At 37.4% G+C, this 72,089-nt stretch overlaps 2 protein-coding genes across 2 annotated transcripts; both read left to right on the top strand.

Moving 5' to 3' along the window:
• The first annotated feature begins 39,034 nt into the window (after nt 1–39,034).
• Nucleotides 39,035–46,076, top strand: LOC110803243 (histone-lysine N-methyltransferase family member SUVH2). The gene is made up of 2 exons (XM_022008738.2): nt 39,035–41,519; nt 45,420–46,076. The coding sequence occupies exon 1, from the start codon at nt 39,445–39,447 to the stop codon at nt 41,443–41,445; it is 2,001 nt and encodes a 666-aa protein (XP_021864430.1). The 5' UTR covers nt 39,035–39,444; the 3' UTR covers nt 41,446–41,519; nt 45,420–46,076.
• A 5,105-nt stretch (nt 46,077–51,181) lies between these two features.
• Nucleotides 51,182–52,249, top strand: LOC130461496 (uncharacterized). The gene is made up of 2 exons (XM_056829618.1): nt 51,182–51,590; nt 51,702–52,249. The coding sequence occupies exons 1-2, from the start codon at nt 51,182–51,184 to the stop codon at nt 52,247–52,249; spliced, it is 957 nt and encodes a 318-aa protein (XP_056685596.1).
• The last annotated feature ends 19,840 nt before the right edge of the window (nt 52,250–72,089 follow it).

Raw genomic sequence — 72,089 nt, 5'->3', positions numbered from 1 at the left:
CTAAAAGTAAAACCATAACCCTAAATTCTTCTTTCTTTCGTCGAACTTCTGTTTGGACGTTTTTCTCCTACTTCCGTTCGTTTTCAAACAAAAGTTTCTTCTTCAAAGTTGTAGATCTCAAAAAGCGCTTGAACTTTGCCTCACGATTTGATTGATTTTGAGTTATAGATTAAAAGTTATGTGCATTCTAAATTCCTATTGTAGTACTTCACTTTTTCTCTCCTCTCTCTTTTGCTCTCGTCCGTGCACAGCCCAGCCCCGAGCCTTGCTCGTCGCTTCTGCCTTCACCCCTCACACGTTCCCAGCCGTGCACTCCATGTGTGTGCCTTGCCCCTTGTCGCCGCACACCAACACACACTCGTCGCTCACACGCCAACACACACTCGCACATTGCAGTGTGTTGGTGTTGTTGTGTGCATTGTTGTTGTTGTTGTTGTTGTTGTTGTTGTTGTTGTGTTGCTGTTGTTCGGTGCCTTCGTCACCCACACACACTCGTCTCTTATCTCTCCCTCGTGCTCGTGCGTAGCACCGAGCCTCACCGAAGCCTTGTTGCTGTTGTTGTCCGAACCGCTGACAGGCTAAAGTCGTATCACCTTATCAAAAATAAACCTAAGTCCACTAACAAAATAGTAAGGGAAGTAGGGATCGTATCCACAGGGAAACAGGCGTTCTTTCTACTATTAATTAACTAATCTAGACTACTGGTAACAAAAGGTTTGGGTTGGTTTGTAGATTAAACTAAAGCAATAATTAAAATGGAAAATATCAATTCTAAGGGAATCTAGGGCAGCGGTTCACCACAAATGCAGACCGGGATTGGACAACGGACAATAACAATCAATTAATAATCATAACTAGGAAAACATGCATCTCTCGAATCTTATGAATTCCTTAGGATAATAAACCTAGCAGGCTCTCGCTATGTACTAGAAATAATTCCTATCTAATAGCCACAGACCAAAAACATCAGATTTATACCTCTCGGCGCATAATCTAAGGTTAATCAAACTCAATCAAAATAGTCCGGCCGAACAGAATTGACGAGCAATAATAATAAGCTATAGAAATTACAATTAATTAATAAACTAATCAAGTCCACAATTAATCCCAATCATGCATCCATGGATCCCCTCAACCCTAGAAAAGTAACTACTCACACATAATGAAAATAGCTAAAACAATATTAATCAATGGAGACATAATTAGAATAATTAAATAAGCAAGTAAAAGCAATGAAATTGAATGAACAAACTTTAAATTGAAATAACACCTAAATGAAGAACAACGAAAGAACTCAAAGGTTCGAACTTTCAATTTAAAATAAAGCTAAGTGTTTTCAATGTTTTTAGAGAGTAAACTAAATTAAGAGTAAAGCTTAATGCAAAAAACTAGAATAAAATCAAAGGTTTCCGCTAATAAAAACTCATGTCAAAATATATAGCTCCCCTAAATACGTACGGAGAAAACCGAAGAAAATATGGGAATGCAGCGAAAACCGGCCGGGTTCTGAAACCCGGTCGGTTGAAAATGCGTCCCTCTCGCCTGCATGCCCCATTGGCTTGCACTTGCGGGTTGGCCTCTTGAGCCAAATTCGTCTGTTGAAGACACTACCTCGACCGGGGCATGTGTCAGATCCACGATGGAAGCGGTACCAAGCCAGGCGCAAATAAACTACCCATAGAAGCCTATCATAAACTACGTGACATATTTAATTTTCAAATCCATGTTTGTAATGTAGTTATGTGTAGCGAAATATGTGATTGCGTGTGACAAACTATCCTAGAAAACCAACGACCTTAAAAATTTCCCAAACATTCATAGACTAATTGGCCAAAGAGTTATACCAACATACGTGCTCCGCAAGCCCGAACGATCGCCACAAAAATAAGTGACGCCCGGGATGGCCTGTAACGAATCCCACAAACACTGCACAACGCGTAAAGGACGTTATAAGGCAAACACGCAAAACTAAAGTCGCAAAAACAAAAGTATACGCAAACAGAAAACGAGAACCAGCCAGGGACGCATTTTCAACGCCCCTGGCTGGGCGCCAAAATTTCTCACGCCCACTGATGGGCGCTGAAGTTGCTGCCTGGCCTTTTGGTCAGGCACAGCAGCCTCGGTGCCCACGCATGAAGAAAATACGTAGAAAAAAATAAACTTTTCGTAAAAACAATTTCTACGAGGGCGTATGAAAAAGCACTCGATTCTAAAAGCGACTTGTAAAAAATAAATAACTCTTTGTGTCGTTGTTAGGCCTCCTACGACGACGACGTTCGGCACCAAAGCCGAGCATGCTAATTAAACCTTGAATGTCACATGGGAGAAGTATTCAAAAATTATTGTTCGAATAAAGTCTTCAAGAAAAAATAGATGTTCAAATAGAAAATAAATAAATCCGAGTCTAGACTAGGCTATGCCGAAGTACAATCTAAATCCTAAGTCTTAGTTGTCTTATCCATAGAATCGGTCCTAATTCTTGGTGTCGTTCTGCAAGTTAAAAAGTTAAACCATATTGAGTCTCCCTTCCTAACATTTAAATCAATGAGCACCCATATGTAATTATCATCCCTTGCTATGAATCCAAGGCCTCAATACTCTCTCTCACCAATAAAAGAATATATTATAGTATTTGCAAAATGGAAACAGTCACATTCTGAAAATCATTACCCCATGGTCGCACAACCCCAAAGTGAACCTAAGGTGTCAATACCATTGGCAAGAAAAATTAATGGCCTCAAGGCTTATAATCACATTGGGTCACGACTATCATAGTCCTCTCGAGTCACTCACTCCTTGAAATACTATTAAGTACGGACTAAAAGATTTTCCATGAATGCAACATGACCAACCATGAAAATACCCAAATCGGCATACCAATAGGGCTACCATTGGGGTAAAGAAATACACACTAAGAGAGAAGCCGCACTAATGATTCTAGTCTTGAAAAAATAAAAATTCGATCTCCCCAATTAACTACCTTGCCAACATTAAACAAAATGGCACATGACAAATGAACACCCAAGGGTTAAAATCTAAAGTGTCAACCAACGAAAGTTATGGTCCAATTAGCCTAAGTCTGAGAGTCGCTTGGTCAAGTATTATAGGCTTATGCCACGTCATTATTTTGAGTCTAGGCCACCTCCTTGTATTCATACACGGGTTATAATCAGAAAGATTAATGAAAGTTTGAGTCTAAATCACAACTTCCAATTAAATCCCGGAAACTGTAAAAAATTATTTTCGATGTAATTCTTTCATTAAATTTCAAATAAGGTAAAAACAACATTTTGAATCTATGCTATTTGCACATTTTAAGAAACGACTAAATACGCTTGCAAAGTAAGACAATTTAAAAGTCCACCCTAGGCCTACTAAAATTAAAGGTCCACTATAGGCCTACCAAACGAGGCTCACTCAGTCTCGCCTCGTGACTCAAAGACCACAACCATCTACCTTTTAGCCCAAATTAAAAATTGAAAAATTTATGTTGGGGAGGAATCCCAAGGAAAAAGAAAAAAAAATAGAAAGAGAAAAGGGAGAGCGAAAAAAGGCAAGCCAGGGAATACTTATCCCGTAGTGCAACATTTACCTAAGTAAACGAAGGAAAAGAATTGAGTCAACCAATCCAAATCATAAAATTCTACGATGTCTACCCTTTCCAATCCTTATGCTCTTAGACGCCTTCGCTCTGGGGTCCCTGTTCAGCTCATTTTAACCTATCCATGTTCTCATTTCCATAACCCAAGAAACCATTACCTCGACTCTTGTTCTTGAACTTGTTGTCAACCGCAAACCACGCACGGCCATTGACACGTGCGTCGTACCCATTATTTCCAAAGCCCAAAACCTGTTCTTACACCACCATTAGCATAACGACCATATAACTTGTGTGGATACATCCTGTTGATATACCCTTAAGCCGTCCCCATACTACTCATTGACCTTGGTTGATTTAAACTCATGACACTAGCTTGAGGCTGCAAATTGTGAGCCCTAGAAGATGTAATCCTTATGCTTGACCAATACCTATACAACTTATCCTATCTCATTCAACCCATCTTTCAAAGCCGTCTTGAGTCACGAATAAAAAAGAAGACCAATGAAAAGTACATTCTACACTTAACGTAAAAAATTAATAATAAAAAAAGAAACTTTGCAAAGCGCCTATAAAGTTCGTCTAAAAAAGGGAAAAGAAGCATTTAGCGCACCAAAAAAAAAAAAGATCCGCTCAGAAATAATTTTCAGCGCCCACAGCTGGGCGCCGAAATCTTTAGCGCCCCAGCCTGGGCGCTGAATCTCTCTGCCTGCTAAATTTTGTCCAAAAGTGCTCGTCATTTTATCCGCACATACACGGAAAAATAACGAACACTTGGAGGGGTACAGCACGTATTCAGATATACGTACCACCAAAGAAATACATGTACTCAATCAAAAAAATATAAAACAAATTTTTTTGGTTTACGACAAGGCAGCAAATTAAGATAATAATAAACTTCACTTATTCTACCGTTTCAAACAATATGTTTCCACCTCAGAACATACTTATCGAATTCGGCATTCTAAGAAACCATTTTCTAGGCTAAGAACTACGCAAGACCTGATTCCAAATTAAATCTATTTAAGGCGGATACGTAGGCAATCCATGATTCGGTCCAACCAATTTGTAAAAATATTAAAGCCTATAGAAAAACAAGAATAAGAAATAAAGTCCCTTATTGAAATTTAATTACTTGCAATCCAAGTCGAAAGAAAAACTTAAGTCAAAAGAAGAATCCGAGTCATCAAGATGCCAAAATTAATGAGCACACATCGAAAAATAATAAGGGCACATACCCTTGCCAGAAGGAGCACTCACACTCCTAGGCACTTAGCCAAGACTCAAAAAGATCGCTTTGCCTCAATTGAATGGGGGCTAGTGCAAGCGTCCATGACCTCTAAAGTACTCAACTTGACCCTCCCTAAAAGCTAACTAACTCACTTAAAGACTTTCTTTCACCACTAGACATAGTCGTTCGCTTAAAGACCTTCTTTCACCACTAGACACAGTCATGATCGCCAACAAGTAGTAAAGGCAGTAAACTTGCAATAAAGAGAATTGTTCTACGGCATTGCCCCATCGTTCCTTCGAACTCAGGGCACCCGTTCATGGTAATTCAAATGCTTGCGAATCCCCTTTGAAAAAATAAACAGACATTGCCAATAGGACTTGGCACTTAACCAAGGCTCGCCCTACTCAGACATATGACACGGGCATCTAAAATCGAAATCTGAAAGCATTATTAATGGGAAGACATAACAGCAACTGGGGGCTAAAGAATTGAAATGAAAGAGATAGGGAAGGAACTAAGTATACCTCGACCTTTTACACAGACATACACCAAGTAAATCTAAGTCAATTTGAAAACGGTTTATATTCCCGCAATTTTGGAAAAGATGGCCCTAAAAGCCTAAAGCATATGCCAAACAGGCACAAGTATGTCTTGACGCCTGCACCCTGGCTTCCAGCAAATCCTTAGACAGCATTCCAAAAATCGTAACAGTATTTTGATTCACTCATGTAATCTTGTACGAACCCTTCTATAAGTCAAACTTACTTAGGACACCTCGGATTGTACATAGTAAGACTCGGATTTCAAATAATTTTCAAAGACTTCTTCGAACATAATAAAGTGTCATTGGTTTAATCTGAGTATGCATTTATCTCGATGTTGCAAGTGCGTCAAAAGATTTCCAAATATGATTATGGGTAAAGAAAGGCACCTAGTTTTTGGTCAAGGCACACTTCAACATATGACTACCTTGACCATGGCAATGTCGCACAATACGACATTTACAAGAGAAGTAGCAGATCACTACTCGAGCGTACCTCGCACTAAACGAGCCTGGTTCAAACTATTCATGATCCATGTCACCATGAATGCACAAAAACGTATGCAAGGCATTATAGCACCAAGCCAATCCCGTAGCTACAATTGGGGGCTTGAGAAAAACACTCTAAAAATGCTCGAAATGACGATTTTATCGCAAATTCTCGACGCTAATGCTATACATATGTCATAGGGGCTCAATCCTAAGCTTTAATCGTGCAAAATGAACCTTAGAATGGCTACAACCCCTCCCAAATTCTAAGCACTACTTAGAATATATAAAGTCACCCCACTAACAAGGGTAACTGAAAATCGCGAGTCACCAAAACTCCGATCAAACCACTGCACCTAACGCGCGCCCTATAAAGCGCCCGTTACACAGTCTAGACCGTTCCAAAGCAAAAGCGAAAGAAAAAATACTGCCAAGTTCTGCCCAGAAATCATTTTCAACGCCCAAAGCTGGGCGCCGATATCTTTAACGCCCCAGCTTGGGCGCTGAATCTTTCTGCTAGCCAAGTTTTGCCCAGATACAAAAATAAGAAAGAAACACCTATGAATCATCGCATCGAACGAAGTAATAAGCCGTGCAAACCCACGCAGAAGGTGCTACACTTGTTCGAGCACTTGAACGATTCAGCACGATGAAGTACTCCAAATAATGATACCCCAACACTTGGAGGAATGTTCTAAGACACGCCGTTAGGCCACACAAGCCTGCGTTGCACCATAATCCCATAGTACAAGTCTAAAAAAGGGGTAAGGCACATTGCACTAATGCAAGCCCGGCCAAGAGTAAGAGGCAAAGACTACTTATCGCCCAAATGCAAGCCACACGACTTCTACGTTAAGGATTAAAGGTTGCAAAATATTACCTACCCCGAAAGGGATAGCTCGCACCAACACGAGCGGAACCCCAAGGCATCTTTCTCGAAAGAACCTACAAAAATCGTACGCCAAAAGAAAGCATCCCAACATGCATACTTGGGGGCTCCAAGCTACGAAACAACCATAGCAAAATAAAAAAAATCTCGAAGCAAATGTTTGAACAATCGAAAGGGCACGATGTTTGAGCCCACTTCATGAATGGGCCTGAACCCTATCAAGCTTCTAAGCAAACTATTCAAAATCAGTCATTGCTCAAAAAAAAAAAAACTGATTCAAGCAAACTGATTAATGGACCGCACACAACGGCCATTCTATGAACATTCGTTCGCACATACATATCATCATTCACGAACGCATTCAAAAAAAATATATATATATACAAGAGCGATCAAATTCTTACACCTCAAGGTATGTTCCACGGGCCATATAGACTCGCCCGACTATTGCAATAACTGTACACCTTAAGAGCAACAGTTCCTTAAAATAATCGCCCCAAAGCGACAAGCACCGTAGTCCACCAATCGGCTACGGCTTCTCAAGAAAATCATCACGTTCTAAAAACAAAGAAAAAAAACAAAAGAAAAGAGAATACATAGAACTTCCAAGTGAAATAAACGAATGAACAAGAGGCCAACTGTGTCATCAAAAGATCAGCCCGAACAACACTTTCGACGCCCCACCTGGGCATGAATTATTTCAACGCCCAGGCCTGGGCGCCGAAAATGTACCCATGCTCAAAAAGGCCCTAACTTCTAGTGGGCCCTACCATACTCATTCGACTTGAAAATTGCTGAAAGTCGCACCTCACGACTTTGTTAAGAGTAGCACACCACTACAAAGGTCGCTCGCACATACGAGCATGACCCCAAACATGATTACAAGATGCGAAAAACAACCGACGAGCCCCAGTGCTTGGGGGCTCGCGAAAAAAATAGACTCCAACGAGGAGCGCGCGATCATAATCACATTCCCGGACTGCGCCATACACCATGTCATGTTTGGATATCTCAAAGAAATATATAGTTAAACAAAAATATACACAGTGTGGACCCACTTATAGGACACATCTAATCAGGAAATATTACGACCCACCAACAGGTTGTAATCACAAAAGCCCTTCTACATAGGCCAAATAAGAAATTCAAAATGGGCTCGCCCACCCACAGCGGGCGGGGTCTGCGTCACTAGCCGCGCAGGTCCTCAGTTTTCGAAAAATAAAGTCTTCAAATTTAAAATAGGCTCGCCATCTTCAGCCGACGGGGTCTACGGCGCAAACCACGTAGGTCCTTATTTTCAAAAAAAAAACAAAATAAAATTTCAAAATAGATTCGTCCACTTCTATCGGACGGGGGGTCCACCCTCAGCGGACAGGCTCGCCATCTTCAGCCGGCGGGGTCTACATCACAAACCGCGTAGGTCCTTATTTTCAAAAACATCAAAACAGATTCGTCCACTTCTATCGGACGGGGGGTCCACCCTCAGCGGACAGGCTCACCCACCTTCAGCGGGCGGGGTCTGCGTCACTAACAGCGCAGGTCCTTAGTCGCTGCAGCGATAACTTTTATCGGTTTTCCCTTTTTCCGAAAATCAAAGGATCGGTTTTCCCTTTTTCCGAAAATCAAAGGATCGGTTTTCCCTTTTTCCGAAAATCAAAGGATCGGTTTTCCCTTTTTTCGAAAATTAAAGGATCGGTTTTCCCTTTTTCCGAAAATTAAAGGATCGGTGTTCCCTTTTTCCGAAAATTAAAGGATTGGTTTTCCCTTTTTCCAAAAATTAAAGGATTGGTTTTTCGTTTTTCCAAAAAAGAGCGATGTGTTGGATTTTCCTTCGTTTTACGTCCTATAAAAACAAGGGGGTTTTCTCGTTTAGCTAGCCCTGAAAATGAGAATCTTTAAAAACGTTTTACCTCGTGATTGGGCTTGGCCAGGCCCAATTACACTTTACAACTTTAATTTCGAAAACATTTGTAGCTACTCCCAATGTCAAAGTGAGGGAGTTTCTACGCATCTTTAGATCCTTCCAATGACAAAGTGAGGAAGTTTCTATACTATCAGTTGACAAATCCCAATGACACGTGAGGGATATGTCGACACTTCAAGTGATGACCCTTAAGTCAAATGTTATCACTCGGGGGCTCGTGAGACCCTCGCAAAACAGGTCACATACACCATGGCTTGTGTGACGCACTCCGTCTAATACTTTGACCATCGTCTTACTCCAAGACTCAGTCAAAGTGGGGGCTAACTGTAGACACCTACTTTTGTCCCCGTTCCCGCAAGGGAAATGTTCGATGATGAAAGAATAAAAACTCCACTTGACAACGCATCTCCTATAAAATAAACGAATCTTGATTCCCCATTTCATTTCACCCGAAACCTGCTATTTATGGAAACCTGCTAAAAATAGTAACTGCCGTAAAAGGTAGCGTCTAAAAGTGGCAAATTAAATCATAAAAGATAGAAACCTGTCAGAATTAGGTGTTGCACTCCAACATAAATCCTAAATGAGATAGAAAACTGCGAGAATCCTATTCCTAATAGGATTCGGAAATAAGAGTTACGTATTAATCGAAATCCTAACGAGCCTAGAGTTCGTAACGGGCCCAAGCGCATTCCGTCACAAAATTGATACGCGCTAAAAGACTCGAATTAACCTCAAACTCTACGGATTTCAGGAATCCGAATCTGACAAAGAATTCGGCCCAGACATCACTTTCAACGCCCAGAGCTGGGCGCCGAAATCTTTGACGCCCAGCCCTGGGCGCCGAAATTACATGGATCTCTATTTTCAACGCCCAGCCCTGGGCGCCGAAATCTTTGACGCCCAGAGCTGGGCGCCGAAATTACCTGGGACGTGTCTTTTCCTAATTCTTTGTGGATTAGAACTCTGCAATTCTATCTTTCCACGAACTCTTCCCTATAAATAGGCCCCTAGTTTCGACGTGAAAGAACATACAACAACACATAATATATTCTGAGTATTGACTCTAAACCCCTTAGCCTAAGCCTCTCGCTGTGAAACTGTTCACGCGTTCTGTCGCAATCGATCCATAAATCGAACAGAGCGTATCCTGTCCCATAATCGAGATTCGTTAAATAAAAAGGAGAAATAGCAAAGTCAAAGTGGTTAGTTTTCTGAGAATCGTGACGCACCTCTCAAGGGTGCGTCGTAATGTGTCCCTTTTCGATGATTTAACTGCTTTCCTCGCCCTTTTCATGAACTGTTAAACTAACCTAATTTGAATGTTCTATCACGCCTAACAAGTATAATATTTTTGGGAAATCGGATTATCATGCTAGGTCCCTTAATGTTATTTAAATCAGATAATCACGATCGAATTAGTATTATATGTTGCATATTGCTAAAATCAACTCAGATTAGTTTAATAGTTAACGCATGTCCCTTCAATTATTTATGCTGAGCTAGTAAGGATATCCTGCCTCTAGAGTTATCGACGAGCGAATTACTCCTCTCGGTAGTTACAGTCCCCCGAACCCTCAATCTCTACCTTGCGGGTGTATATTGAGAGATCCCCACACCAAGGATCACAAGGGAACCTACGGCCGTCGTGGTCAAACATAATTGCACTCCCTTTATGTCACGATAACCGGGTTTTGTCAGTTTTTCTCATTGTCGTTAAAAACTGAATGACGACTCCTATATTACTAGTCAATTGGGTGTATACTCACAGGAAATCCAATTACACTTGATTGAATAAAAAGAATCGTCACACCCACGAGGGACAAGGTCACGCATTAGCCTCGCGCTTTTTCGACCCCCTCACAATTCCAAATCCTAATGTCTTCAAAACCGATGCCTCCGGATTTCCAAATCCGGACGAATGCGAATGCAGAAGTTTAATTCCATGATCCGAAAACCGGCCGGTTTCTAGAACCCGAGGCCACCGATTTTTGGTGCAATGAAGCTTTTCCCATGAGCTTTGAAATCTTTGACTCGAGCCTAACTTCTTCGGGTTTAGTTTGACTTTTGTGGCCCCTTAAAGTTGGCTAAAATTCCCCGCACTAGCTTGGGGTGTGTGTAGTCGTCTAGGAACAACAGAGATAGGTCTTAAAAGACCAATTATCACCAAAGGGCGGTCCTGCAATTAATTAAACTACACAACACATATTAGCACTAAAATAGGCTCCGAAGAGCTCAAATGAGATGAAAAATGCATACCGGACGGGGGTAAAAACTATATAAAATATGAGTGTATCCAATTCCCCCAAGTTAAACCTTTGCTTGTCCCTAAGCAAAGAGCATCAATGAGACATAGACGATTAACTCACCTCAAAATCAATGCAAAAGGTGTATGATAAAACAAGGATCAAATCAAGGCAGGCAAATATCATTATCGAAATCTCTAGTCCTCATAGTTACACATCAACCGGTACAAAGTTCAAGCAAGGCTCACAAGGCATACGTATAAAATCAAGATTGGGCTTCCCCAAGTGAATCACTCCTCTCGTTATGTGGCGGGCTAAGCGAACCAAATGTGGCCCGTTCACTCACCTTCCCATTATGAATATGCATACTATCAAATGAGTAGTTGCCCCTCCCAACTCACAACACTAGTGTGTTTGAAGGTTCTCCTAAACACTCAACCTACGCCGGAGTCGACTCGAAATGCGCATATACTCCTTGGCCCTTGATAAATGACTATTTTCAACCTATTGTTATACACACATTGCACGATGATAAAAAAAAAGGTCTTTATATAGGCTTGTAATGTTGGCCGGGTATAAACAAGGGGTAAGGAATATTCTGGATATGTGAGAGTATAAAGTTTAACTCGGGGAGCAAAAACAACCAATATTACCACTGAGATCATCTCCGAAACTACAACTCATTAACAACCAAAATATAACCATAAGAGAAGAAATAACCAACGATCTTGAAGTATGAACCAACTTCTACCCTTTTCCTTGCCTTTCTAAACTACAAAAATAAATGACATATTTTTTTTTTCTTTTTTTTTCTTTTTTTTTCTTTTTTTTTTTTTTGGATAATGACGAAAATGAATAACTGGATAAGTACACACTATAATACCCGTAACCACAAACTTTAGGTGCCAACTAATGATTACACCTCTTCCTAGCTAGCTTCCCATATAACACAGAAGCACAACCTTGAGTAACATAGGCCTACAAAGCCAACCATCTCAACAAAAAGAACCGATACTAACAAATGATAGCTCCCCCAAGCTAGACTTGGGATAAGTAACCAACGGGGCTAATAAGGGCTATTTTGTGGAGTTAAATGAAAGAATGGTCAAGGCTAAGCATGGGGAAGAAAAAGCAGGAACAAATGTATCTAAGATCGTCTGCAAGCTTCCTAAAGAATGGCCTTTCATCATGCGCAAAGTACAAGTGTGTTAAGCATACTAATAGTCGAAAACCAAAAACTCAGATCAATGCAACACCAGCAATTAAGCACTCAGAAGAATCAAGGCTCAAAACCTCACAGCTAACCACAATCCAGCATTATATATATGAAAAGTGGGACAAAGTTGACCTTTAACAAGAGTCAATGTAACTGTAGTTCATATAAAAAAAACAATCAATCCATAATGCTAACCTGTCTTATCACCTTGAATCATCAAATAAGAATTTCGAACCAAAGGGGCACAGGGAATTAATTGTCTAAATCTCATTGATCAACACGTGTTTTTGTATTTTTTTTTTCAAAGCGGTAAATCTAACCTATAATGCAGTAAACACACCCAAACAATAAACACACACAAAAACGGTAAATAGAGAAGAAAAGAAAATAGAAAAGAAAAGGAGAGGGAGACATCATACCTAGTATATACATGCGAATAGCAAACACCCCCCCAAGCTAAATCGGACAATGTCCTCATTGTCTTGAAAGGGTATGGAACGAACTCATTCATCAGCATCACCAATATCCTGATCATCACTGTCATCATGATCACCATCTCGGCCACTACCTCCGGCACCAAAACTCCCTTGCCCACCCGTATGAGTATTAGGCATAAATGTGCCGTGGGTGCCGGGAACACCATAACCGCCCGGCGGGTACTGAAACCATGGAGGGTGATCGCTAGATGCACTCACAAACCCTTGACTAGCGCAGTAATCATACATGGGAAACAAGGTTCGTTGTTGCTCTAACTCAAAGCGATCAAACCGACTCTCAAACCGACTCTCAAACCTATCAAACCGAGAGGTGAGCTCCTGTTGATTGAGTTCTAGTTGCCGGATCCGGGTATAGATAACCTCGGGGTCTAGGGGACCGGGATCACTAGGGGGTACCTACAGCTCGTGTTGCATCACGGAAACAGGTCTGCTCTGGTATAGGAGCTGGGAGGTTGTGGGGAAGCTGGGTCTCAGGGGTGGCATATAGGTAGCTTGCTTGGTCAGGGAGAAATCCCGTGAGATTGGTATTGGGCATTATGAACTGTGGCTTGCCGTTAACTATCCACTGAATATTACCGGGCCTCAAATTATAATTAATAGGACGAATCCACCCTTGCCTTTCCAGATATGCAAGGGTGATAGCATTGCAACCTATAACTTGGCAATCGGCCGGTGGAACGAAGTCTGCAACATTCATAGCAAGGTGGGTAATCAAGCCCCCAATCATGATGGGGGAGGGGGATCCCGACTTTCCCACATATTGGAAATGAAGGGCCATGTGGTGGGCTACATTTATCTTGTAAGGTAAAGTACCCCAATAGACCCAACTACCAATAATCATCAACTCAGCACTCCGAACATTTCCCGGCTCATTCCTTCCAAATATTGCTAACCCCAAGAACCTTTGCCCCACCCTAAGTATGGGGTGTTGAAATTGGGTGGCGTGCAAATGTTGCATATCATTCTTAACTTCCCATGTGAGAGTTTGCCATAACCGCAAGGCATTATAACCGACCGGTGGTTCCCTAGAGTGTTCAGTTTTCATCCCAAATACACGAGCAAAATGTGACAAAGTAATGCGATATGATTGATTAAATAAGCGAAATTGCACATGAGTTATTTCACCACTACGGGTTTTCTCCACATTAAAGCTACTGAAACACTCAAGGGTTAATTGAGAATAGGTTTTTCTACCACAAATATCAAACATCCTTCCAATACCAGCATTCTGAAACAATTTCTTCAACTCCTTATCTATACCTAAAGCATTGAGGCATTCTTTATGTAACCAACAAGTAGGAGTGATTACCTTAGCCTTGAGGCATGTGAATCGGCGTTTTTGTTCATGTGATATGAATTCGACCGCCGGGTAAGTGGAATCTCCTTCAATAGGCGAAGGTGGTGGTGATGGTGCCCTACTTGTGCTAGCTTCTCCTCTCGTCCTCTTGGTTGGAGCCATTGGTGCAAATTTCAAGCTTTTGTGATTTTCCTTTTTCACCAAATTGGGCAAGATTCTAAAAATTGTAGCAAGGAGGTGGTAGAGGGAGGGATGAGGATGATTTTTATGTAAGGAACTTGTAATTTGGTGGAGTAATGAAGGTGGTAGAAGGATTTAAAAATCTAGGGTTTGTAGCTTTAATGGGGGAATTGAGAAATTTGGGGAAGAAGATGGTGGAAGAGTGCCCGATTTTCTTTAAGCCCTTGCTGGATATCAGCTGTTTACACCGAAATCCGGTCGAGTATGAGAAACCGACCGGTTTTCGCTGCAAATTAATCAAACAGTTGCTCTCGATTTCGATCGGGTTTCAGAACCCGGTACCCCCGGTTTTCGCTGCAGCTTAAACTTCATGTCCTTCTGTGCACCGAAATTCGATCGGGTTTCAAAATCCGGTCGGTTTTCGGCACCTGCTTTGTTTCTTCACCCAAAATTCGACTAAGGCTTGAATTATAAATTGCACTCGCAACCGGTCGGTTTTGAGAATCCGATCGGTTTTCGCTCCACCTTTTTTAACCTTTGACATTGTCCCAAAAAAAAATATTCTAAGTGTGGAATTATGAATTGTACTCGCATCCGACCGGGTTTTGAAACCCTATCGGATTTCGCTCTGTTTTCCGTTCTTCCACCTACTCCACTTCAACGAACTTAGTACCTAGAAAAATCTGCAAAATGCTAAACGACCAATAGTATAATTGCACTCTCCTCACCTCTCTAAGGCTATAAAACTTAAATAAACACAAATGGATAGTGAAGTGCTCATCCCCAAGCTAGATTGATGAAATGTCCCCATTACACAATCCCAATTTACTGCGCAGAAACGAAAAGAAGTGGATGAGAGTTATGTCAACTCATCGAATGGGGGCACCAAAGATGGTGTCATCTGGTATAGAATCAGTTGCCTTGGAAAAGATATGTAGCGCGGAAAGTGAAGAATCAAGACCCCGATCATGACTACGGTGCCCACCATTGACAGAGGCTTCGGCTTTTTGGGTCACAGAGTCATCAAATCTCACCTTTTTCTGAGTCCACGCTAAGGAGTTGATGCTCCGGCCACCTCCACCTACAAAGCAATTCGAAACATGTGCTTTCTCCGAAGAGTTGTTAGAAGTAGTATGAGTCAGTTTATCATTGAAATAATCATTAGACACATTGACACCACAACACGAATCCTCTATCATGGGACTCTTAGCAACGTGAGTTAAAGTGAAAGTAACTTTGTCATCCTGTGAGGGGGTCAAAAAAGCACGAGGCTAATGCGTGACCTCGTCCCTCGTGGGTGTGACGATTCTTTTTATTCAATCAAGTGTAATTGGATTTCCTGTGAGTTTACACCCAATTGACTAGTAATATAGGAGTCGCCATTCAGTTTTTAACGACAATGAGAAAAACTGTCAAAACTTGGTTATCGTGACATAAAGGGAGTGCAATTATGTTTGACCACGACGGCCGTAGGTTCCCTTGTGATCCCTGGTGTGGGGATCTCTCAACATACACTCGCAAGGTAGAGATTGAGGGTTCGGGGGACTGTAACTACCGAGAGGAGTACTCGCTCTTCGATAACTCCAGAGGCAGGATATCCTTACTAGCTCAGCATAAATAATTGAAGGGACATGCGTTAACTATTAAACTAATCTGAGTTGATTTTAACAATATGCAACATATAGTACTAGATCGAGCGCGATTATCTGATTTAGATTGTTTTATGGGACCTAGCATGATAATCCAATTTCCCAAAAATATCATATTTATTAGGCGTGATCGAACAATCAGATTTAGTTAGTTTAACAGTTCATAAAAGGGCGAGGAAAGAAATTAAATCATGAAAAAGGGACACATTACGACGCACCCTTGAGAGGTGCGTCACGGTTCTCAGAAAACTAACCACTTTGACTTTGCTATTTCTCCTTTTTATTTAACGAATCTCAAATTATGAGACAGGATACGTTCTGTTCTATTTATGGATCGATTGCGACAGAACGCGTGAACAATTTCGCAGCGTGAGGCTTAGGCTGGGGGTTGGAGTCAATAATCAGAATATGAATTGTGTGTTGCAATTTCACGTCAAACTTGGGCTATATTTATAGAAAAGAGTTTGTGGAAAGATAGAATTGCAGAGATCTAATCCACAAAGAGTTAGGAAAAAAACACGTACCCAGGTAATTCTAGCGCCCAGGCCTGGGCGCCGAAGATTTCGGCGCCCAGAGCCAGGCGTTGAAAATAGGGTCTAGGCTGTTTTCTTAGTCAGATTCGGATTCCTGAAATCCGTAGTGTTTGAGACTTAATCGAGTCTTTTGGTGCGTATCAATTTCATGACGGAATGCGTCTGGGCCCGTTACGAACTCTAGGCTCGTTAGGATTTTAATTAATACGTAACTCTAATTTACGAATCATATTAGGAATAGGATTCTCGCAGTTTTCTATCTCATTTAGGATTTATGTTGGAGTGCAACACCTAATTCTGACAGGTTTCTATCTTTTATGACTTGCCACTTTTAGAAGCTACCCTTTACGGCAGTTACTATTTTTAGCATGTTTCCATAAATAGCAGGTTTCTATAAATAGCAGGTTTCGGGTGAAACGAGAAGGGTGATTGAGATTCGTTATTTTATAGGAGATGCGTTGTCAAGTGGAGATTTATGTTTTCATCATCGAACCTTCTCTTTCGAGAATGGGGACAAAAGTAGGCGTCTACAGTTAGCCCCCACTTTGACTGAGTCTTGGAGTAAGACGATGGTCAAAGTATTAGACGGAGTGCGTCATACAAGCCATGGTGACCTGTTTTTTGCGAGGGTCTCACGAGCCCCCGAGTGATAACATTTGACTTAAGGGTCATCACTTTGAAGTGTCGACATATCCCTCACGTGTCATTGGGATTTGTCAACTGATAGTATTGAAACTTCCTCACTTTGTCATTGGAAGAATCTAAAGGTGCGTAGAAACTCCCTCACTTTGTCATTGGGAGTAGCTACAGATGTTTTCGAAATTAAAGCTGTAAAGTGTAATTGGGCCTGGCCAAGCCCAATCACAAGGTAAAAATGTTTTTAAAGATTCTCATTTTCAGGGCTAGCTAAACGAGAAAACCCCCTTGTTTTTATGGGACGTAAAACGAAGGAAAATCCAGCACATCGTTCTTTTTTGGAAAAACGGAAAACCAATCCTTTAATTTTTGGAAAGAAGGAAAAAACTACTCACATCGCTCTTTTTTGGAAAAACGGAAAACCAATACTTTAATTTTTGGAAAGAAGGAAAAACTACTCACATCGCTCTTTTTTGGAAAAACGGAAAACCAATAACTACTCACATCGCTCTTTTTTGGAAAAACGGAAAACCAAAAGCTACTCACATCGTTTTTGGGAAAAACGGAAAACCAAAGGCTACTCACATCGTTTTTTGGAAAAAAAACGGAAAACCAAAGGCTACTCACATCGTTTTTGGGAAAAACGGAAAACCAAAGGCTACTCACATCGTTTTTGGGAAAAACGGAAAACCAAAGGCTACTCACATCGTTTTTGGGAAAAACGGAAAACCAAAGGCTACTCACATCGTTTTTGGAAAAAACGGAAAACCAAAGGCTACTTACATCGTTTTGGGGAAAAACGGAAAACCAAAAAAAGTTATCGCTGCAGCGACTAAGGACCTGCGCGGTTAGTGACGCGGTCTTGCCCGCTGAAGATGGGCAAGTTCCTATTGCTTTTGTTCATCGCGATTTCTTTTGAGAATTTCTTTTCTTATTCATTCTCGCAGGAGCGAATCCTTTCGAGGGATGCTCGGATTTAGTTGTAACCTGAATGTGGGTTGACAACGTGCTTAGACGGACCATTGTTTTGTGGTCATCTTCTTTCGTGGTTTTGAGCTAGTCTTTTTTTGCTCCATTTTGCCACTACCTGGGTCCTTGATTAGGGGACTATGTATAAGTATCAACGGCGACCTTTGTCTTGAGGTCGTAAACCGGTTTTATCTTTTGAGACATCCAAACACGGGACTTCGTACAGCGTAGTTTGGGAATATTGTTTTTAACTTTGCATATATATTTCCTCTCGAGCCCCCCAAGCATTCGTGCTTGACGGTCATTTCTTGTTAAAGAGGTTCCTTGGGGATATGCATTTTGTAATGTCCTTGATCGTGTTTGGGATCGTGCTCGTAAGTGCGAGCGATCTTTGTAGTGGTGTGCTACTCTTGACAAAGTCGTGAGGTGCAACTTCCAGTAAAGAAATCGGCAATTTTCGAGTCGAATGGATGCGGCAGGGCCCAATAGAAGTTAGGGCCTTTTTTGAGCCTGGGTTCATTTTCGGCGCCCATGCCTGGGCGTTAAAGATTTCGGCGCCCAGCGCTGGGCGCTGAAAATAATTTATGGCGAGGTTTCTTGATGACACAGTTGGCCTCTTGTTCGTTCGTTTTCTTTTTTTTCTTTTGAACGCGTTCGTAAATGTTCGATACTTATAAAGATGATATGTATGTGCGAACGAGCGTTCATAGAATGGTCGTTGTGTGCGGTCCATTAATCAGTTTGTTTGAATCATTTTTTTTTTAGCAATGACTGATTTTGAATAGTTTGCTTAGAAGCTTGATAGGGTTCAGGCCCATTCATGAAGTGGGCTCAAACATCGTACCCTTTCGATTGTTCAAACATTTGCTTCGAGATTTTTTTTTTATTTTGCTATGGTTGTTTCGTAGCTTGGAGCCACCAAGTATGCATGTTGGGATGCTTCCTTTTGGCGTACGATTTTTGTGGGTTCTTTCGAGAAAGATGCCTTGGGGTTCCGCTCGTGTAGGTGCGAGCTATCCCTTCCGTGGTAGGTAATGTTTTTCTACCTTTAATCCTTAATGTAGAAGTCGTATGGCTTGCATTTTGAATTTGGGCGATAAGTAGTTTTTTGCCTCTTTTACGCATGCTCTTGGTCGTGCCTACATTAGTGCAATATGCCTTACTCTCTTTTTTAGACTTGTACCGTGGGATAGTTGAACTTATGGTGCGACGTAGGCTTGTGTGGCCTAACCGCATGTATTAGAACATTTCTCCAGGTGTTGGGATATCATTATTATTTTTTGCATTGGAATACTTCATCACGCCTCGTTCAGGTGCTCGAACAAGTGTAGCACCTTCTGCGTGGGTTTGCACGGCTTATTACTTCGTTCGATGCGAGGATTCATAGGTGTTTCTTTCTTATTTTTATATCTGGGAAAAACATGGCTAGCAGAAAGAATTAGCGCCCAGGCTGGGGCGTTAAAGATATTGGCGCCCAGCTCTAGGCGTTGAAAATTATCTCTGGGTATATTTTGACAGTTCTTATCCTTGATTTTTCTTTCGCTTTTGCTGTGGAACGACGTAGACTGTGTAACGGGCGCTTATAGGGCGAGAGTTAGGTGCAGTAGTTTAATCGGAGTTTTGGTGACTCGCGATTTTCAGTTACCCTTGTTAGTGGGGCGACTTTATATACTCAAAGTAGTGCTTAGAATTTGGGAGGGGTTGTAGCCATTCTAAGGTTCGTTTTACATGATTAGACCTTAGGATCGTGCCCTTATGATGTATGTATAGCATTAGCGTTGAGAATTTGCGATAAAATCGTCATTTCGAGCATTTTTTAGAGTGTTTTTCTCATGCCCCAATTGTAGCTACGGGATTGGCTTGGTGTTATAATGCTTTGCATACGTTTTTTATGCATTCATGGTGACACGGATCATGAATAGTTTGAACCAGACTCGTTTAGTGCGAGGTACGTTCGAGTAGTGACCTGCTACTTCTCTTGTAAATGTCGTATTATGCGACATTACCATGGTCAAGGTAGTCACATGTCGAAGTGTGCCTTGACCAAAAGCTAGGTGCCTTTCTTTACCCATAATCATATTTAAAAATCTTTTTGACTCACTTGCAACGTTGAGATAGACGCATACTAAGCTTAAAGCAACGACACTTTATTATGTTCGAAGAAGTCTTTAAAAATCATTTGAAAATTATTTAAAATCCGAGTCCTACTGTGTACAATCCGAGGTGTCCTAAGTAGGTTGACTTATAGAGGGGTTCGTACAGGATTACATGAGTGAATCAAAATACTGTTACGATTTTTGGAATGCTGTCTAAGGATTTGCTGGAAGCCAGGGTGCAGGCATTAAGATATACTTGTGCCCGTTCGGCATATGCTTTAGGCTTTTAGGGCCATCTTTTCCAGAATTGCGGGAATATAAACCGTTTTCAAATTGACTTAGATTTACTTGGTGTATGTCTGCCCAAAAGGTCAAGGTATACTTAGTTCTTTCCCTAGCTCTTTCATTTCAATTTTTTAGCCCCCAGTTGCTGTTATGTCTTCTCATTAATGATGCTTTTAGATTTCGATTTTAGATGCCCGTGTCATATGTCTGAGTAGGGTGAGCCTTGGTTAAGTGCCAAGTCCTATTGACAATGTCTGATTTTTTTTTTCTTTTCAAAAGGGATTAGCAAGCATTTGAATTACCATGAACGGGTGCCCTGAGTTTGAAGGAACGATAGGGCGATGCCGTAGAACAATCCTTTTTATTGCAAGCTTACTGCCTTTATTACTTGTTGGCGATTATGACTGTGTCTAGTGGTGAAAGAAGGTCTTTAAGTGAACGACTATGTCTAGTGGTGAAAGAAAGTCTTTAAGTGAGTTAGTTCGCTTTAGGGAGGGTCAAGTCGAGTACTTTAGAGGTCATGGACGCTTGCGCTAGCCCCCATTCAATTGAGGCAAAGCGATCTTTTGAGTCTTGGCTAAGTGCCTAGGAGTGTGAGTGCTCCTTCTGGCAAGGGTACGTGCCCTTATTATTTTTCGATGTGTGCTCATTTAATTTTGGCATCTGGATGACTTGGATTCTTCCTTTGACTTAAATTCTTCTTTCGACTTGGATTGCAAGTAATTAAATTTCAATAAGGGACTTCTATTCTTTATTCTTGTTATCCTATAGGCTTTAATATCTTTGCAAATTGGTTGGACCGAATCATGGATTCCCTACGTATCCGCCTTTAATAGATTTAATTTGGAATCAGGTCTTGCGTAGTTCTTAGCCTAGAAAATGGTTTCTTAGAATGCCGATTTTAAACAAGTACGTTCTGAGGTGGAATCGTAATGTTTGAAATAGGATGAGATAAGTGAAGTTCATCATTATTTTAATCTGCTGCTTTGCCGTAAGCCAAAAATTTGTTTTATTATTATTTTTTAAGTACATGTATTTGCACAAAAATCTTTTCATGTGTTTTTTTTTTGGTACGTATATTTGAATACGTGATGTACCCCTCCAAGTGTTCGTTATTTTTCCGTGCATGTGCGGATAAAATGACGAGCACTTCTGGACAAAATTTGGCAGGCAGGGAGATTCAGCGCCCAGGCTGGGGCGTTAAAGATTTCGGCGCCCAGCTGTGGGCGCTAAAAATAATTTCTGGGCGGATCTTTTTTTTGGTGCGCTAAATGCTTCTTTTTCTTTTTAGACTAACTTTAGAGGCGCTTTGCAAAGTTTGCTTTTTGTTATTTATTATTTTTTTTGTATTTTTCATTTGTCTCTCTTTTTATTCGTGACTCAAGACGGCTTGAAAGATGGGTTGAATGAGTTGTATAGGTATTAGTCAAGCACGAGGGTTACATCTGCTAGGATTCACATTTTACGGCCTCAGGCTAGTGTCACGAGTTTACATCAATCAAGGCCGATGAGTAGCATAGGGACGGCTCAAGGGTATATCAACAGGACGTATCCAAACCAGTTATATGGTCATTATGCTAATGGTGGTGTAAGAGCAGGTTTGGACTTTGGAAATGATGGGCATGACGCACGTGTCAATGGCCGTGCGGGGTTTGCGGTTGATAACAAGTTCAAAAACAAGAGTTGAGGTAATGGTTTCTTGGGTTATGGCAATGAGAACATGGATGGGTTAGATGAGCTGAACAGGGGCCCCAGAGCGAAGGCGTCTAAGAACATAAGGATTGGAAAGGGTAGACATCGTAGAACTTTATGTAGTCTTTGTGGCGTGATTTGGATTGGTTGACTCAATTCTTTTCCTTCGTCTACTTGGGTAAATTTCGCACTTTGGGAGGTAAGGGCTAAGTATTTCACGGCTCGCTCTCTTCGCTCTCCCTTTTCTCTTTCTATTTTTTTCTTTTTGCTCGGGATTTCTCCCCAACATAAATCCTTCAATCAATTTGGGCTAAAAGGTAGATGGTTGTGGTCTTTGAGTCACGAGGCGAGACTGAGTGAGCCTCGTTTGGTAGGCCTATAGTGGACCTTTAATTTTAGTAGGCCTAGGGTGGACTTTTAATTTTAGTAGGCCTAGGGTGGACCTTTAAATTGTCTTACTTTGCAAGCGTATTTAGTCGTTTCTTAAAATGTGCAAATAGCGTAGATTCAAAATGTTGTTTTTACCTTATTGAATTTTAACGAAAGAATTACATCGAAAAATAATTTTTTGCTTCTTTTCAGATTCCAGATTCTGGGATTTAATTGGAAGTTGTGATTTAGACTCAAACTTTCATTAATCTTTCTGATTATAACCCGTGTATGAATACAAGGAGGTGGCCTAGACTTAAAATAATGACATGGCGTAAGCCTATAATACTCGACCAAGCGACTCTCAGACTTAGGCTAATTGGACCATAACTTTCGTTGGTTGACACTTTAGATTTTAACCCTTGGGTGTTCATTTGTCATGCGCCATTTTGCTTAATGTTGGCAAGGTAGTTAATTGGGGAGATCGAATTTTTATTTTTGCAAGGCTAGAATCATTAGTGCGGCTTCTCTCTTAGTGTGTATTGCTTTTACCCCAATAGTAGCCTTATGGCATGCCGATTTGGGTATTTTCATGGTTTGTCATGTTGCATTCATGGAAAATCTTTTAGTCCGTACTTAGGAGTATTTAAAGGAGCGAGTGGCTCGAGAGGACTATGATAGTCGTGACCCAATGTGATCATAAGCCTTGAGGCCATTAATTTTTGCTAATGGTATTGACACCTTAGGTTCACTTTGGGGGTTGTGCGACTATGGGGGAATGATTTTCAGAATGTGACTGTTTCCATTTTGCAAATACTATAATATATCCTTTTTATTGGTGAGAGAGAGTATTGAAGCCGTAGACTCTTAGCAAGGGATGACAATTACATATGGGTGCTTATTGATTTAAATGTTAGGAAGGGAGACTCAATATGTTTTAACCTTTTTATTTGCAGAACGACACCAAGCATTAGGACCGATTCTATGGATAAGACAACTAAGACTTAGGATTTAGATTGTACTTTGGCATAGCGTAGTCTAGACTCGGATTTATTTTTTTATTCGAACATTATTTTTTTTGAAAACTTCATTTGAACATTTTTTTTTTTTGAATACTTTGCCCATGTGACATTCAAGGTCGTTTAATTAGCATGCTCGGTTTTGGTGCCGAGCGTTGTCGTCGTAGGAGGCCTAACAACGACACAAAGAGTTATTTATTTTTATTTTTTAGTCGCTTTTAGAATCGAGTGCTTTTTCATACGCCCTCGTAGCAAAAAAAAATTCAAGAAAAGTTTTTTTTTGCTACGTATTTTCTTCATGCGTGGGCACCGAGGCTGCTGTGCCTGACCAAAACACCAGGCAGCAACTTCAGCGCCCAGCGTAGGGCGTGAGAAATTTCAGCGCCCAGTCAGGGGCGTTGAAAATGCGTCCCTGGCTGGTTCTCGTTTTCTGTTTGCGTCTACTTTTGTTTATGCGACTTCGATTTTGCGTGCTTGCCTAATAACGTCCTCTACGCGTTGTGCCGCGTTTGTGGGATTCGTTACAGGCCATCCCGAGCGTCGCTTATTTTTGTGGCGATCGTTCGGGTTTGCGGAACACGTATTTCGGTATAACTCTTTGGCAAATTGGTTTATGAATGTTTGGGCAATTTTTTTTAGGTCGTTTTTTTGCGAACATTGTTTGTCACACGATCACATATTTCGCTACACATTACTAACATCACATCATGAAGCAATAATAATATGTCACGTAGTTTATGATAGGCTTCTATGGGTAGTTATTTGCGCCTGGCTTGGTACCGCTTGTATCGTAGATCCAACACATGCCCCGGTCGAGGTAGTGTCTTCAACAGACGAATTTCGTCCCAGATGGCCAACCCGCAAGTGCAAGCCAAGGGGGCATGCAGGCGAGAGGGACCTAATGAGCGAGCGATTGGGTTTGGGACAGGTGTACTACTAGCGAAAGTGCCGAGTGGACAACATTCGAAGCGTATGCACCCCCCGGTTGGCGATGGGTATCCTTAGTCCCAACTCCCGAGATGAAACACCAAGGGAGCCAAGATTCGTTATGCGGTTCTGCCCGTTCACATTAATATGCTGATTTTCAGGTCGTCCCAACTTGATGGGATATAAACGCGGGGTAGGATCGTTTCACCCTTCGGCTATTTTGATTACCTACAAGCACGAGTATTTCCTTCACTATCCCCAGTGGAGTCGCCACTGTGAGGGGGTCGAAAAAGCACGAGGCTAATGCGTGACCTCGTCCCTCGTGGGTGTGACGATTCTTTTTATTCAATCAAGTGTAATTGGATTTCCTGTGAGTTTACACCCAATTGACTAGTAATATAGGAGTCGCCATTCAGTTTTTAACGACAATGAGAAAAACTGACAAAACCCGGTTATCGTGACATAAAGGGAGTGCAATTATGTTTGACCACGACGGCCGTAGGTTCCCTTGTGATCCCTGGTGTGGGGATCTCTCAACATACACCCGCAAGGTAGAGATTGAGGGTTCGGGGGACTGTAACTACCGAGAGGAGTACTCGCTCTTCGATAACTCCAGAGGCAGGATATCCTTACTAGCTCAACATAAATAGTTGAAGGGACATGCGTTAACTATTAAACTAATCTGAGTTGATTTTAACAATATGCAACATATAGTACTAGATCGAGCGCGATTATCTGATTTAGATTATTTTAAGGGACCTAGCATGATAATCCAATTTCCCAAAAATATCATATTTATTAGGCGTGATCGAACAATCAGATTAGTTAGTTTAACAGTTCATAAAAGGGCGAGGAAAGCAATTAAACCATGAAAAAGGGACACATTACGACGCACCCTTGAGAGGTACGTCACGGTTCTCAGAAAAATAACCACTTTGACTTTGCTATTTCTCATTTTTATTTAACGAATCTCAAATTATGGGACAGGATACGTTCTGTTCGATTTATGGATCGATTGCGACAGAACGCGTGAACAATTTCGCAGCGTGAGGCTTAGGCTGGGGGTTGGAGTCAATAATCAGAATATGAATTGTGTGTTGTAATTTCACGTCGAACTTGGGCTATATTTATAGAAAAGAGTTTGTGGAAAGATAGAATTGCAGAGATCTAATCCACAAAGAGTTAGGAAAAAACACGTACCTAGGTAATTCCAGCGCCCAGGCCTGGGCGCCGAAGATTTCGGCGCCCAGAGCCAGGCGTTGAAAATAGGGTCTGGGCTGTTTTCTTAGTCAGATTCGGATTCCTGAAATCCGTAGTGTTTGAGACTTAATCGAGTCTTTTGGTGCGTATCAATTTCATGACGGAATGCGTCTGGGCCCGTTACGAACTCTAGGCTCGTTAGGATTTTAATTAATACGTAACTCTAATTTACGAATCATATTAGGAATAGGATTCTCGCAGTTTTCTATCTCATTTAGGATTTATGTTGGAGTGCAACACCTAATTCTGACAGGTTTCTATCTTTTATGACTTGCCACTTTTAGAAGCTACCCTTTACGACAGTTACTATTTTTAGCAGGTTTCCATAAATAGCAGGTTTCTATAAATAGCAGGTTTCGGGTGAAACGAGAAGGGTGATTGAGATTCGTTATTTTATAGGAGATGCGTTGTCAAGTGGAGATTTATGTTTTCATCATCGAACCTTCCCTTTCGGGAATGGGGACAAAAGTAGGCGTCTACACATCCCCCACATTTAAAGTCAGTTTGCCATTTTTGACATCAATGACTGCCCCTGCAGTGTGTAGGAAGGGTCTACCTAATATAATGGGAATCTGTCTGTCCTCTTCCATGTCCAACACAACGAAGTCAACAAGAATAAAAAATTTACCTACTCTAACAGGCACATCTTCTAGGACACCTAGGGGGTATTTCACAGATCGGTCGGCCATTTGCAGAGTTATGTTGGTAACTTTCAAATCATCCATGTTCAATTTAGTGCAGACAGATAAGGGCATGACACTAACACTAGAACCTAAATCACATAAAGCTTTGTCAATAAAAAGATTGCCAATGTTACAACTCCCAGGGTCCTTCAACTTGGGTGGAGACTTATTTTGTAGTAAGGCACTGCACTCTTCAGTAAATGCAACAGTCTCCACCTCACTGAATGCTCTCTTCCTAGTCAAGATGTCTTTCATATATTTAGCATATGCAGGTACTTGAGTAATTAATTCAGTGAAAGGGACTGTTACCTGCAGATTCTTTACCACTTCTAAGAACTTACCAAACTTCTTGTCTAGCTTGTTCTTAAGCTGACGGTGAGGGAAAGGAAGTTTGATAGGTGGGACTTGTATCTCAACTTTCTTCTCAACCCTTGTGCTAGATTCCTTCTCCTTGACCACCTTCTCGCCTTCTTCTGGCACAGCATCATTGACAGACGCTTCAACCTCTCCTTCAATAGTCATAGGCGGCCCATCACACTCATATCCACTCCGTAAAGTGACAGCATTTACAGACATTCTGTTCTCGGGCTGTGAAGGGAGATGACCTTGGGGTCTCCCTGCAAGAGTAGTAGCCATTTGTGCCAACTGTGTATCAATGATCTTGTTATGAGTAGTAAGAGCATCAATTTTGGCATCCTTTTCGCTCAGAGACTTTTGCATTTGCAACATCATATTCTTCATATCTACTAGCATAGGATCAGACTGTGTGGGTTGAGGTTGTGGTGGTGGAGGGGATGTGTTTTGTCTAGGTAACCCAGGTGGTCCACTAGACTGCTGGTTGTAGTTACTTCGCGGTTGGTATGTTTGATGTGGTGGTGGTTGGTAGGGTTGGTGTGGTGGTGGAGGATGTTGAATCTGATGGGGGTTCTGGACATTAGTACTCCTATATGATAGCAGGGGGTTATTTTTATACCCCTCATTGTAAGAGTTGGAGTATGGATTATTCTGCTTGTTGGATTGGAATGCATTACAGTGTTCGATAGAGCTCCTACATTCCTGTGCATAATGACCTTGTACCCCACAACTATCACAGACATTGGCAAATTGGGCACTCATTGAAGCGACACTAGCATGTTGGGCGGACTGAGAAGATGCAGTTTGCGTATTATCAAGTTTGTGATGTAGGGCAGTTAGCTGAGCAGTAAGTTGTTCAATAGAATTCATCTCATGCTTAACACCCCGATCAGCAAAGCCTCTAGGAATCCCATATTGGGCACTATGAATGGCCATCTCCTCAATCACCTCCAAAGCTCTAGGCACATGGAGTTGCATGAACCTCCCACTAGCAGCAGAATCTAGAATAAGCCTAGACTCGTTACCCAGACCGTTGTAAAATTGTTGAATCAAGAACCAGTCACTCAAACCATGGTGCGGGCACTCTCTCTACAAATCCTTGAATCTCTCCCAGACCTTGAACAAACACTCATCTGCTTGTTGACCCCTCAGACGAGTCGTCTTCTCAGGTGGGAAGTATTTCACATAGAAAGCAAGAGCCAAAGAATCCCAATAGGTGATTTTCATAGCTGCTCGGTTGAGCCCATTAATCCATAGCTTTGCCTTCCCACTCAATGAAAATGGAAAAAGCATCTCCATAGTCTGCTCTGGCGTTAGATTCTTCTGCTTAACAGTAGCGCAATATTGAATGAAAGACTGAATATGAAGATTAGGATCTTCACCCTTTTCCCCACCGAATTGGTGCCTCTCAATCATATTTATCAGTTGGGGTTCAATCTTGAAGTTCTCGACTGTAATAGAAGGCATGATCGCCTTGGGAAGCACAGACAGACTTGGCTTAGAATAGTCTGTAAGCCTTGGCTCAGGTCGTGGTGTTTCGTCACCCATCTCTGAATCTGTATGGAATAGATTGCCAATCAGGTGATCGGATTCAGAGTCCGAATAGTCTCTCAACTGTTCAACGAATCTAGCCCGTCTACGGAAGGTCCGTTCAGGTTCAGGATCGAACGAAGTCAGATCGCTGGTGTGGACAGTCTTGGGCATAAACAAGCAAAACTAGAAAACAGTCGTGAGATCCGATCTCAAGGAACGGGAGTTCCTTGAGAAGTAATAAACAATAATCTAGAAATGACAATTAATAACAGAAGATAAAACCGTTTCCCCGGCAACGGGGCCAAAATTTGACAGGCTAAAGTCGTATCACCTTATCAAAAATAAACCTAAGTCCACCAACAAAATAGTAAGGGGAGTAGGGATCGTATCCACAGGGTAACAGGCGTTCTTTCTACTATTAATTAACTAATCTAGACTACTGGTAACAAAAGGTTTGGGTTGGTTTGTAGATTAAACTAAAGCAATAATTAAAATGGAAAATAGCAATGCTAAGGGAATCTAGGGCAGCGGTTCACCACAAATGCAGACCGGGATTGGACAACGGACAATAACAATCAATTAATAATCATAACTAGGAAAACATGCATCTCTCGAATCTTATGAATTCCTTAGGATAATAAACCTAGCAGGCTCTCGCTATGTACTAGAAATAATTCCTATCTAATATCCACATACCAAAAACATCAGATTTATACCTCTCGGCGCATAATCTAAGGTTAATCAAACTCAATCAAAATAGTCCGGCCGAACAGAATTGACGAGCAATAATAATAAGCTATAGAAATTACAATTAATTAATAAACTAATCAAATCCACAATTAATCCCAATCATGCATCCATGGATCCCCTAAACCCTAGAAAAGTAACTACTCACACATAATGAAAATAGCTAAAACAATATTAATCAATGGAGACATAATTAGAATAATTAAATAAGCAAGTAAAAGCAATGAAATTGAATGAACAAACTTTAAATTAAAATAATACCTAAATGAAGAACAACGAAAGAACTCAAAGGTTCGAACTTTCAATTTAAAATAAAGCTAAGTGTTTTCAATGTTTTTAGAGAGTAAACTAAATTAAGAGTAAAGCTTAATGCCAAAAACTAGAATAAAATCAAAGGTGTCCGCTAATAAAAACTCATGTCAATATATATAGCTCCCCTAAATACATACGGAGAAAACCGAAGAAAATATGGGAATGCAGCGAAAACCGATCGGGTTCTGAAACCCGGTCGGTTTTTGGAACATAAGCTTATTCCAAATCCTGATGTCTTCAAAAGCGGTGCCTCCGGATTTCCAAATCCGGACGAATGCGAATGCAGAAGTTTAATTCCATGATCCGAAAACCGACCGGTTTCTAGAACCCGAGGCCACCGGTTTTCGGTGCAATGAATCTTTTTCCATGAGCTTTGAAATCTTTGACTCGAGCCTAACTTTTCGGATTTAGTTTGACTTTTGTGGCCCCTTAAAGTTGGCTAAAATTCCCCGCACTCGCTTGGGGTGTGTGTAGTCGTCTAGGAACAACAGAGATAGGTCTTAAAAGACCAATTATCACCAAAGGGCGGTCCTGCAACTAATTAAACTACACAACACATATTAGCACTAAAATAGGCTCCGAAGAGCTCAAATGAGATGAAAAGTGCATACGGGACGGGGGTAAAAACTATATAAAATATGAGTGTATCAACCGCACACACACACGCACGCCCTTGTGTTTGTGTGTGTTGTTCGTTGCTCCGTATACTCCGTATTTTTAGCCCTTTTTCGCCCAATCACATTCAATTCGTGATTGCATCGTGCTATAGGCCGGATTGGTATAATTCTCTTCTTCCTTACCTATTCTATTTCAATTCCGTATTTCAAAATTATATTATTATTATTGATTTTGACTATTTAAATTGTTGGGAACGGTTATGAACACCGTATTGTGATGTTTTTCGTATTTGAATTCATGAGGATGATTTTAATTAAAAGAGTTATTATTTCCAGATTTGGTTATTTATTAAAGCTTGGATTTTTAATGTCTAAACACGATTTTTATGGTTAATTAATATTAGAGTTTTAATCTTAATATAATGGATGATTGATTTACATAATTTTAAGTCGTTTTCATTTATGGAAATCAAACTTAATTTTCAGATTTAATCCAAGGTTTTAAAGTGTCGATTTTAGTGGTTTTAAAGGCCAAAAAAAATCAATGTTTTTATACTAGGACTTTAATCGACCAATTGAGACTATTATTTTAATTATGAGCAACAAATTTCTAATTAATTCAAAGGTTTTAAAACTCTTAAAAGTTGCTGGAAATCTAGTAATCATGGATAATAACTAAGTATTATTATTTTAATTATAGGAGGTGATTTCTAGCCTTGATTGTGATTTGCAAAGTGGCCACCGACTAGGTGATCTAATCCATCTTTATTAGATGGATTTGCTCTTAAATGCTACTCATGTTTGGACTGGAAGTTAAAGGAGTGCGGATTTAATTGATGAATACTTTCCTGAATGATTAGAGTTTATGTTGTCGGGCAACCGTTCCTTGAATTATTCTCGAATTAGTTAGGACCCTTAGAGAAGAATTAATGATTTGTTTTTGAAAACTAGAAAGAAAGCATAATTTTTTTTGAAAAGTTGTATATGACCACCTAGTTCTTGATTGAATATTAGACCCGAGAAATAGGTTGCTCTAAAATCTGGACGATTAGAAATTAGATTGTCATGATCGTCTTAAGATTCGACTAAAATAATAAATTGAGTAATGTCAAATTTGCATTTTGGGCAATAATTTTGTGTCCAATTAGTCAAGTGAGAGTTATGGTGCTCTCATGGTCTATACTTTTAAGATCTAGGTGATTTGAACGAATGTAATAATCGCTTATAAAATAAGAGTGTTAATTTATCAATTTCGAGGTATGGACTGGCTTTATAATCCTTTTAGATGGTGAATGCCACCTATAACAAACGTACTAATTATTTGGAATGTGTTAGCACACTATTTCGGACGACTCAGACTCAAAGGTTGGACATGGGTTTGACTCAAAACACAGAAACGGATATTGACAAAACTGTTGGACTGTAGCAGCTATAACTTTCAATCTGCTAACTGTTTTGGGCTGAAACTGATTTTGGATGATGGACTTATAAGGTTAGACCTATGTATTGATGGGCTATGGGCCTCACAGTTCTTCGTAAAACTCCTTTTATGACTGTTAAAGTATTTGTACTTTTGGCTATACGGGTTGCACTTTAAGTTACAGGATGAGGATTAAGGAGACTATCCTAGGTGTAAGTGGACTCTAGGGGGAGGACTCTAAATGTGTGAAGACTCTATAAAAGGTAATTCTAGGTGAATGATGACTCTAACGGTAGCTTTAACTTCGTTTAGACTCTTAGGAAACAATTTTGGTTAAGACTGTAGACGGATTTAAACTTGGTGAACTTAGGCTTTAATGGGCATGATGGACTTAAGGAAAGACTCACATAAATGGTGACAGACTCGGCTAGGTTTTTATGACTCGACTTGACTCGTCCTTTGCCTCGAATATTATTAAGCGGTTATAACGAGCAATTTGGTATAAATCCATTTTATTAACTGATTTTAGAAAACATACTATTTTCTTTATTTTTTAGAAACTTTTGCTTTTAGTGAACGTCAAAGGTTATTTTAGCATGAACGGTATTACGCCGGACATTAGTGTTATTAGAGGACTAATAACTACCTACAAATCGTTTTTATTTTAAGCCAAGAGTACGTGAAAGTTGTCGAGGATTGAACCAGTGAGCGCCAGAAAGTTCCACCGCTGGTGTGTGCATTGTTGGGTTATTTCTGGCGCATACCTGTGATGCTTTGTCATTTTTCAGCGCTTGCAGGCTCTTTTCATGATTCGTTTGTGCAACAGTCCTTTTTTAGTCAATTTTTTCGTAGCTCGAATTTCACTAATCTGAGCCCTTTGTTTAAGTGTTCGTGCACTCAAACGTTCAGCATTCCGACGCAAAAGGATATAGTTCGCGCGTACTGGGCTTTCGGTTTGATTGGTAAAAGGTAATGTGGAATTTTATTAATTTTTACTTAATTCCGTGAGAATACCTTCGGCGCAATTTTGAATATGCGTTTCGTGATGGGTATTTTCAGCCAGACCTACGTAATGCTTAAAGCAGCTGCGTTTATTGGTCTTTTGAATTAGTTGCACAAAGGTTCGACTCCTAACTTTTAAACTCTAATGTACAGGCTTGAATGCGAGGAATAAGTAGGAGGTGCGTTGTAATAAAGTAGCGCACAGTAGCAGAGCGCCTGAAATTTCTGGCGCTCGCATGGCCAGCGTTGGTTATTTTCTGGCGCTGGCCATATTGGCTTATTATTCCTCGATGCAAGCGTTAGAATTTTCTGGCGCTTCTCAGATGTGCGCTGGAAAATTCTAGCGTTGTCTAGGGTAGTGTTGCTTTATTCTGGCGCTTTGACCCTAGCTGCGGAACTTTGTTTTGATTCGTAGCTTTATTTATTCATCTCGACGTTTCAAAGCATTTTTTTATTTTGACAGCGTTGTTGACCTTAAACTAAGTGTTTGGTTGATTAGTTTCACATAGCACATAAAATAGCTACACGAAACTAACAGCAAGCATGAATTCATGTATAATGCGCATTTAGTTTATGCTATTCTCTAAGGTATAATAGGCTTGGGTGTCAAAGTGTACCAAACCTATCGCCAATCCCCTAACAGGCCCTTGTCAGAGTAGCCAGGTTCATGACGAATTTTATCAAGGCCTATCTGGTACGTGTTGGAATGGCATATGCCGTGAATGGACCTAGGAGATAAGCGGTTCGATTTTGGTGGATGTGCTGCATTGCGAACATGTTGAGTGGACAACATCCTAAGCCCGTGCACCCCCGAGCTGATAGGTGTCCTTAGTCCGAGCTTCCGAGATGAAACGTACCAAGGAAGCCGAGATTAGGTATGCGGTTATGTCGTGATCATTCGTCACATTGAATACTTCAGGTCATCCCAACTTAATAAGGAAATAATTGTGGTGTATCGTTCGATTTCTGCTATACGGCTTCCTCACCAACGCACTACTTGCACAAATTACTTCAATATTGTCCCCAGTTGAGTCGCCACTGTGAGGGGGTCAAAAAAACACGACGGGGCGCCTCTAAAAGAGTATACGGACCGCACGACTTTCCCCTCTGGATGTGGAAACTGGAAAGCATATTAAGTAAATAGGAACTAACTGTGGGCGTTAGCCTCTTTTTTACTAGTCTGTAGGAGTCGCCATTCAGTTTAAGAAAACTGACAAAACCCGGTTATCGTGATATGCCTGGAATGCAAACATATTTGACTCACAATGGCCATAGGTTCCCTTGTGATTCCCGGTGTGGAGATCCCTCAACGTGCATCTAGCAGAGTATAGATTGAGAGTTCGAGGGACGTTTATTAATACAGGGAGTGCTAGCATTAGCCCACGCGGCGGTCCTTACTAGTTCAATGTGACGACGAAAGGGACATGCGTTATGCTACATTACTAACCTGAGTTGATTTTAATGCACCTATAATTAACTAAACAACGTCAAGAAGTGATTTAGATTAATTCAAGGTACTTAGAAATAAACCGGTTTGTCCAGAATTATCTTATTAGGCGTGAGTAATATAGCAGATTAAGTGGACAGATTTATAAAGGTGGTGAAAGAAATAAAAATGTAGATTTCAGGTTACAGTATAGCGTAGGCTATACTGCGGTTCTCAAGAACACTTACCACTTGCCTTAGAAAAGCCTCCTTTTAGCTTTAAAACAACCTTTAAGTGACTTTCAGATCCTTATCCTTCCTTCAATTCCGGCAGAGTTTCCTCTTAGATTCCTTGGTTTTGGCTTATGAATTGGCTAGAAATTCGGTAGTAATTGGGGTGTTTTGAATACTTATGCGGACAGAGTTCTGCTTAACACGGCAAAACTATTACGAATACGGGGCGGGACTTCAACAGAAATTTAGTATATCAGAGAGGGAAGAGAGAATTCAGAATATCAGAGGAGTGAGACTGAATTGAAGATTCGAAACGGGGTGCAGAAGGGCTGTATTTATAGTGTAGGTAGTCGAAATAGGATAGAGATTTGAAGAATTCGAGTTTCGGTGAAAATCAAATGGCAGCGCCATAAAAAAGTTGCGTTGGCCATGTAGCGCTGGCATTTTCCAGCGCATGCCACTATAGCGTAGGAAATTTCTAGCGCACATAAGATAGAATATGAAGAGTTTGAATCTTAGTCATAATCAAATAGCGGAGCTAGAAAAAGTGGCGTTGGCCTTGTGAGTACTGTAATTTTCCAGTGCATGTTATATCAGCGCTAGAAAATTCCAGCGCATGCAAATCTGCGGATTTCCAGAAAATTTGATCTTTAACAGCTCATAACTTCTTCATACTAACTCGGACTCTTGCAAATAATATCTTGTTGGAAAGCTACTGAATCCAGCTTTCCAATTCCTCTGGTTTAGCATCAATGGTATTGGTAAATCTCAAGTTATGGCCCAAAGATTAGAGGTCGGTCCATTTTGGCAAAGCCCCAAGTAAAAGCCTTATAACTTTTTTGTTTTAAATCGGATTTGGGCTTATGATAAGTCTATGGAAATCTTATTTCAAGGCCTATACAATCATGTTATGTGCATGATCCATATCATAATTTATAAGACAGACTTTGTCTTTGTAAGGACGTATCATTTTCTAAGCGGGCTAACAAGCGTATTATACGCACTTGCAAGCTTGTTTAAGTAACTTGGGTTAACATTTACATGCATTGTGCCAAATAAGTATGAGTTTTGGAAGTGTTTTTATCCGAGCTATGTAATTCTAAAGCCTGAAGGCAAGCATTAGAACATTGTGGCGCATACAGGTGTGATGTAATGCAGACAATTGTATTCTATCTTTCTATCGATGCAACCACATATTAAGTTGTATCGGGATGCGAACGCGACTATGTATGTGTCCAGTTCATTTTAGGAAGCTTTTTATTTATGGAAGTTACTATATTTAACAGGTTCTGCTCCGGATGGTCTCTTCAGTCAGTTGGGGTCGTTCTTCAGCTAATCAGAGTGCGTTGTTGGCAAGTGAGTTATAGTTTCATTATTGAACACACCGTTTCGGGCATAGGGATAAATATAGTATATAGTACCGAATAGTGTGAATATGGGTAGAAGAGAGCGTGGTTATTGAGTATTTGATCTGACAACATTTTGAGTTCGACATCCTAACTGATTTTGCAAGCTAGTTCCATGATTGTTTCCACAACAACCTCTGCAAGAATAAATTGTTCTACAACCATTTAGTCATGCTCGGTCAGTTCTAACAGAGATCAGTAGGTTGTTGGGTTCATTTCTTCCTTGAAGGGGTATGTTTCAATCTATCGTTGGTTAAAATGGCATGAGTTGACTTAGGCTTACTTGGGTGTTGCTGCTTTTTTTCGTGTTGCTGGTGTTGAACTTCTGATGGAGATTAAGGATAGAAAGAAACCTGATGCATGTTAGCTCAAAAAGAACATGAACTTATAAGAAGTAAATAATATTAACCCAAAAGTAAATAAAACTATACAAAAAGTAAAGATTAACCTACGTGGGATTCGAACCCACATCTTTTGTGCATTTGCACAATGCTCTACCTATTGAGCTAGTAGGCTAGTGTTTGAAATGGAATCAACAAAAGAAAAGAAAAAACCAAAAAAAAAAATTCGAAAGTAAAGGCTCAGTTTCTTTGCCAATCAATATTGAAGAACAACCCTAAAGTTAGAATAATTTAAAAATACGCAAATAAAAAGCAGATACAACAATGAAATTTTATGGCGAACCAAGACTGCAAGTTTCTGTGCAGCTATACTGAACAATATAAATAGCATATAAGATAAGGTCTTGAAAACATGAGTTTCCCGAATACATAAGAAATTCCAGATAATCTACATCCAGGGAAAACTTTACAACATGTCGAACAAGATACAACAACAAAAATAGTAGACTCACATATTATACGTATACCTACCTCCTTATGACTAGACCAAGATCAACATCAGGTGTTGTTCTAGAATTCACTTTCAGTGCTCTAGCACGCCCGTCCAACTTGTTTATACGATTGCTTCTGCTAGATGTATGTCGCTTAATTTGGCTGTCAAATATGTTGATGTACGTTATCCAATCTGTGATTCCTCAGGTCAGTCCACTGTTTTAGATCTTGTGATTTCAAGTGAGTGTGTTTTAATTGTCCAACTCTTTAATTTGTTACTCAAAATCTTAATTTAGTCTCCACTGCTCGTGTTGGATCTTTGACATCGATTAGAACACTTGGGACACTTGATAATGACTGAAAACATGAAAACTTTTACTAGTGTACACCAATACTCGATTTTGAGTAAAATATTAATGGGTCTATCTACTAATCTATTAATTGTATAAGGCTTAATTTGAGAGCTCAGTATAGGCTTAGCTCAATTGTACTGGTTGTAGAAGCATACATAGGTGGCTAGGTGTAGGTCGAACTGTCAAAGTAGTGGCATATTCATTTGAGGAATTAATGCTTTGATGTTCTCTAAGTTTGAAGGATTGAGTAGGCTAAGTATATGATAAGTAAGAATATTCTAGTGACTTGAGTAACTATTATGCTAGCTTACTGATTAGCACGAAAGAGCTGCTTGAAGATTCATCCTTTAAATTGGGGTATGTAAGCAGTCCCATGTGATTATTAACTTATCACAGGCATTGATTTGAGGGTTCTTCATATTAGTTGGTCAATCAGTAATTTAACTCGCATTCAAAATACGTGTCAACGGGAAGCTCTTTCGCTCTATGTTGGGGCTTGGAAGACTTGGGAGGAGTTTGTTTCTGATATCTGTCATACGTGCTCCGCCTAATAAATCTCGTGGATTGGCAAGCAAGTCAACAACTCAACACCTTCAGCATGCCAATCTGACTCACATGCTTGTACAAAACGATAGTTGCACTAATAGTAAAAACTAAGACTTACTATAAGCTAGTTTATTACATGCAATGGGTTTTTGGTAGCTTCTCAAGGACTAGCTCACCTAATAATTCAAGGACTAGCATAAAACTACGTAGTATAACACTAGTGTAATTCATTTAATACACAATTGTGCTATTTCTCTCAAAATTATTTCTGCAAATGTTCAACAAATCACACCAAAACGAATAGTTATAATTTAAGTTTAAATTAGTAAAGATCAACATCAAATCGAAAAATAAAAAAACACAAATCATTTATCTTTACCAGCCATAACTTTTGTTCGAGCTCTACTCTAATTCAAAAAAATAGCACAATCAACAAACTTATAAAAAAAAACCTAATTAACATACTAGAACCATTTGAATAAATTGTTCAATCAAATTAAAATTTTGTTCAAATGAAATTGAATATTTGGGAAAAGAATACCCTTATTCGAACATATAAAACACAAAGACCCCAATTGAAACCCTAAAAAAACAAAATCAACAATCAAAACGTCTACCTCAATTGTAAATCGCCGCAAATAGAGATGGCAACGGGTCCAGGACCCTACCCTGACCCTGTCAGACCCTACCCTAAAATTAGGGTATGGGTCTTAATTTTCTAGACCCTATTGGGTAAGGGTAGGGTATGGGCATATGATGTATCGAATAGGGTAGGGTAAGGGTCCAACTTTTTCAGACCCTTACCCTACCCAGACCCTACCCATAGACCCTTAAGATCCATACCCTACCCAGACCCTAAACTAAACCCGCTCAAATTTCATTAAAGAAATATAAAAATAACACAAAACCTTAAGGCAATCCACAAAATCACATTTACTCCTCTAACAACCATCCAACACTACCACTCACTAGTCAAAAAAACCTCTAACATTGACATTGTGTACTTGAGAACCTGAGATTTTTTTTAATTCGTGACCTTAGTACATTAAATTGTAATATGTTTAAGGAAATACAAGGATGATTTGGGGCACTAGGATTTATTTGTTTCAAAATGTCAAATATATCGTTTGTCTTGTGTATTTTTTGTGCATTACATATGGTTGGATATAAAAAAAAATTGAAAAAAGTTATAGAAAAAATAGGCAATACGGACCCACACCGGACCCTAGACCCTACCCATACCCTAGTGGACCCATAGGGTCCGGGTAAGGGTCTTGTAATTCTAGACCCTATAGGGTAAGGGTAGGGTATGGGTATAGGTCAAAAAATTAGGGTCCGGGTCTGGGTATTGCTAGACCCTACCCAGACCCTACCCATTGTCATTCCTAGCCGCAAATACTAGGCGAGGAAAGTTGAGCAACATTTGAGGAAGATGAAAGACTTCGAGTGCTACAGTGGAGAGGAAGAGACGAATCTGAGAGCAAAACTGGAAGCAGAAAGAAGAGGAAGGAGAAAATAGAAGACTGAAAACCGCAGAGGATATGGACGAGGAAAGAGAAAATAGAAGGAAGAGAGAGAAAGTAAATTTGAAAATCTGGAAGAAAGGGGAAAGTCATTCAAGGCATGGGAAATTACTATATTACCCTTGTTTTTTGATTTGGCCGGGCGAGATAAGGGCCGTTGGATTGAATTGATCGAGGGCTGAGATTAATTTCCAATTCTCATCTAAAGGGGTGGTTCTCACCGAATCCTGATTCTATACATATTATGTGAGATTACATACACGTAAGTAGAGATATTAACGGCAATAAATCATGTAAAATAAAATAATTGGATGTTGTTTAATAGGAATAATCTTTGAAGTGTGAACTGCTTTATTCGATTTGATTTATTTCGATAAATGAAAATTTTTCAAAATAAATCGAAATTCATATGGTATAACCCTAATTTAAGGATCCACAAAGATAATTATATAAGATGCTGCCTCGAAATTATTCTTGTCAATTTCTCTTTCACATGTCCCTCGTATAAATAGTCCCTTCTTAATTCTTATAACAATATTATCCCCCTTTTATTTGGCTTTGCTCCCATAATAATAAAATAAAATAAAAAAAAATTGCTACGTCATCATCATTGCCTCTCTCAAATTTAAAGTTTTTCCGAAAAGAATTGGAAAGAAAAAAGAGTACTGCCATTGTCGTCATGAGCTGAAAACCAAATCAACTGCCACCTAAACTCTCTCTCTTTTCTCTCTCCTTTTTTTTTTTTTTTTTTTTTAATTGTTTTGCCACCTAAACCCTAACCACCACAACAACCACCTGGTCTCACTGTCGCACCACCACCCCTCCACCTTGAAATGATATAACTTCACCGCCACAACCATCGTGAATCTGAAAAACCCGGCTTCCATTATCCCTCTCCTAAAAAAAACCCATGCTCCCAGAAATGGGATCTATTGTCCCATTTCCAGACCTTAATCTCGACCCAAACCCCGGTGTCGCCTCCACTTCTACTGGTACCCCAAGCACCGGCGTTCCAACCACCCCTTTCCGCCGTCCGAAGCTCGAAATCCGGGTCAAATCTGAACCAATTGATGAGCCCATCTCGGAAATCCAAACTCCCGATTTAATCCCCAGCTCCCCACCTGCAAATGACTTTGCTTTGGAACCTTCTCCTTCTTCGACTACCGAAGATTCCAATGTGTACTCCGAATTCTGTCGGATTTCGGAGATGTTCCGGTCTGCATTTGCCCATCAAATGCAGGGGACTCAACCGCTGGATTCAAATTCGGGGGCTATTGTTGCGGTCCCAGAAGAGGGAAACCAATTCTCAGCCCTAGCTGTTGCTGCTCCGAACCAGCTCCGCCGACAGAAGCGGTCTAATGAGCTTGTCCGAGTTACAAACCTCAGTGTGGAAGACCAGAGATACTTCAGGGAGATAGTTAGGCGAACTCGAATGGTATACGACGCGTTGAGGATATTTTCCATGACAGAGGAAGAGAGGAGAAGCGGTCCTGGAGCAGGAAGGCGAGCTCGTGGTGATTTACGGGCTGCTACATTGATGAGGGATCGTGGGCTTTGGCTTAATAGGGATAAAAGGATTGTTGGCTCTATTCCTGGAGTGTTCATTGGAGACTTGTTCTACTTTCGAATGGAGCTTTGTGTTGTTGGTTTACATGGGCAGTCTCAAGCTGGAATTGATTACTTGCCTTCAAGCCAAAGTTCGAATGGTGAACCAATTGCCACTAGTATTATTGTGTCCGGCGGATATGAAGATGATGAAGATGCTGGTGATGTGTTGATTTATACGGGGCATGGCGGACTTGATAAGCTTCACAGGATGTGCAACCACCAGAAGCTTGAAGGAGGTAATTTGGCTTTAGAAAGAAGTATGCATTATGGTATTGAAATTAGAGTGATTAGGGGTCTTAAATATGAAGGTAGTCTAACTACTAAAATTTATGTTTATGATGGTTTATATAGAGTTGTTGAGACTTGGTTTGATGTGGGGAGATCTGGTTTTGGTGTGTATAAGTTTAAACTTATAAGAATTGAGGGTCAACCTGAAATGGGTAGTACCCTATTGAAACTCGCTCAAAGCTTGAGGACTAGGGCACTGCAGGTTAGGCCTGTGGGGTATCTTAGTCTTGACCTTTCGATGAAGAAGGAGAGAGTGCCCATTTTTGTTTTTAATGATATTGACGCTGATAATGATCCGTTGTACTATGACTACCTTCCGAGGACGATTTTCCCTCATTTTGTATATGCGGGTGGAAATATGGGGTGCAACTGTGTCACTAGTTGTCATGATGGGTGTTTGTGTGCGATGAAGAATGGAGGGGAGATTGCTTACGATCATAATGGTTTTTTGTTGAGAGGTAAACCTCTAGTATTTGAATGTAGCAGCCACTGTGGTTGTCCTCCTAGTTGCCGGAATCGTGTAAGCCAGAAAGGACTTAAGACTAAGTTGGAAGTGTTTAGGTCCAGGGAAACCGGTTGGGGAGTTCGGACATTGGACTTGATACACGCTGGTGCATTTATATGTGAATATGCTGGGGTTGTTCTTACAAGGGAGCAGGCTCAAGTTTTCACCATGAATGGCGACAGTCTTATATATCCTGGCCGGTTTACAGAAAAGTGGGCTGAATGGGGGGATTTAACTCAAATATATCCTGATTATGTGAAACCAACATATCCCTCTATTCCTCCATTGGATTTTGCCATGGATGTTTCAAGGATGAGAAATGTTGCTTGTTACATAAGTCATAGTATTAGTCCCAACGTGATGGTGCAATTGGTGCTCTATGATCATAACAACATTTTGTTTCCTCATCTTATGTTGTTTGCAATGGAGAACATCCCACCAATGCGGGAACTTAGCCTTGATTATGGGGTTGCTGATGAATACACTGGAAAGCTCTCTATCTGCAACTAGAATAGTTTTTTTTATCAACTATCATATCCTTGGATGTGTTGCAGTGAAGTGCGTTGGAAGTATGACGCGTTAAGGTAAATTTTCTTTTTCCTTTTTTGCTGTGTGGTCTCTGATTGGGTAGTTACACAGTTTACATGCATTTTACACATCAATCTATTTTCATTTTTGTAAGTTGTTTTCTCTTATTACAGTTAAAAATCTTATAGTACACATTTTGTGTATTTCGTTGAGGTGTAGTCCAAACATTTTTTCATATCTGGTGTTAGAACATCTAAAGTTAATTGTGCTAATAAATTTCAGATTCTCTTGTGTTATTTATGTTGTGCTTGTCTTTTGATTTTGGTTTTGTGGATCGCCCAACATACATTTAATTTGCTGTTATTTTGGTTTTGTAGATCCCCCAACATACGTCTTTTGATTAAGAGCTTACTTATGATAATAAATCTTTTGTTTAGTAGCTGCTATTTTATTTTCTTAATTGAATATTTGCTTTTCTATTTCCTGTCTTATCCGAAACAAAAAGGAGAAATATCATATGGCTAATTGATAATGTAATAAATGTATCTCCTGCTGTATTCAAACAAGAAGAAAGGTCATGGGTAATTGATATGTAATAAATTTTAACTCAAGGCTGGCCCCAATTCATTCTTCTTTTTTTTCTTTTCATCCCATTCTTTCCCTTTTGTTTACTTTTTTTTTTTGCGTTGTGTTGCAAAAATAAAACGTACCTCACTTCTTACCACTCAGGACTTGCAGCAATTTCCATCTATGAATGGCCACATTTAGAAGCTTATGATGACTGGTGAGCAACAGTTTCCAAGTCACACCCTCTATTTTTAAATACCAGAGCGGAATGGCTCTACAATCCAAACTAATGTAATGTTGCAAATTCGTGTTAGAATTGCAATGTTAGATTAGATTCTTCAGGTCTTGCTCAAACAAATTTTTTTTAGACCCTTTGTAGGATGCAACTGTCCTTACTCCTTTTATCATATTTTATATTGGACCATAATAAATCTAGTTTTAACTTTGATATGAAGAGAGATGAATGAGGAAATGGCATGTAAATGTTTTCATATCCAACAAGATATTATTACTCCCTCCTTTATCTGCTGTCTAAGGATTTTAGCCACACCATGCAGTATAAATATACTTCGTATGTTTTGTTCTTTTGTAGGCCTTAACTATCTAGCTTTGAGCATTGTGCAAAAAGCTAAAGTACTTTGTTTGTACTTCAAAGTCTCGTTCACCGACTAATTAGAAATAGAAAGTAGGAAAACCACGAGGGAATATCTGCTGACATTTGTGGAAAACAGTTTGCCACATTCTCCTTTGTTTGTTGTGCGCTTCAAAGGTTGACTGTTATCAGAGATCTAATTTCAGTTTTAGAGGTCTGAACGGGAAGTGCTGTTTGAAAACCATGATGTTTATTGAGGCTTGAATGCATTTTATTCTCAACTCCTCCTTTTATATACAATAAGACCTCTATGATCTTTTACCAGCCATTCAAGTTAAGAAAGCATGTGTTCATATAGTTAAAGAATAGGTCCGCGCTTTTGAAGGGGTTTCACAAGTTGTTTACTCCATTTTCATTTATCCTAATGGTTACATTTAGGAGCTACACTAGAAGACTTCTATCTCTTTTCAAGCTCATTTCAGCTTTGAGTTTGAAGTGAGCTTACTATTTCTCTCATAAAAGATGACTTCCAATCAAAGGATTTTCATATAGTCTTGAGGCCTCTATGTCAAACTTGAGTTCTGTAATCATATTGGTGCACTTGGGTCATCTCATGATTCAGAAAACTGATCTAGTTCTAATTGTGAGTCCTGTTATAACTTCACAAGACTTGATATTGACTTCATTTCCTTTCTTGTTACTATGTAGTATATTATGGAAACCAGCATTGTTATATAGTCAGGGATAAGGTTATATGAGTGTCGGAGGGAGATCACTTGGGGCTTGGATTGAACATTGATTGGAGGTTAGATTCTTGATGTCGTAGTTAGTTGCTAAACTGTAGTTATGTTGCTGAATCCTTATGCTTAAGACCATTATCTTCTTATTTTCTTAACCAAATTTCAATTGCAAAATCTATATTATATGTTGGTATGGTTGGCTAGAAGAATTGGAGCCGCTTTCGCTTTATAAAAAGGGGCAATCACTGTTGTCTAAACTCTAAACACACTTTTCCGTAGCAATTCTAATTTTTTTACTTGTTGTATTGGAAAGTTGGAAACTGCCTACTTTGTCTCTTTGTGAACCCTCCTTTTCCACCATCCAAATGGAAAATTCAAACCTATGGGTTCTGTAGTTGCTAAGATTATGCACCTTCATTTCTTAACATGCTGATTTTGTATTGAAGTTTCTGTCGTGTTTTTTTAAATTTTTTTCCAAGTCTTCTTAGTTCTGTGAAAGCATCTATTCAATTGGTAAATGTTGTCTTTCTGGGAAAGTGATGGACATTCTTTGGGTCATATGAAGTGGGCATGGAAACACAAGAGTGTTCCTCGATGAAAATAGAAACAGATTTGGACTGAAATTCCTTTGAAAGATATAATTTGTGTCAAGAACAGGAGTTTTCCCTGAATTATCTTGAAATGGTTCTAGGAAATGATAATACGAGCACATATGCAAACATATTTGTGCTGATTCATGGAAGTGTACCTATGCGGTTGTCTGCGGAGGTTATTTTCTTAGTTCCCCTTACTGTCAAAAAAGAATGTAACATCTAAAGTTTACAAGCCTACATAACCAGTATCTGAGGTAAGAAAGGAAGGATTTTTGGAAGATATAAGTGTTGCAAGAAACAGTGGCTGAGTTGGTATCATTGTGGAGAATGATCTTCATAATCCTCTTGATTACAGCTAATTAACATCTAAAGTCCATATCCCTCAAAAAAAAAAAAATCTGAAGCCCACATTAACGATATAGATTTTTATCAAGTTCTCCTTACTCGGAGTTGCATTATTGTGCTTTCTTCTAACCACATTAACAGTATAGATTTTTTTTCGAACTGAAACCATTCGAAGTCTTGTGATATCTGTTGCTAAACTTAATCAATCTCTATGGCGCTAATATTAATAATCAAAGATTAGTTTAAATTTGTTCTTTGTTTCGGGGGTATGGCCTTAAATTTCCTGTAACACTGATGATATGAGTATATGAAAATTTAATATGCATTATTTGCGTGCTAATGCTTCATGTGATAAGTTCTTGTGAATCTTTCGTTCATATTCTAGTGTATCTTAATTTTTTCAGGCTAGTGTTTGTTTTACTAAACTTATTTCACATTTGATTGCACTTAGAATTTTCTGCATCTTAATTTTGTTTTTCTGGAATAGGTTTTGGTGTTTCTGGATCATCCTTCTCAAATACATGCTTAGTCTACAGGAATATGTCGTTTGCTTTAAAATTGTAATACAAAGCTCAATGTTTGTTTTCACACACTGGATGTAATATGTATGTTGTATTTTGGAATGTTGAAGAAAGCAGTAATGACTTATTTAGCTATTATCAGGAACGTATTGATAACTCTCTGCTATTGTAGATGTATGATCATTGACACTCAAGCATTATGTTTTTTCTATTAGTCATCTATTTGCTGTAGAGATATTGTTTCTGCTTCGTTCTAGATACGGAGCAGAAGCTTGTCATTTGCTTTTTGTACTTGGAATCTAAATTCAGACTAACAAGGTTTGCCCTGTAACAATTTTAGTGATACATAAGAGCATAGATGTTTGACAAAAAATGTGAAGTTTTGGTTGTTTTAATTTGCTCCACAGAGTCATCTGATATAGCTTTTTGTTTATGAGAAGTACAAGAACTGAAAAGTTTATCTTACGAAGTGTAAGATTAGGTTTGTTGCTTTGCTGCAAAGACATCAGAGTATATTGTATTTGCTTTGCTGCAAAGACATCAAAGTATATTGTTTTCTTAACTAATGATTACTAATAGTTTAGTCCTTGATGTGCAGATCTAGCTTGGTTTTTAGGGATTTCAAATCATACAATTTTGTTCAAATCATGGGGCAGTCGTCTTTTGCAATAGAAGATGGAAGACTTGACATGCCATTGGGTTCATCAAGGTGATAAGTTTGTTCTGCAACGGTGTATACCAATTTTTTTTAATTTGTTTTGGATGTTGTGGAGATGCCAAAACCAGTGATGGAATTTTGGACGGTGGATGAAAATGGAGCTTCAGCAAATTATAATTACAGTGCAGCATGGTCCCTCGAGGGAGGGAGACTGTCGCTTTTTGCTGCAGCACAGTTCTCGAGGTAGTTAAAATGTTATTAGGCTGATGATATGAAGGATTGTAATTCGTGTTCGACTGTATATATAATGTTGAAATTTCATGAGTTTGTACAGTTAGTAATTATATGTATGCGACTATCCATGGAAGGAGGGTAGGTGGGTTGGATTAATCCCCTGCTTTAGACTAGAATGGCTCCATTTAGTATGTCATCAGATAGGCAGAGTGTTGTAATTTCTGGGAGTTATGTCTACTTTGTTGGAAAAATATATAGCCCTTCTTTTGTCGTGCCGAGTTGTCGTATATATATATAATACGTCAGCATAAAGGATGATAATGTAACCATCTCGTTCAGCATAAAAGGATTTGTTTTCCTCTATTCAGAAATAGTTATAACATTGTTCCAAGATATCCAACCTCTTTTAAAAACAAGTTTTTATTATGCACTAAAATATCCTTTGTTCATAGTTCTCGTCCTTTCCTCTTCACTCAATTTATGTTGTGCAAATTGGTGTGCCGGTGACAAGTCTTGAAGGAGTGGGTGTGTCATCGTTTAAATGCTAATATACTAGGTACTCTGTAGATGTAGGTATAAGGGGGCGAGAATCTAATTCCGCCGCAGACGTTCTTGCAAAACAAGGACTAGCTAGGTAGGTCTTTTGAGTTCTCGGCCTGGTTTTCAATAATTAGCTAAATGCTTTTAAGGACAAAGGTTTGCATTGGTTGGCTACAATAACTTGTGACTCCCTATTATTTTATTTAATATACGATTCTATTTATTTTATCATTTGAAACCAAGAGGGAAAAGAGGTTGAGCTTAAGACGGAGGCAATGGAGGAGGGAAACGGTGGCCGCGGCAATGGAGGAAGAGGAGGAGAGAGTGTGAGTTTAGTACATAGGCAAATAAAGAATGTACTCCATCATGATGGAAGAGAAAGGTTGCAACCATATACAACCGTAGGACAGAGGCAAATAAGAATTTGAAATGACAACATTTATTGAGTCATTTCAAATTCCATATGGGCTTGTTTCTTACATTTTAGAATTTGGCCCAATTTCATAATTGGAAATTATCGGTTTTCCAAACATCTAATTTCACCATTTCTAGAATTTTAAATGCAATTCTCATATCCAAACACACCATAAGGTTATTTATGCCAAATGGAATAAGCCCTTCCCATTCTCTTTCCCTTTCCTGAATATGACGTTTGGTATGTGGTATTCAGTAAAGGGAAAGAGAAAATGAGAAGGGCTTATTCCCTTCATTGTTGCTCGGAATACCATTTTAGTCATTCCCTTTACCCACTTTATTACCAAAAATCTTTTATTTTGATTCTCACACCCCCTTTGTATTTCCATTCCCTTTCTTTGCCCACCAACACACCACAACCTCCCCGGGAACCACCATTGTCGCCCTACCACCACGAAACCACCCCCTATCTACGTGAATCCACCCCTCCCACTACCCGAAACAACGTCCCAGCCACCAAAAATCACTTCATACCCACCTGGAAACCACTTCCTAACCGCACAAAATCACTTCTCGGTCACATGAAACCATCCTAACCCACCCGAAAGAAACCCCACCATCCCGAAAACCCAACATGTATACTCGAAAACAACAACGCCTCGTATATCCACCCATCATCTACCAGCATGTCAAAAAAATTCAAAAATAACTTAAGAGTGAGAATGAAAATACCTCTTTTATCATCAATGGTGGTTTTAGATGGTTAAGTTGTTCCACCAAAACTCTATAGGTCAATTTGACATTTAACATTTCAACTTCACCTTTAATGGCAGTTGTGAGACATAGAGACATAAGAAAGAGAAAGGTATGGCAGCGAAAGTGGAGAGAGGTCGGCGGCACCACTGGATAAGAGGTGGTCGCGGCAACGGGGAAGGGGTAGTGGTGGCAACATAGGAGAGAAGAAGTCGGTGGTGGAGCAGAGGTGGGAGAAATAGGAGATGTGAAAACCTTGAATGTCACCCAAACAATACATGATGTCAAAGGGTTTAGATTTCCATTCCTTTTCTTTTCCTTTCTTGATATCATTCCCTTTCCCTTTGTCAAACCAAACACCCATTTAGGAAATTTATACTTGGAAGTTGGATTTTACGGAGTAAAATAAAGACGTGTTTGAAGTAATACGTATATGGGTGATTAGGTGTGCCTAGAGGTATTCTATTATATATTCAGATTCATAAAAATGATGATGCACTCGGTAACGACCATGTGTGATAGCCATCAAATCTACGGAGTTCCATGATACCTTACTCTTCTGCTCATTTAGAAAGATCAAATTCCGAATGAATAGAAAAATCCCCAACAATTTGTCATATTTGCACCACAGAAGCGAAAGAATCACTATCTCCGATTAAGTCAACAACAGGGCCGATCCAGTCCCTGACACCCTCAGAACGCCATTTCAGGGCATCATCGAAAACCACATCTCTCTCTGAAAACGGGAGGCCGGTAATCATGGCAAACTAGAAGGGGGTAATAGTAATCTCCCCCATCCCATATGAAATGTGTTGGTGGTGTCCCACCATCGCTCCATCAAGGCTTGTGTTCGGGATTTGACGCACACCTTCCCTCTATAGCCTCTGGTCGCCTCCCAGAAAGGAGAAAAGCCAGTCTGATCCCAAATCGCTCGGGTCTCCTCAACGCCAAAAATGGTCGGAGAGATAGTCCAAAGCTCCTCCAAAGACCAATACGTTCGCATTGCGTCCCTATCAGCCTACATAAAGGGGCAGATCAATACAAACCTAAACAAGTTTAAGTAGCAAGTTCAAATCACAGTACAAGGCATACCAAACCAGCGCGTGGCCGCTGAGACAAATGAAACCCCGGGTGGAACACAAGGTCTGTGGGCCGCCAGCCGTCCCCCTCAATAACAGGTCTTCCCCTCGGAACCATACCGGCAGGCGGTGGATCTATCTCAGCCGCTTCATTGTCCGAAGCATCCTCCATGGTCGCTCGGCTAGTCGAGCACTCGGCAGGTTTCCTCCGAGTGTCGCAAGGCATACTAAAACATTCAAAATACAAAAATCAACATCCAAGTCTGGGGGCTATCTTATACTAGCCCGTACAAAAATTCAAGAGTCCAAAAATCCCCAGTGGCCATACGAATCTAGCCAGGGACCTCTATTTCAAAGGAGTGTTCAAATTCTGCACCAACGCCTAGGCTATCCATGCCGAAGCAAGTATTCGAGTTCTACACCAACGCCTAGGATATCCACGCCAAAGCAGGTATTCAAACTCTACAACAACGTCTAGGCTATCCAAACCTATTCTCCTACAAGACCCACTAAGGTCACCAGTGGAATCACTATCTACAAGTGCTAAGTACAAAATTCAAAATACAAGAGTTCAATTTCTACTATACAAAGTTCCAACAGTTCAAGTTCAAATGGCTACCAAACAATTTTCTTCATACAAGATACAAGAAGCCTACTACCATACAAATACAACATCAACAAATACGAGAACATTTCAAGTGCAAAAACCTACCCTACATGCAATCCTAAGGTAATTTCATAAGCAAAACATGAAATACTTACATGGACAAAAGTAGAGGCAAGACAAGAGCAATGAAATCAATGGGAGAGAGCAATCGAACTTTGCGAAAACAAGAAGGAACAAGTGAATGTACTCATGCAAGAGAACGACAGGGGCCTTATATAAGCAAGCCCTGTGCTGGGCGCTGGCCCTTGCGCCAGGCGCATGCCCTATTCCATGCCCGGAGAATCTAGGCGTGGTCATCCGTGCTGATTGCGCGTACTTTGCTGCTACGATTTTCTGCACCAGGCATCAAACGTCAAATCATACTACTTTCTGATAAATACTGGTATACATCTGTTTCTCCGGCATTGACAGATAAATATCTCAAGCATACAAAGTTCGAAAAATACAAGGATTTAAGCGTTCAACTCCCAGCGGACCCAAGCTCCGGGAAAATCGACAAATTTTTGAAATTCTAAGAGTCAATAAAAATCTCTTTCCCCGAGGTTCGCGCGTTTCTCTCTCTAGCTTCTTCCCCTGCTTAGCAGTGACGCCATGGCAAGGAAAGTAAGAGCTCGGATGAAGGCATCAACTACGAACCTTGGCAAGGATGGAGATGAAACACAACACACTGGCCCATCTGCGGCAGTTCTAGAGGATTTAGAAAAGGAAATGGAGGATTTGGCGCCATTAACGGTGGATACCCAGATTGTTGGAGATGGTGGTTTTGAGGATATTCTCTCTCCGGCGGCGTCGCTGCTGGCATTGCAACACCAATCATCAACACGACGAGATTTCTCTGCCTGGTTATCTCATATTCACACCAACTCAAGCCCGATTGCATGGGTGGACGAAATTGAAGGTAATCCTGATACCTCAAATAACCTGCAATTTGGGGACATTAGGAACAATTTGAACTCTGTTTTTGACAATGCTGCACATAATCATGACAATACTGAACCGATTGCACATAATACTGGTGTTAGTTTGAATCAATCGATGCCTGTGCGTAACATGGAAACAGGGGACTACGTGACCATAGATCTTGAGGACATTCAGGAGGAAATTGACTACTGGAACTCAGCTGTAATGTGCTATGTGGTGGGTGCGAACCCTCCCATTCATGTTATGGAGGGGTTTGTTCGAAGAATCTGGAGGAATATGGGAGTTGATAAGGTGGTTTTGGGGGCAAAGGGGGTGTTCTTGGTGAGATTTACTACGATGGAAAAGAGGGATGCTGTACTTAAACTTAATAGACCATTTTTTGATAGTAAACCTGTTGTTTTGAAACCTTGGACTTAAGACATGGATTTCACAAAGGAGGATCTTCGATCTGTTCCTATCTGGGTGAAGCTGCACAGACTGGGTTTCATGTATTGGGGGGAGAGGAGTTTGAGTAAGATAGTGGGGAAAATTGGGGTGTTACAGAAGGTTGATAGTGCAACTGCAAAGAGGGATAAGTTGCAGTTTGCTAGGGTGCAAGTGGAGGTGTTAGTTGAACAGGAATTCCCTGATGTGATTAAATTTGTGAATGAGAAGGGAATGCTAGTGGAGGTGGAGGTGGAGTATGAATGGAGACCACTGGTATGCTGTGTATGCAAAATTATGGGACATGATGCTACAAAATGCAAGAAGGGAGGAAGTAGAAGAGTGTGGGTCCCTAGACAGCAGGTGGTACCTACTGTTGCTGTTGTTGTTACACCTGTTGTTGTTGTACCTTACCTAACTGTTGTTGCATCTGTTTCAAACACTGAAGTGGTGGATGCAGATGGTGGATTTCACACTGTGGTGCACTCTAGTAGGAGAAGAACACAGGGAGCCCCAATCATTCCTACTGGCAACCCTTTTCATGTGTTAACTGAGGAGAAACCAATGGATGATGGTGGAAGGAAGGATAGAGTGGGGGATTGTGATGATGGAGATAGGATGGGGATGCAAACTGGTACGTGTTTCTAGGAGAGGGGACTCTCCTGGCAACAATGGATAGAATCATTAGTTGGAATGTGAGGGGGATCAACACCCAGAGGAAGCAAAATGAGGTGAGAGCTTTTGTTCAATCTCATGGTGCTGGGTTAGTTGGTCTTCTTGAGACAAAGGTGCCTTGTGCCAAAATGGGGACCTTGTATGTGAACATGTTCAATGGTTGGTATTTCACTACCAATAGTTGTAAAAGTAAAGGGGGTAGGATTGTACTAGCTTGGAACCCAAATTCATTTACTCTTAATGTGCAGATGGTCACTAGTCAATTGGTTCATTGCCTAGTGTGCCCAAAGAGTGGTGGTATGGAGTTTGGTTGTACCTTTGTTTATGCTTTTAACCATAGCAAAGAGAGAGAGAGGAACTGTGGAGTGACCTATGTGGTATTGGCAGTGGTTTGTCTAAGCCTTGGTTGGTGTTGGGTGACTTTAATTGTGTTTTGATGTGGAAGAAAGGGTTGGTGCTCCTGTTAGACACCAATCAATGGTTGATTCAGGAACTGTGTTAATATTTGTGGTTTAGAGGATGTTAAAGCTGCTGGTCATTTCTACACTTGGAACAACAAGCAAGAAGGAGATGCTAGGGTGTTCTCCAAAATTGATAGGGCTCTGGGAAATGACCTATGGTTTCAGAACTACCCCAATGCAGAAGCTGATTTCTTGACTGAGGGTGAGTATGATCACTGCCCTATTGTGCTTGCTGTTTATCCTATTGATAGCATTGCAAAGAAGCCTTTTAGATATTTTTCCATGTGGAAATATGCTGATGGTTATACTGATCTGGTGAAGACCAATTGGTCAAAGGGAGTTGTTGGCACCAGGATGTATCAGGTAGTACAAAAACTTAAAAGAATGAAGGGAGTGTTTAGGGAGTTAAACAATACAGGGTTTAATGATATACATGCTGCTGATCTGAAAGCTAGACAAGATTTAGAGAAATGTCAGAAAGACCTTCACTCTAATCCTAGTGATAGTGTGCTTGCTGATAGAGAGGTGGAAGCTGCAAAAAAATATAAGATCATGCATTCTGCTTACATCTCTTTTCTGAAACAGAAAGCAAAGGAAGCCTAGGCTAAGGATGGTGATGAGAATAGTTCTTTGTTCCATAAGAGTATCAGGGCTAGAACCATTCATAATACTGCCCATGCCATTCATGACATGAATGGTAAATGGGTGTGTGACCCCAAGTCTGTGTCTAATGCTTTTTTAGAGTATTATCAGAAACTTCTGGGCACCAAAGCTGGTAATAGAAGTACTGTCATGCTTGACATTGTTCATGCTGGCCCTATTCTTGAGCAATTGCAGAAGGACCAACTTATGGTTCCTGTTACTGGTGAGGAGGTCAAGTATGCCATGTTCTCTATCAATGGAGACAAAGCTCCTGGACCTGATGGTTTTGGGAGCCATTTCTTCAAAGAGAATTGGGATATAGTGGGGGAGGATGTGACAACTGCTGTGTTAGATTTCTTTCACACTGGCAAGCTCTTGAAAGAGATCAACTCCACCAGCATTACCTTGATTCCTAAAACAAAGTGTCCAGCAAGTGTGACTGAATGTAGACCAATATCTTACTGCAATGTAATTTATAAATGTATTACCAAGATTTTGTGTGAGAGAATGAAATGTGTGCTGCCTGATCTGATAGCTGAGAATCAAGGAGCTTTTATCCATGGCAGGTTCATCATGCACAATATCATGATGTGTCAGGAAATTGTTAGACAATATGGAAGGAAAAATGCATCACCTGGTTGCTTGATCAAACTGGATATGCAGAAAGCTTATGACACAATTGAGTGGGATTTTTTGGAAGAAATGATGCTTGCTTTAGGTTTTCCCCAGTTGTTTGTTCAGTGGATTATGACCTGTGTTACAACTCCTAGATTCTCCATTATGGTCAATGGTTCAGTTCATGGGTACTTTGCTTCTCACAGGGGCTTGAGACAGGGGGACCCTCTATCTCCCTTGCTTTTTGTGGTTTGCATGGAGTATCTGTCAAGAACTCTTCACAAGGTGGGAGAGGATTGTTGTTTCAAATTCCACCCAAGATGCAAAACAACTAAGCTAACCCACCTTTGCTTTGCAGATGATCTGATTCTCTGCTGCAAGGGTGAGTTTACTTCAATTCATCTTCTTCTTCAAGGTTTCAAACTATTTTATGATACTTCTGGTTTAAGAGCTAATGTTCAGAAGTCTGCTGTGTATTGTGCTGGTATGAAAGCTGATGTAGTTCAGCAGGTGGTGGATATGTCTGGTTTTGCCTTGGGAACCTTCCCTTTTAGGTACCTAGGGGTACCTATTTATTTTAAAAGAATCACTAGTGCTGACTGTGAAAGTTTGGTGGATAAAATGCTGGCTATGATTAAGATTTGGAGTTCCAAAAATTTATCCTTTGCAGGAAGGATAACCCTGATTAATGCAGTACTATTGAGCATCCATTCTTACTGGGCACAGGTGTTTATTCTCCCTAAACAGGTGCTCAAAACTGTTGAGGCTATTTGTAGAGCATTCTTATGGCAAGGCACCTATTTTTGTACCAAACCTGGTTATGTTGCATGGGACAGAGTGTGTAGTCCAAAAAAGGAGGGTGGTTTGGGAATTAGGAAAGTTCAGGCTTGGAATATTGCTGCTCTAGGAAAGTATGTATGGGCAATAGCTAAAAAGCAGGACTCGATGTGGGTTAAATGGGTGAATGCCATTTACATCAAATCTGCTGAGTGGTGGGAATATCAACCAAAAGCTGATAGTGGTTGGTATTGGAGGAAAATTTGTAGTGTTAAGGATGATCTGAAGATGTTGTTCACTAAGACTGAGTTTGCTCAAATGCCTAAGTATTCTATTCAGCAAATATACCAGAAACTGATCCAACATGGTGATAAGGTCCCTTGGGGGTCTGCAGTGTGGAATAGGGCCTCTATTCCTAAAACTAGGGTGATTTGTTGGCTGATGGTACAAGGGAGACTGCAAACAAGAATAAGACCGAACAAAATGGGTATATGCCAATCTACACTATGCCTGTTATGTGAGGTAAAGGAGGAAACTCACTCACACTTGTTCTTTGAGTGTGATTACAGTAGAAGGTGTTTGCAGGGGGTGGAAAAATGGCTTGACATTCCTGTCAGCAAAGTTCACTATATGGGATTGTTGAGATGGGTCAAGTGGAAGAGCAAATGCAGCAGATTTCAGAAAACAGCAATGCATACTGCTATAAATGCTACTGTCTATGTCTTGTGGAGAGCAAGAAATGATGCTCTGTGGAATCAGAAGATCCCCACCCCTACAGCTACTATTAGTTGCATTAAGAGGAGTTTCATTGAGAGATTAGCTCACATAGGTGCTAGGAATCCTAGTACTGCAGACCAAATTTGGTGGAACACCAAATGTATAGCCTAAGTTTGTTTCTGGTTTTTTTTTCACATGACTTGTTGTCATGTTTTGAGTGTCCCTTAGTCTGCGTGGCTTTGGGCTTTGCTTGTAATATGGTTTCCCTTTGAGCAATGAATTTCTACTGACTTATCAAAAAAAAAAAAAAAATCTCTTTCCCCAGTGGACATATTCCCTAACGGATCAAGCCTCAGACAAAGATCCTTACAGAAGCCCAGCGGATTAACTCTGGGTATTCAAAATTCAAAAATCAGGATTCAAAAATTCAAAATTCGAGATTTAAGGGTCAAAATTTAAAATTTTCGATGCCAAGCTCCATTCCAAGTCAAGGGCGGAAAAGCAATGAAAATACAAATCAGAGTCGTCAAAACCGCAAGGAGGTAGACTCTATCATTTTTCTAACACTTGTCTTGTGCAGGTACCGGCGTACAAAAACAGAACATCTTGACCGTTCTCCGTCCCTATTCGAAAACTTTAACTTTCGCTTTCCTAACCGAACGCTCAGTCAAAGTGGGGGCTTCTGTAGACACCTAATTTGTGTCTCCCCTAATGGGATGATGGCGAGACCATTATCCTTGCTAGGTGGTTGGTACAACTCCGTGCAGCAGTCCCAATTGCTAAGATATATTCCAAGATCCAAAACCCAAAGTCCAACTCCCGAGCCCGTTCCCATTCCGAATCTTGGTACAAAATTCAATTTCTAAAATCAAATTCGAAATCCAAACAAAATCTCACCCAATGGACCTCTCTGTTGGTTTTACAAGGTTGTTTCCATTAGAAATGACACTAAGAAATCAAAAATAGGGCGCCGACCCATAGAACCGAGCATGCAGGGTCTCGTCCCGCAAAACCGAGTACAAAATACGAAATACGAATGCGAAAAAGGGAGTGTTTTTAGTCGCAAACTTCCTTAATCTCCAAGAAAAGCTACTTGCCAAGAAACGTACAATTCGTACAAAGGTACAACACTACAAAACAAATCACAAGGACGGTGTCATCGTCCTTGTTTGGCGGAACCTGGGACACGTCACCTGCGCTAGGCGCTGGCCTTGCGCTAGGTGCTAGCGTGTCTTGGCGTTTAGCCGCCTAATCTCCTATATAAACCCTCATTTCCACACCAAATGGGGAGGCAAAATTCAATACAACGTAGTAATTTTAATTTTTCCTCTAATCATTTTGTAGACACCTAATTCGTGTCTCCCCTAATGGGACGATGACAATACTATTATCCTTGCTAGGTGGTTAGTGCAACTCCGTGCGGAAGTCCCAATTGCTAAAGGGAATTCCAAAATCAAATATCCAAAGTCCAATTCCCGAGCTCGTTCCCATTCCGCAACTCGGTACAAAATTCAATTTCCAAAAATTAACTTCAAAATCCAAACACAATCTCACCCAATGGACCTCTCCATTGATTTTACAAGGCCTTTTCCAGTCAAAATGACATTAAGAAATCCAAAATCGGGCGCTGACCCACAAAACCGAGCATGTCGGGCCCCGTCCCGTAAAACCGAGTCCAAACACGAAATCCAAATTCGAAAACGACTTGTTTTTAGACGAAAAGTCAAGCCTTTACCTCCAAGAAAACACTACGTGCCAAATTCGTATAAATAGTACGAAGGTACATCAATACAAGACAAATCAAGGACGGTGTCATCATCCTTGTTTTGACGGAATCTGGGCCACGTCACCAGCGCCAGGCGCATGTGGTTCTTGGTTTTAGCCGCTTAATCCCCTATATAAACCCTCATTTCCTAAGCATTTGGGGAGGAAAATTTCTAATAAAATGTCGTAATCTCAAATTTTCCTCTCAAAATCAAATACAAAATTCAAGTTCAAATCTACAATTTCCATTACAATCTCCAAAATACTTAAGCAATTGGGAGCATTAACCGAAAAACTAACCTAATCCTAAATAGTTAATTTCGAGTCCCTAATCAAATCATTATGATGTTTTCTACTCTTCTACATTTCTAAAACTCAATATACAATTCCAAGGATGTTGTCATTTGAGTTCATGCTCATGACTAACTAGGAAATATGTTCAAAAGTGCCATCTTTGGGGAGGTTTTCACTCTTGAAACTCTTCCCAAATGATTTTCTAAGCACATTTTCAATATCAACATGCAAGATTCAAGCTTTATTTTCAAAAATGATTAGTAAAGTGATGAGCTTTCATACTTGAAAAGTATCTCCTTTGCAACAATCATCATACAATTTTACAAAATACAAATCTTTTAAAAGTTCAAGGATGTTTGGAAAAGTACAAACCCTTCTCCAAACTAGAACACATGAACATTCATCTTTTATGTACAAATACAAGTTCTATTTTCGATATTATATGATGTTTAAGTGAGAATCATTACTCCTTAAACTAGAATCAACTTCAAAGTTATGGAGCATATTAAAGGTGAGGCCTTTTTAACATTAAAGGGTCTAATATATAAGAACCACGTCTCCTTATTTCAATATTCAATATTCAAGTTCAATATTCAAGTTCTATTTCTATAATCAAAATCAAGGATGATGTATGATGAGAAACTCATCTAAAGTTGAGACTTTTAGAGAATTGAATTCGTGTCGGGTACACTTATTATTAAGAAGTTGTTTGGTGTTCGGATCTCAAGTACAATAATACAATTTCAATACCGTCATTTCAATATCGCACTTTCAATATCGTCATTTCAATATCGCACTTTCACTACCGCAATTTCAATATCACACTTTCAATACCGCAATTTCAATACCGCATTTCAATAACGCACTTTCAATATCGCACCTTTATTCTATATGCTTGCTATTTCAATTCCGCACTCTTTACTCACATTTTTTTTAAGGTGATGTGGTTTTGAATTTGTACGCATTTCAATAATTCCTTTATTTCTTGTGATGATGCTTTACATGTTTATTTCTTTCATCACCTCAAATGCTAAATTCAACAACATACAAAAGGTTACATCACGCTTAACAAAGATAATTCTTGGACAAACCGGCCTTAGGTTCCCTTAATAAACTTTAAGCAAAGTGACCACATACAAGTAGCAATTTCTATGTTCTAAAATGCATGCTCCAACCAACTTAGTGTCATGATTAGGATTTGTCGAAAATAATCCTTGTCTTGCATTCGAATGTAATTTTAAAGCTCGCCAAATAAGCGGGTCGTTCCCGTGCCCGAATCTCACCCATTCGGTTTCTAAGATTCAATGTCTTATCCACAAGAGTCAATTGTGGTCTTTCCAAACCGGACCCTTAAATATTGTTTGGTGGCTACTCCTTCGAAATTCAAAATCTCAAAACCCGTAGGGGAAAACAAAACCACGATGCGGGAAAAACAACCCCCTACACATTTACAAGTGGTTCACCAACTATGACGACTAATCAAAAGCAAAAGTCATAAAAAGGCTTCTGGTCCACCAAAAGGCGATCCCAAAAATCATGGATTTCTAATTTTCAATGCTTATCTCCTCTTTACCTTTACCCTTTAGAGCTAGATTTTTGGGCTTGCACCCGCATCATTGGCCGACCATCTATCACGAGTCATTTCATCATTATGGCTCCACAAATCTTCATAACTTTCATCCATACTCTTAACCTTCTTAAGTTTAACCAAATCATCATCCCCAATCACACAACTCAATTGAGTATCTCATTTCACCAAGCTTCACATTGTGGCTCCAAAAGTGAGAGACATTAATCATCCATTATTTATTCATCCATCTTGGCATCTCTAAAAGTACAAGTTATCGATTCTATTCTTTTTTGTATCTCCAAAATGTGAGATGTTAATTCATATCACTTCCCCGAAAGTATGAGACGTTCCATAAAACCTTACAATCCTCTATATATAATCATTCTAACAAACTCCATCCTTTTTCCTTTAATATGGGACAAATGGTTTTTCCAAAAATAGTAAGCGTGGTCACCCACCTTTGCAGTATATCAATTGTATATCGCACCTAGGGATGGCAACATGTAGGATATGGACTAGATCTTACTGGATTCAGATCCAGATCTGTTTTTCACACATGGATCCAGATCCGGATCCGCGGTTCAAAAATTTTGGATTTAGATCCAGATTCGAACGGATCCGCGGATAGGATTTGGTTCCACATATATATTTTTTTTCCTTCAAAAATATTATTTTTATGCTACTTTTTACAAAAAATAAAATAAAAATTGCATAGTATATTTTGTAAAATGGGTCGGGATCCACGGATCCTGACCAGGAGTAAAATGCACGGGCCAAATAAATTTTTAAATTTATATCCAACAGTATATTAAAGGTACAATTTTTAAAAATTTATTAAATTATAAGGTACTACTAGATACATATTATTTGACAAAAACAAAACAGTAAGGTTGTTCGTTTAGCTTACAAACTAGTATAGTACCCGTGCGATGCACAGTTTATGATCTAAATATTAATTTTGCATGAAATCTAAACTATAATTATATACAATTGTCTTCTAAATAAATCTTATAGATATTCTTCTAATTAAAACCAAATCTATCACATTTGACGAAATTTTGTGGGAGACCCTCCTATTCCATACAAAGATTATTTTGAACCCCGTTCATCACCATGTCAAACATAAAGTATTTTCACTTACCTTTACTTTGATAATCTTACCATCTAATACTGGATATACCATCTACCAATTATCCGATCAATTAACACCTACATACACCATCTACTTTATTCAGGTAAGGATTACTCCGAAGTGGGGAGCATGTGGAAGATGGTCCCTCCATTTCCATGCCAGCTTTAAAATGTCATCTCCATCCTCACTACCCAACGATAGTATATGGAACTCATTCCCATCCCAACCCCAACCACTGCCTAGCGGGGTACTAAACAAAAGTCATCCCCGCTCCTTCACCATCCAGATATCCACACCCGACTCAAACTCACCCCTAAATCAAGCAAATTTATTTTGTTTGGTAGGAGAGTTTTGAATTTTAAAACACTGTTCTTTTCTCTTATTTAATCCGGTTGTCTGATTCGAGTTATTGAGTAAATAAACAGAATATATAATATGCAAGTTAGTAGTGAAAAGATGTAGATATATTCATAATTAATAAGATGAAAGATAACATAGGCAGGCGGTTCCAGACTAAGGCTTTGTTTTGTTCACCTTATTTCAAAAATAAGTCCAGATAAGTTCACATAAGTTCATATAATTTCAAATAAGATATGTTTTGGAAAAATAAGGGTTGACTAAGTAGAATTTATAACTAAAATAAGTTGTGATAAGTTCTAATAAGTTTAGGTAAGTTCAGATAAGATAAGTTCATAAAAAATAAGTGAAAATCAGGTGAATAGAACGCAGTACCCCCTAAAATCCATCATCGCTTGACATATACATTTTTATCCCTATAATCCACCGAGGCGAGACGCACGATTTACGTTCAAAAAGTTAATTTCGTACAAAATTTTATACATAAATGATATTGCATTCGTGACATTAATCTATTATTCTACAGTTAAAAAATATTATTAACAATAACTTAACAAAGCCTTAATGCGGAGAGTGTTATTTAAGTAATTTTATATCAAATATAGTCCATGATTCATCTTAAACACCACCTTTTAATTCTATACTAATCCTTATATTTTTTTAGCATATATTTATTGATATTAATTCGTTATTTAAAAATAATTCTTAAACTATTCCATCCATCCCAATTTAAAGCGTTCACATATCATGACACATAATTTTACTATAATTGTTGAAATGTGGTTCTCAATATTTTATATTGTGAAGGTAGGTAGAAAGAAAGATAGATATTTTTTATTCCATTGAGTGAGAGTGAGTATGGACCCTAGGTTATAGTAGATGAAAAAATAGAAGTAATTATACAATTGTGTCCATTTCCAAAAATACTAACATCTCAAACTAAATTGGACTTCATGACTATAATGCATATATCATATATGACTATATATAACCATAGTCTACCAATTGTAGAATTTGATTTTGGTCATATTTTTCATAGTTTGAGGAAGCACGTACCAATTTTATATACTCGATAAGATATATTTCGTTTTATAGATAATTCGGTAATGTTATAAGTATACTCTGTATTTTAGTAATGTTAAATGTTTTAATTTCACCAGTATTATTATTTGTAGAACTGAATATTTAAATATGTTCAAAATGCTATCAATTTTTCTTGTAATGTTAAAATGTTTTTTATTTTTTATTACCATACTCATATGTTACTTTTGAAATTGATTTTTTTAAAAGAATATATAGAAAATTTACTTTTTATTTAGAAATTTCAAAAGATATTTTTCATGAAGTGTTTATTACTATATATTATTTGGTATACATCATAATCAATAGTTTATAGAAATGAGACGATTTTTAGAAATTAGTATATTATTCATAGAATCTTAATGCATTATTTAAGTAATGTTATAATATTATAAGATATAGAATACGAAGTAGTATCCATATTTTTTTTATTATTATTATTTTCAAAAATTATGACGTACTTTTGAAAAAAAAAATGAGAGCACGATGTATTAGTTGTGAATGCATCAACTTGCTTGTTTAATACGTAGTATGTAGTTAAATACTCTATACTTCGTAATATATAAGTTACATTATATTTTTCTTGTTCTTGTAAGCTATGTATAATTATTCAATGTTGTATAATATCACATTTAATAGTTGTATTTCTTAAGACGAATCTATTTTTTAAAATTTTATATTACGTACAAGATATTATACATTCTTATTTATATTTGGTCATTTTAAACTTGTTTGAAATTATAATTACTTAAGGTTAACAAAATAATACTCCGTAGATCATTATATTAGGAAACTTTTGTTAATTATGACAAAGTAATAGAATTATTATATGCTTCCAAATATTCCGCATATGAAAACATGGATTTGTAAAAGATATTGATTACCTTAAAGAATTATTTGATATATATGTAAATTATAAACACTTGATAGTGACACGTGTAAGCTTTACATCGAGCGTCATGTGTTTTAATAGAGTATATATAGATATAGATCTTAATTATGAAAAATCAGATAAATTCACATATTAGATGAGATCGGATCAGAAAAAATAAATTCAGATTAGATCATGAGAAATAAAGTGAACTAAACGGGGTCTTAGTCAACATTATTTAATCATCTACGTTTATATTTGTCGTCCACCCAATCTAAAATCCAAACTTGTTCCATCATCAATTATAATGTAGCATTTACATATATAGAACCGATATAAATATAACTCAATATATTTTGTAATCTATAAAGTAATTACTCCGTATTTAGTTTTTTTTATAGCTTTGTTAGAATTCCTAATTGTGTAAACATATGATATCAGCATATACATAGAATGTTTTATTATTTAAATATTCTTTGACATATTTAGTGTAACTAATAACTTATTACATAATTAGATATTTGACGTATTAGATATTTGAAATAATTAGATATTTGAAATATTTATTTTTAATAGTTTTTTTTAATATTATAAGAGAAGCGAATCAATGAGCGACATTTGTCATCACCACATTTATTTCCTCTCTTTTAGTATATTATATAGATATATAGATTGCTTATGCACTTTTTCCTTGATGTTTAGTGAGTAATAAGGAAGGAAATCTCTTAATTATGTAGTGTATATACACCAAACATCCCTTATATATGTACAACATTAAATAAATTCAGATCAGATCAGATCGGAAAAAATAAATTCAGATCAGATCATGAGAAATAAAGTAAACTAAACGGGGCCTTAGTCAACATTATTTAATCATCTACGTTTATATTTGTCGTCCACCCAATCTAAAATCCAAACTTGTTCCATCATCAATTATAATGTAGCATTTACATATATAGAACCGATATAAATATAACTCAATATATTTTGTAATCTATAAAGTAATTACGGAGTATTTAGTTTTTTTTATAGCTTTGTTAGAATTCCTAATTGTGTAAACATATGATATCAGCATATACATAGAATGTTTTATTATTTAAATATTCTTTGACATATTTAGTGTAACTAATAACTTATTACATAATTAGATATTTGACGTATTAGATATTTGAAATAATTAGATATTTGACATATTTATTTTTAATAGTTTTTTTTAATATTATAAGAGAAGCGAATCAATGAGTGACATTTGTCATCACCACATTTATTTCCTCTCTTTTAGTATATTATATAGATATATAGATTGCTTATGCACTTTTTCCTTGATGTTTAGTGAGTAATAAGGAAGGAAATCTCTTAATTATGTAGTGTATATACACCAAACATCCCTTATATATGTACAACATTAAATAAATTCAGATCAGATCAGATCGGAAAAAATAAATTCAGATCAGATCATGAGAAATAAAGTAAACTAAACGGGGCCTTAGTCAACATTATTTAATCATCTACGTTTATATTTGTCGTCCACCCAATCTAAAATCCAAACTTTTTCCATCATCAATTATAATGTAGCATTTACATATATAGAACCGATATAAATATAACTCAATATATTTTGTAATCTATAAAGTAATTACGGAGTATTTAGTTTTTTTTATAGCTTTGTTAGAATTCCTAATTGTGTAAACATATGATATCAGCATATACATAGAATATAATGTTTTATTATTTAAATATTCTTTGACATATTTAGTGTAACTAATAATTAGATATTTGACGTATTAGATCTTTGAAATAATTATATCTTTGACATTTTTTTTTTAATATTTAAGAGAGGCGAATCTATGAGTGACATTTGTCATCACCACATTGATTTCCTCTCTTTTAGTATATTATATAGATGAGAAACATGATAAGTTTTTTTGACAAATTTGCCTAATATTTATATAAACACAATAGAAAATTTAATTATGTAGTTAGGTTTTCAGTAAATCATTCCATAATTTTCACTCTCTACTCAGTAGGACATGACACCTTGTTCACATTTTCATACCACCGGGTATGGGTTTCTACCACCGGCCACCGGGACTATGTTTTGGGTTTGGTCCTGTACCCGGATAGTCGGCCATCATCCTCCGTGGTAGAGTTCCTTCAGTTTGTTCTTCTAATTCCATATTTTCTTCCACTACAAATTCCATTGTGTCTGTCTCCTGCATAGTGTTCCAACAAGGTTTTTTTTACAAAGAGGATTACACTCTATTATAGAAGTATTGGTAAAATAACAAGGTAACATACATAATGTTTTTTTTGTGGAATTAGTAGAATTCAGGAAAACAGACATAATACTAGTTAACACGCTTAAATATGTATTCCACTAGTTTTATATGCACACGATGCGTGTGAGATTCAGTAAACAATATAAATGATTTATTACAACTAATCAACACATTATTCACAAAGTCCAATAAAGAAAAAATAGAAATCATCTACATTTAAAAACACCTAAATATTGAAACAATATAATACACTTTTATCAACAATATATATATATTTTTAATAACCATATTCTTATTAACGTCAATCCCCAAATCATTCAAACCAATTTTTTCTTAATAAAAATATATATATTAAAAATATAATTTAATACGTCTATCCTCTTTTTTTTTTTGTCTATCCACATACTCATATTACGGTTACAATAAATTGAATGGCAAAAGTAACTTGAGCAATTTTAGTTTTTTATATAGAAAAAGGATTTTGTCAATTGTAATAAATCGTAATATTATTTGGTTTTTTTTGTCTTTTAAATTATCTATCTATCTATTACTATATACTAAAAGAGACACCAGGAATGACACGTGTCAATTCCTGGTGCGATTTTTTCCCGCCAAAAATCACTTTCCCAAAAAAATGTATCTTTTTTATTTTATTTTTATTCTCTAACTTTTTTAATAAACTATTTATGTAAGGAAACAAAATTTACTTTATAAATTATGGTAATAATAGATACGACGTAATTATAATTATTCTAAATTGGTAATATTTTAATCAAATCGCTATATTAATAATGGAAAATATATCACTCAATATTTTGGTCAAATTCCCATCTTAGCATTTTAAATATGCATATTAGATGAATAAATTTAAACGAGTATGTTAAAAATGTTATAACCATGCAGTAGTTGGAGAGATATTCAGTTAAATATTTTGTGGAAAAAAATAATCAAAATCCGTGCGTGCACGGGATCTAATCCAGTAAGGAAATAAAAACTAAGTTAGCCCCTAACGGGCTCTTATAGATACTCTTATCTATCTATTACTATATACTAAAAGAGACACCAGGAATGACACGTGTCAATTCCTGGTGTGATTTTTTCCCGCCAAAAACCACTTTTCCAAAAAAGAGTATTTGTTTTATTTTATTTTTATTCTCCACCTTTTTTTATAACTATTTATGTATATGGAAACAAATTTTAGTTTATAAATTATGGAAATAATAGATACGAAGTAATAATAATTATTCTAAATTTGTAATATTTTAGTCAAATCGCTATATTAATAATGAAACATATATCACTCAATATTTTGGTCACATTGTTTTATTAACATTTTAAATATGCATATTAGATGAATAAATTTAGACGAGTATGTTAAAAATGTTATAACTATGCAGTACTTTTGGGAGATATTCAGTTAAATATTTTGTGAAAAAAATATATAAAAATCCGTGCGTGCACGGAATCTAATCTAGTATTAATAAATTTTATTGCTTTCCTCAATTTCGATGAGAGATTATAGGGTTGATTGAGCGATTTCCAAACTTTTGGACTTGTTATCTACTTTAATTCATGTTTGCTGTATAAATAAAAATACTATATGCTGACTTTTTTGTCACGTTGTGAATAATAAAGGTTAGAAATTATTTGGTTTTCCATTGTGAAGTTACGGATGGTACTTTCATATATTTTATAAGGGACCTAAAGTTCATTTACGATAATGATCTCATGAGTTTCCTTATAAAATAAAGAAGAATAAAGATATGCAAGGACTATATGCATTTCTAAGAGGTGTCTAATTTATTTATTTATTGAAGTAGGCTGTAAAGATAAATTTGAAATTTTTTTTTGGGAAATTTGAAACAATGTTTCTTTTGGGAAAGTTATAAACAATATAATGTTAATTAAGCTGATAAAATTAGAGAATAATAATATTTTTTATTAAAAATAAAATCCAACTAGATTTTCTCGATATGATGTGTAAAACTAAAATCGTTCACGAATCTGGTAAACAAGAAGAAATAGGTGCTCACTATTCTAATAATTTTTTCTCCTAGACTTATCTTGTTACACTTTCATTTTTCCTCCGTCCATTACTTGTTACACTTTTCTTTTTCGTCCGTCCTAGATTATTTGTTACACTTTTAAATTTGGAATAACCCTACAATTATTATATTGTCTCTCTCTTACCACTAAAAAAAGTTTGGTTTCATTAAAAAAATACCCACTAACTCTTATCACATCTACTTTTTCAATAAAATAACAATTGATAATCAAACAATCACTTATCACCTAAAAATTTATGCAAAGGTAAGTGTAACGAGTAATGTGAGACGGAGGGAGTATGAATTTATATTATCTGAAATTATTAGAACCTACCAAAATTTATTTTAGTTATAAATTATACTTGAGTAACGCTTCTTTTTCCTAAACTTATCTGAACTCATATGAACTTATTTTTTTTCTAAAATAAGTGAAAATAAGGTGAATTCTAAGTCAAGACGTTTATCTTTCAATATTACCTCGATACTTCCTCCATTTTTATTTCTACCTTAGTATATTAGGAAGTGACTTTTGACAGGTATTAGTGGGTTTTTTTTGGGTAAAAGCTATACCGATCAATATACAAGATTCAATTACATCACACTAGTCTTATATACACACGATATGTGCAAAAGTAAATTTAAATGTCAAATTGTGTTATTAAATCTAATTACCTCAAACTATATGTAATAGGTAAGAAAATTCGCAAAGGTTTTTCTAATAAAATTTCATATAATCTCTATTTTGAAAACATAGTACAACAACGTAATACCAAAGTAAATAAAATTAACATGGTAAAAATAAACAACTCAAACTTTGTATTCGCATATCTCAATTCTATAAGGAAACTCCTGAGTTCATTATCTTAATGACCTTTTAGTGTCTCCCTATGTAATAGTCTGAAATGCCTCTACTACTTACAAACTATATATATAAAGGAGGCATATTTGCTGAAATATTAGAGCGCCACCTAGGATTACTAATGATTTCGGCCAATAAAAAATAAGATTTCTAATTTATTTTTGAATTAAAAAAATTGATTGCCACGTAGATAATAATTAGGTGCCACGTAGATATTTTATCTAATATATATATATATATATATATATATATATATATATAAAGGAGGCATATTTGCTGAAATATTAGAGCGCCACCTAGGATTACTAATGATTTCGGCCAATAAAAAAATAAGATTTCTAATTTATTTTTGAATTAAAAAAATTGATTGCCACGTAGATAATAATTAGGTGCCACGTAGATATTTTAATTAATTAATTAATTACTAATATATACAACTCCATCTAAAATCAAACACTCTAATATTATTAAAAAAAAAATCTAAAATAAAATTCATCCAAAATCAAATACTAATCTAAAATAAAATAAATAAAATTCAATTTAAAATCAAACATTAGTCCAATATTAGAGCGCCACGTGAGAAATCTAATGGTTTTGGCCAATGAAAAATAAGATTTCAAACTTAATTTTGAATTAAAAAAGTCGAGTTCCACGTAGATAAATAATTAAGTGCCACGTAGATATTTTTATTAATGATTTATTTATATTACGCATATACAATTTCATACAAAAACAAACACTCTCATAATTTAAAAAAAAATCTAAAATGAAATTCAATGCAAAATCAAAAACTAATCTAATATAATATTATATATATAAAGGAGGCATATTTGCTGAATTATTAGATTGTCACATAGGATTACTAATGTTTTCGGCCAATGAAAAATAAGATTTCTAATTTATTTTTGAATTAAAAAAATCAATTGCCACGTAGATAATTAATTAGGTGCCACATAGATATTTTAATTACTTAATTACTAATATATACAACTCCATCTAAAATCAAACACTCTAATAATTAAAAAATAAATCAAAATAAAATTCTTCCAAAATCAAACACTAATCTAAAATAAAATAAATAAGACTCAATTTAAAATCAAACATTAATCCAATATTAGAGCGCCACGTAGGAAATCTAATGGTTTCTGCCAATAAAAAGTAATATTTCAAAATTAATTTTGAATTGAAAAAAAAGTAGAGTGCCATGTAGATAAATAATTAATGTCACGTTGATATTTTTATTAATTAAATTTTAATATTACGCATATACAATTTCATCCAAAAACAAACACTCTAATAATTAAAAAAAAATCTAAAATGAAATTAAATGCAAAATCAAAAACTAATCTAATCTGATATATATAATTGGTATATACATAGGATTTTTATTTAAACATAACAATTTAATAGAATCCGTGCATCGCACGGGCTAAAATCTAGTTATACAATAAAATAAAAAAATGAAAAAATGAAAAAAATCAATCAATCAATCAAACAAACACTTAATCTCAATCGGAAAAAGTCAATAATAAAAAAAAGGAATTTAAATCAATATGTCATTGACATATCAAATATTTTAATTATGTCATTCAATTTCGAATAGGTAAATATACGAAAAAAATGAACTCCTTATTACATAACAACTTTTTTAAAGTTGAAAAAATATGTTAAATCTTGTACGATTAAAAAGAGAAATGAATACTACTACCAAATATTAACCGATAATCAAATATAAAATTAATATGAACCAAATTTGGAAGAAGTTATTTTGGAGTCAATCGACAATTTCATATTAAATAACTACAAATATATTTATTTTAAATTTAATATTATTTTCCGTAAGTTAGTTTTTCCTTACCATTGGAGTACTTTATATGCCATATTTTGATATTGTCACAAACAAATTATATTTTAGTTATGTTTTTAAACAAAATTCCATCAAACAAACATAATAAAAATCAATCCCCAATTATTTTGATGTCTAATTTTTCTTTAGATAAACCCTACCAATAATTTTTTTTTACATAACGTCATTTTGCTTTCTTATATATTTTCGCATGTATAACGTTCATATAAGAATAGTTAGAAATAAAACAAATTAAACATTTGTATTCATATTTAAAAAAAATTGAGTTGTTTTATTTGTATAAAATGTTAATGTCATTTGTAGTTTTTTGGTATTAGATAAAAATTATTCAAGAGGAATATGATTGATTCTTGGACGTAAATTGTGGGTTTTACACTAATATAAACCTAGTCCACGTTAACTTAGCGTGGATCAGGGCAATGGAGTAATTTGGTTGGGCAACATGTGTAACTGTCACATGACAGTTATTTTGTGATTTTAATAGTAACTATATGTGTATTACAGTAACTATGTGTTTTAAAGAGCTACTATACGTTTTGTAGAGTTTTCTATGTGATTTGTGTCTATCCCCCTTTATATACGTTTTGAATTTTTTATTTTTCAAAATTTTCAGATCTGCATTTTGTTCATTTCTCTCTTTATTTTCTCTCTATGCTTTTCAGATTTATGCCCAAAATTCTAGGGTTTGTTCAATTTTGTTCGATTTTCTACGTAATTATCTTATAATTCTCATAATTGGATCTATTAGATGAGGAAAAAAATGTAGTAAGTAGTAGATTAAGAAGGAGGTTCGTCGTTACCCAAACCGAATCGAAAAATTTGCACTCGTCTACAAATCATCGCAATAAATTTGAGAGATCACATCTCGGTTCGTTGTTTTTTTAAAGTATTATAAGTCTAATTTTATTTAAAATTGTTGTTTTGGAGAAAAGTAACTATATGAGTTATACAGTAACTTTATGGTTTAAAGCGGTACTATGGAATTTTTGAAGTTTCTATGCGATTTTAACTATAACATTTGTTTTTTGTTTTTTTTTTGGTGTTAACTATAACATTTGTTTATTGTATGTTATAATGATTTATTGACTATATGTGACTATAAATTTCATGATTATGTGACTATAATCCAGGGTTTGTGCTCTTCTACAAATCGATGTAAGAATTCGGAAAAAGGAATGGGCCTACAAATTCTCCAGTTGCTAAATTACTATATGTTTGAAATAATTACTATATTAGTTTATTATGTTCCGTGCATGTTTTTGATGTTATTCTATATTTTTAGTGATAGAGTTACTATATTATGGATAGAGTTACTATATTATTATCACACCAACTATGTCTCCAACTCTGTTACTAAATGACCATCAATAATATTTATAGGTACCATATCTTGTATAATAGTAAGTATATGTTTGGTATAATTATTGTGTATATTATAATGTTCTTTTAATGTTCTTTGTTGTCCTCTATGTTATTAGCAATAAGAGTTATTATGTTATGATCACAATAACTATATGATCATAACAATAACTGTATCTGCAACTCTGCTAGTATATGAATATCATTAATATTAAGAGATACTATATCATGTATAATAGTAACTATATGTTTTTAATAGTTACTATGTTATCATTATGTTCTTTTTATGTTCTTTTTTTGTACTCTAGGTTATTAGTAACAAGAGTGACTATATTATTATGACAATAACTATATGTCATAAGAATAACTATATCTTCAATTCTGCGAGTATCTTACCATCATTAATTCTAAGAGTTACTATATGATGCATAATAGAAACTATATGTTTTACATAATTACTATGTTATTTTTTCATATTTAAATGTTAAATTATTAACTTAGTTTATATATTATTGATTCTGAAATACAAAGATGATGCATCCAGAATTGAAGTCGTGCAAAGAATAACTTCTGCAAGGAAAACAAAAGCAGGAGAAGAAGAAGAAAATTCTGACAACAATGAAAACCAAGGATGTGGTGGAGGAAGGAGAGGACGCGGACGTGGAAGGAAGGGACAAGGAAGTGGCGATCAATATTTTTTAGTTCTAAAATATTTGAGTCTAATGTGGTTTATTAAGATGCAAATAATTAAAATGTCTTACCTAAAAACAACTAACCATGCAGTTAGTGTTTTTCTTAATTACTGTACAAGAGTTATAATTACTCTTACTTTTGATATAATTACTCTTTTTTATTTCATTAATTATTTGACCTCTAAAGCATCTATATCTTATTGTTTATTTTATAATATAGAAATTATTCTATAGTTAAAATTACTTGTTTATATGATATAGTTACTATTTGGATTGAATAGTTATTCTTATTGAAATGGCTATATTATTATTTTCATATTTACTATTCTGAAAATATAATTACTTTATTGAACATATAGCTTCTATAATTTACTCTTTCTGTCTGCAAGAAAGAATATATAATTACTCTTATTTTTTATATAGTTGCTCTTTTTTATAAAATAGAAATAGTTACTATATGATATAAAAGAGTAACTATTTCTATACGATAGAAATATTTACTATATGATATATAACCGTCAATATCTTTGCGTATACATAATTAAGTAATCGGATTCTTATAAAAATGGCATCCAAAAGTTATTGTATGACTATTAGAGTAATTATATTACATATAAGTACAACTATATCAACTTAAGAGTTACTATATGATCTTTGCAGTAACTATATCACATATATTAATAATTATATTGTTAAAATAACTTTATTACATACAAGTACAACTATATCAACGTAAGATTTACTATATGGGCCGCCCGTTTTTGGATCACGTGAACATTACTAGTCCATGTTATCTTTAAATGCTGTAAAATACCTAAAATATCATGATCCACACTAATAATAGCGTGGACCTGGTCCATACAAGTGGGATCTATTACTTTATACTAAAACAGACATCACAAATGACACATGTCACTTCCTGATGTAAAAATTTCCCGCCTAAAACATATCCCTAAAATAAATTTTTTTTTATTTTTTTATTCTCTACCCTTTTAAAAACTATCTATGTATGCAAAAAATATTAGTTTATAAATTATAGCAATAATAGATACCATGTAATAATAACTTTGCTAAATACTTTTTGATAATATTGTACGTTAAGAAAATATATTCACTCGATATGTCGGTCAAATTAGCATATTGCACATATATAATATGCATATTAGATGAATAAATTTAAATAAGCATATTCAAAAAATTTATAATTATGCAGTAGTTTGGGGATATTTAGTTAAATATTTTGTAAAAAAAATGATCATAATCCATGCGTGTACTATTAAATGCAAGACCCATTTGTTGTAACATAAGATGACTTAGGTAACTAAACTCACGGCAACACCTAATAAATATTTTTTTTTTTTTTTTTCACGGAACAACATATATAAAGATCCAACAAAACATAAAACATTAGGACCAAAAAAGGCGAGCAAAACCTGGACGTGCGACACATTTTCATCTGAAAAATCTTCCTCAATGAAACTTCCATTATCTGCAATATAGTAGAGGTTCATCAAAACTACATA

The sequence above is a fragment of the Spinacia oleracea genome, chromosome 5, assembly GCF_020520425.1.
Source record: "Spinacia oleracea cultivar Varoflay chromosome 5, BTI_SOV_V1, whole genome shotgun sequence".
NCBI classification, from domain to species: Eukaryota; Viridiplantae; Streptophyta; class Magnoliopsida; order Caryophyllales; family Amaranthaceae; genus Spinacia; species Spinacia oleracea.
The sequence above is the reverse complement of the archived record's forward strand: the minus strand, read 5'-3'. Positions and strand labels throughout refer to the sequence as shown.

Excerpts from the sequence above, each read along its gene's own strand:
- LOC110803243 (XM_022008738.2), top strand. The coding sequence starts at position 39,445 with ATGCTCCCAGAAATGGGATCTATTGTCCCATTTCCAGACCTTAATCTC.
- LOC130461496 (XM_056829618.1), top strand. The coding sequence starts at position 51,182 with ATGGATAGAATCATTAGTTGGAATGTGAGGGGGATCAACACCCAGAGG. Across the intron at positions 51,591-51,701 it reads AGTGGTTTGTCTAAGCCTTG|AGGATGTTAAAGCTGCTGGT; the intron begins GTTGGTGTTGGG and ends TTTGTGGTTTAG.